The following is a 59,112-nucleotide window of genomic DNA, read 5'->3' as shown; positions in this document are numbered from 1 at the left end:
ATCCTCCAGTGATGAATGCCTCCTATCCAAAGGAGACGACAGAGTGACATGTCCGCTGACGTGCAGGACAAGAGAAGAGCATGACTCATACGGCCATTAAGTGATTTCCCGGGAATGCAGGAAAGATTTGCAATTGTCGAAAAGGGACCATGTTGGGAGCCCTATGCGGCGCCACGTGCACTCGGGTTTCTGAGAAGTAAAACCCCCAGAACCAGCCTGTGGTTTCTTTGCTGAAGAATAGAAATGTACCTCCTCTCCTCGCCGTTCCCAAGCTTTTCCCGCCAACAAGTGATCACGCCCAACGAATGAATGCCGGACCAGTCAGTGCTTCAGACCATCAGTGCAGTGATGTGTTCGATTGGATGCCGATACCTGAGGGGCGTGCCCTGGATTTGGTTGGTCAGCATCTTCAGAGAGGGGCTGGACATAGGGGGTTTTTAAGGACGCTGCAGAGCACGAAATGTCGCTCTGGGCCCTGGGTAAACGGCTCATCCAGTCGCTTCTCGCTATGAACTCTTAACGCTTGCCATTTTGCTGATGTACCCTTCTTTTTCGTGTAAATATTGTAAATAAGTTTTCTCAAAGTGCCATTAAACCTGCTTGTACATATTTCACCAACTTCGAAGATTCAATCCTAATTCAACCCCGAGTCTCTGCACGCTACCAAGTGAAGGCCGGGTCGACATAGCCCCAGCGTCACGACAACTGGTGACCAGCGGTGGGATCTGAATCTACAAGCCACAACATCTGGTGATTGGAGGTGGATCTGAAGCTACAAGCCACAACACCTTGTGATCGGAGGTGGCATCTCAAGCAACAAGCAGGAGCAACAATCGGCCAACAAGAGGGCAGCTCGGAACATCGATCGCATGTGTGGGTGAGTGCTTGGCTTTTCTTCTGATGTGGACCAGGTTCTAGAACAGGGTTAGATTTTAGAACTGGTAAAGAGAGTGTGGAAACGCCTTTAGGTTTGGTAGTTTGCACTGTTGTTTTGGAAGTAGCCGACACTCGGAGCGATCATGGACCTACAAAAGCTGCAGAAACCGGAACTGTTGCAATTGTGTGAGGAATTGGGAATTGATACAAGTGGTTTGGCACGAAAACCTTTGATTATAAAGGCAATCACAGATTTGGGAGCCGATGATGAGGAGCTCAGTGAAGCATGGAACCTCATCGGTCAAAAAAAGGAACAGCTCAGACAGCAGAAGGAGCGGGAAAAAGAGCAGAAAGAGCGGGAAAAAGAGGAAAAGAGGCGTGAGCGTGAACTTGAGAGGGAAAAAGAGGAAAGGGAGCGCGAACGTGAGTGGGAAAAAGAGGAAAAGAAGCGTGAAAGAGAAGCAAAAAAGCTGGACCAAGAAATTGAGCTCCGGAAATTAGAACTAGAGTTGAGCAAGAGGTCGGGCAATTGTCCCCAGCTAGCGGTACCTCTTCTCAACAAGGAGACAGATTTCAAGATGTCAAAGTACATGCAGCCATATGTGATATCAGGGGATATCGGTCTGTATCTGGCTAACTTTGAGCGAACTTGCGAAAAACTGTCCTTCCAGCGAGACACGTGGTCTCAGAGATTATTGACGGTTCTGCCCTGCGAGGCAGCGGAGGTTGTCGCGCGGCTAAGCAAGGAGGACGCGGACAACTACGAGAAGGTCAAAGCTTGCCTTCTGAGAAAGTATAGGCTTAGCGCCGAGGCGTTCAGACAACGTTTTCGGAAAGCTACTAAGTCCAGGGACGAGAGTTACCCTGAATTCCTGTACAATTTAAGAGTTAATTTGGGCGAGTGGCTAAAGAGCACAGATTCCTACAGTGATAGGGACGCTGTAGTCGAGCGAATTCTTTTGGAGCAGTTTTATAACTGCCTCCCAGAAAAAGAAAGAAATTGGTTACAGGACCGAGGCGAAATTAAGTCGGCAACTGAAGCTGCCGAACTTATTGAGGAGTATGCTTCGCGCCGACAATTCAGCAACCCAGCAGTGGATAGGCCCCGCAATCCCAAGTTCAGTGTGAAAAACCGTCAGGAAAGGCAATTTGCTAGAGTTGGAAACGAAGAAATGAAGGTTTCTTCAGGCAAATTCCCTAGAAAGGACGGCAGTGAGAAAAGTGGGGAAGTGACCAACGTGCAGAACACAAAGAATAAGCTTGAGGCTAGGAAGCCGCTCACATGCTTTAGGTGTAATGAGCAGGGTCACATTGCCGTCAACTGCCGGAAAGAAAAGATTGCTTTCTCGTATGTCAGGGACTGCGATGAAAATATGCAGCTTTTAGAACCCTACCTGCATGACCTAGTAGTCAACGGGAAGCCTTGCAAGGTACTGCGCGATTCGGCCGCAACGATGGATGTTGTCCATCCGGCGTATGTGTCGCCTTCCGACTATACAGGACAGTGTGCGTGGATCCGCCAGGTAGTGGAGGAACAGAGTGTGTGCTTGCCGATCGCGAACGTGGTCATCGAGGGCCCTTTCGGCGAATTAACAACCGAGGCTGCCGTTTCAGGAAAGCTTCCTAAGTGCTATCCGTATTTGTTCTCCAACAAATCGGACATGCTGCTGCGAAAGAGGGGCATCCTGTTCGGAGACAGAGTTGTGCAAGCCTTAACACGTTCAAGGGCGCGAGAACTAGCTACACTGCTCATACCAGAAAATTCCACAGCGGAAGAAACGGCAGTTAAAACAGTGGTCGATGTGGAAGATAGCAGGTCAGAAAACTTTGAGAGCGAGGCATCTCAGATATGTCAACTTGAAAGTGAGCTTGATGAGACGCGGAATGAGGACGTTCTTGAGAGTAACCTCTTGCCGCCAGTGTCTAGTAATCTCACGAGACTTTTAAGTGGAACCCGAGAGGACTTAGCTATAGAGCAAGCCAATGATCCCAAGATACAGGAGATAAGGGAGCGCCACCGCGCCACTAAGACAGCAAACAATATTTCTTTCGAGATGAGAAAGGGAGTGCTGTATCGCTTATTCAAGGATAAGCGCGGAGTAGAGCGGGACCAATTAGTTGTTCCCCAAAAGTACCGCGGAGACTTACTGCGACTTTCCCATGGCAGCTCGTGGTCATGTCACCTTGGAATAAAGAAAACAAAGCAGAGGCTGTTGCAAGAATACTATTGGCCTGGATGTTTTAAGGACACGGAAAATTTTGTACGGTCATGCGACACGTGCCAGCGGGTTGGAAAGGCGCAAGATAAGTGGAAAGCGCCGATGGTGTTAGTACCAATCATTACCGAGCCGTTTCACCGGTTAGTAATAGATGTAGTTGGGCCACTTCCTGTGACAGAGTCAGGGTACCGTTATATCCTCACTATGTTATGCCCAGCCACAAAGTTTCCAGAGGCTGTTCCGCTGCGCGAGGTGACGTCCGAGAGTGTAGTGGATTCGCTGCTGTCAGTGTTTGCACGAGTTGGATTCCCTTCCGAGGTCCAAAGTGATCAGGGTAGCGTTTTCACGAGTGTCCTCACCACCTCATTTCTCGAGCGATGCGGCATTAAGGTAGTGCATAGCTCGATCCATCATCCGCAGAGCAACAGCGTAGAAAGATGGCACTCTGTTCTCAAACGAGTCCTGAGGGGACTGTGCTATGAAAACAAGCGCGAATGGGATACCTGCCTGCCTGCAGCGCTTTTCGCTTTGCGGTCAGTGCCGCACGAATCCACTGGATTTAGCCCAGCCGAGTTGGTGTACGGAAGGTCACTGCGCTCACCTTTGCGAATGGTGCGCGAAGCCTGGGAGGGGCGCGGAGAAGACCCAACAGTAGTAGAATTCATTCTGAACCTCTTGAATCGCTTACATAACACTAAGGAACTCGTTGAGGCCAGCATGAAGTCAGCCCAGGCTCGTTCCAAGGTGTACTATGATAAGACAGCCCGTCAAAGGACGTTTTGTATCGGGGACCAGGTGATGTTGTTGAGAAGTTCAAGGCAGAATAAGCTCGAAGTACAGTGGGAAGGACCGGCTGAAGTCGTTGCAAAGCTTTCTAACACTAACTACGCAGTGAAAATTCCCGGTAGGCGTAAAGAAGTGCGCATTTATCATTGCAATCTTATGAAGCCTTATGTGCAGAGGGAAGCCGTGGTAAATCTAACGTTAAACCTTCCCGAGGAGATGGGGGACAACTTGATTTGCCTCAGCGGAAAAGGAAGCAACGCTCAGGAGCTTCTCAAAAAGACGGAGCAGAGAGGAGAACTAAAGAAATCCCAGCTGTCCGATCTGGGCGAGATAATAACAGAGTTTGAGGCCTGCTTCGTGGACAGGCCAGGCAGAACTGATTTGACTGAGCACGATATTGAGCTGACTTCAGACGTGCCAGTGCGATCAAGGTGCTACCGATTTTCTCCAAGGCAAAGAGAAATTCTGGATAGGGAAGTAACTCGCATGCTGGAATTGGGAGTAATAAAACCCTCGGAAAGCGATTATGCTTCGCCTATGATCTTAGTAGAAGCTCCAGGTAAAGACCCTAGGCCTGTGGTAGACTACCGAAAGCTAAATTCTCTCACCAGGGATCAAGTGTATCCTATTCCGAATATTGAGGAGAGAGTAGAACAGGTCAGTAGAGCGGCATATGTGACTACGCTGGACCTTACTCGAGGATACTGGCAAGTACCGCTCACTGAACGCGCCAGCAGATACGCGGCTTTCGTCACTCCGACGGGCAGCTACCAGCCAACAATGATGAGTTTCGGGCTCAAAAATGCTCCATTTTGTTTTTCCCGACTCATGGATAGGGTTTTAAAGGGGTGTGAAACATTCGCGGTGCCTTATTTAGACGACATTGCGGTTTTTTCCGACTCATGGGCGGACCATATGGTACATCTAAGAGCTGTACTGAGCCTTTTGCGTCAAGCTGGACTAACCGTAAAAGCCGAGAAATGTTGCCTGGCAAGGGCGACCGTGGACTACTTGGGTCACAATGTAGGTCAAGGTTTCAGGAAACCCAGCGATATTAAGATTTCTGCGGTAGCAGACTACCCGCGGCCGAGCACGAAGACGGAAATTCGAGCATTCCTGGGTCTGACTGGGTACTACAATCACTACATCCCTAACTATTCAGCTTTGGCTAGCCCTCTGACCGACGCTCTCCGCAAGACAGAACCGACAAATGTAGTCTGGGACGAACAAAAGGAAGCCTCCTTCGTAAACCTGAAGGCTGTGCTGATTAGCCGTCCGGTATTGCGAGCTCCAGACTATGGCCGAGAATTCACGGTCCAGTGTGATGCCAGTGATCGAGGGTTAGGTGCTGTTCTCTGCCAGAGAGATGACGACGGTAATGAGCACCCCGTGCTCTACTTGAGCAGAAAACTGAGTTCTAGAGAGAGGGCTTATTGCGCGTCAGAGAAGGAATGCGCTTGCATTGTATGGGCCATTCAAAAATTGCAGTGCTATCTTGGAGGGGCCAAATTCACCGTAGAGACGGACCATTGTCCCCTGGCTTGGCTGCAAACTGCGACATCGAAGAACAGTCGCCTTCTTAGGTGGAGCTTGATTTTACAGCAGTACAATTTTGAAATAAGATACAAAAAGGGGAAGTTAAATGGGAATGCGGACGCGCTTAGCCGCTCTTTCTAAGCGGTCCGAGATGTTCCTCACCATGTATCCAAATTGATAATCAGGTTTTTTTTTTTTTTTTTTTTTCGTGCGCTTGAATATAGATGACTATGTAAAGCAGCACGTTTGGTTTTCGAGGCATACGTGGGTCCTGAACGTCTTGAGAGTGGGCTTTTCTCGAACAACAATGGCAGTTTTCTTTTGACCTGGTCTCTTCAGACGGGAGCCGAGTGCTTGCTTCGACATGTGGTTGAGTTTCAGATAGCTCAAGCAATTTGGCCTACAACAATCAAGACAACGCGACATGCAACAGCGAGCTTCAAGCGTTCACGTGCAGGCCATTAAGTCGTCTCTTCATGCAGCAGCTGCGGCTGCTGCCCTCCGAGTCTCTTCTGGCGGGGGAGGAGGCTGTTACGACCAAGCATCCGCATTTGCGCGCTCTATTGTTCGCCTGTGGGCATGGAAAAGTTTTGTGAATATGTGGTGATGGTCCATTGGCTCTAAGTGAGCCTGTTTCCAGGAATCCTGTTTTGTAAGCATGTTTTGCTTTGTGGACAACCTGCAAATGCCAAATTGGCCCTGTCAAGAGAACGTCTGGAAAAACACAAAGAAACGTCCCCCTGCGGGAAATAGCAGGAAGTGCTTTCTTTTGTTCACCCTTCCAGTCGAGAAGTGCTATCCTCCAGTGATGAATGCCTCCTATCCAAAGGAGACGACAGAGTGACATGTCCGCTGACGTGCAGGACAAGAGAAGAGCATGACTCATACGGCCATTAAGTGATTTCCCGGGAATGCAGGAAAGATTTGCAATTGTCGAAAAGGGACCATGTTGGGAGCCCTATGCGGCGCCACGTGCACTCGGGTTTCTGAGAAGTAAAACCCCCAGAACCAGCCTGTGGTTTCTTTGCTGAAGAATAGAAATGTACCTCCTCTCCTCGCCGTTCCCAAGCTTTTCCCGCTAACAAGTGATCACGCCCAACGAATGAATGCCGGACCAGTCAGTGCTTCAGACCATCAGTGCAGTGATGTGTTCGATTGGATGCCGATACCTGAGGGGCGTGCCCTGGATTTGGTTGGTCAGCATCTTCAGAGAGGGGCTGGACATAGGGGGTTTTTAAGGACGCTGCAGAGCACGAAATGTCGCTCTGGGCCCTGGGTAAACGGCTCATCCAGTCGCTTCTCGCTATGAACTCTTAACGCTTGCCATTTTGCTGATGTACCCTTCTTTTTCGTGTAAATATTGTAAATAAGTTTTCTCAAAGTGCCATTAAACCTGCTTGTACATATTTCACCAACTTCGAAGATTCAATCCTAATTCAACCCCGAGTCTCTGCACGCTACCAAGTGAAGGCCGGGTCGACATAGCCCCAGCGTCACGACAGTGGGTATTTTCAACGGCTCAGCTGATCAGGGTCTTAAAATACAAGGGTCTTGAAATACCTAGAGTAGCAGAATACAAATATCTGGGGGTATGGGTAAACGAAGGATTGGCATACATTGGAAAGCATGAGCAATCACTAAAGGCCAGAGGGCGAAGGAATGCCGGGATAATGAAGCATAAGGCATTGTGGGGATACAATAGGTATGAGGTTCTGAGGGGTATTCGGAAAGGAATTATGGTGCCCGGACTTACTTTCGGAAATGCGGTTTTGTGCCTAAAATCAGAGGTACAGTCGACATTAGAAACAAATCAGAGATCCTTTGGACGATTAGCACTAGGTGCCCACGGCAAAACTACAAATGAGGCGGTACAGGGAGATATGGGCTGGGCATCTTTCGAAGTACGGGAAGCTGAGTAAAATATTATATGAGGAACGCCTGAGGAAATTGGACAGTAACAGATGGGCAGCTAAAGTATTTAAATACCTGTACCTAAAAAGCGTTGACTCACAATGGAGGAAAAGAACTAGGAAACTAACTAGTAAGTATGCTAGTAAAAAGGACGGAGAAATAAAGAGCATTAAGCAACAGGTGAAAAACACAGAAGGTAAAAATTGGATAAATTCGATGGAAAAGAAACAGAGTGTGGAATTATACCGAAAGTGAAAAATGCAGATCAGGAAGGAATATTTATTTGATAACTCAAGAGGCAGTGCCCTACTTTTTGAAGCTAGATCAGGGTGCCTTAGAACACGCAGCTACAAAAAGAAATTTAACAATGGAGATGACGCATGTGCTGTATGTGGAAACTCCAGTGAAACAATTGACCATATTATACTCGAATGTAATGGTATCTATCCGGAAGTTGGTGCAGGCGCAATCACTGTTCCTGAAGTTCTGGGCTTTAGAGATAACAGTGGCTGGGTGAATAAACCGGCGGTGGAAACTAGAAAAAAACGACTGGAAGATTGGTGGCTTAAAAGCAGAGAAGTGACATAATGTTAGTAATGTAGGAACAAAATTTAATAAATAGAATGGTGGTTTAGTTAACCATTCTAAATCAATAATTAAGATATAGGGAGAAAAATGAGCATGATAGCTACTGCTACCACCCCGTTTCAAAGGGGACGCTCCTATATTCCATCCATCCATCCATTCATATAGTGTTCCTGTATATACAGGAACACTAGGTGGGTACCAGCCGCGCTGCCTGCAGCCTACCGCGCTCATACATCTTCGGCAAAAGGGCTGCTCGCCCTGCTTTTCAGCTCTCATTAAGTCAGGGTGTGTTTTTAGTTTTGGACTGGAAGCGGCGCACGTACTTAACGCTTCTTGCTTGCGAAGGCTTCTGCGAAGTTTGCGCAACTTAGTCCCGGACATCCCGTGCTCACAAAGGGAAACCAAGAATTTCTATTATAACAACAATTAAAGCATAGGCATTTATTGATATAAACTATATTCGTAATTTTTGGAACAAAGTGAAATGCTTCAGTTGTATTGACATGCATATATGGTTCTTTCTGTGCACTGTTCACTTGCTGACAAGTAGACACGTACGCACAGTTTTATTGATATATTGTATATGTGAACAACACACGAAACAAAGTCGCGCAACACTCCTTTTATGTATATGTAATAACAAGCACAGGCATATGTGGCAGATGTGCATGAACAGCAGAGCACAAACGAGGAACCTTTTTTTACAGCGGCTAAGGTACATCACGGCCTGTGATTGCACACAAAGTTTTGCCGAAATCGCCATCCTTTGAATGAAGAGGCTGACGAAGCTTTTTTTTTTTTCTCAAATACACAATGGAAGAAGCCAGCGGCAAGGTGTTCGTGGCCTGCTCACACGCCGATCGGCTAAGTATTGGGTTGCTGGTCCTGGTTTTGTCTTTCCTGTTTGCGTCTTTTGTTCTAAGTTGACTAACGCACGCGGTGACGTTGTCAATTGAAGGTATATTAATGTCGACGCAGTCCCCCAGCCAAGGGCGCTCCCCTTGGTCGGCTTCCCTTCGGACCGATGATCTGCCCCTGGAAGCTTTTCAGAGCTCCCGTGGCCGCAACATACCTGTGGCGCTCGTTCCTAAGGATGGTGGCACCATTAAAATGAACAACTCAAGAGCTGTTCGAGCTGCCCTTCAGGAAACCACTTCCTTCTACGAAGGAATAACCGAGGTACGCCAATTTGGTCGCGGCGGGATTCTTTGCCGTTTACCAGACCTGTCATGCATAAAGGATCTTCTAAGCTGCTCTACTTTTTGCATCTCATCAGGTAAGCAGTTTTATTCCTTCGCACCTGGCCTGCACAAAAGGTCTAGTCCGAGGGGCGGATTCTATCGCCGTAGCCGGGAGGTCAATAATGTTCGTGTGCCGACAGAATCGGTAATTGCTACCTTTGCAGGTACAGTCTGTCCGTCTGAGATTAAAGCGTGGCCTTCAATATTTCGAGCAGATCTACCATCAAAGCCTCTGCAGTGCAACAACTGCTGGTGTTATGGCCATACTGCTGGCGGTTGCAAATCCACTTTGTGATGTTGCAAATGCGGCGATGCCCATAAATCACATTTATGCTCTGATCAAAATGTCAAATGCTGTCTTTGCAGCGGACTTCACTCAGCAAATTCTTTGGAATGTCCTTCCAGAGCGCATGAAATGCAAATTCTGGAGATTATTGACCAAAAACGTTGCTCGAGGCGTGAGGCAATTCAAGAAATTAAAGAAAGAGCTCATGGGTATGCAGGTGTGTCAGCCTGTTCTGGAGCATCATTAGATTCCTCGATGTCTAAAGCCATAACTGCTGTGGAAGTAACCATGGCCAAAATGGTGGATAGGATTGTGACAACAGTCTCAGATTGCATATCCAACGTTCTGGCAGCTCACATTTCCCAGGCTGTGCAAACTGCTACGGTTTCTCCCACGGCACCTGGGCATTCATTATCAGTGCAGCACTCCTTAGCTACAATGTCTTGCTCGCAAATTGAATCTCTTTCCGCATCCCCTATGCAAAATTCCGACAAGTCAGACGAGGCTCATGATGCAGATATGGGGGAGACAGATACGCGAATCCTAAAACGCAGTGGATCCCCGATGTCAAATCTGTCATCACCTCGTCCACAGGCAAAATAAAAAAAAAAAAAAGCAACAGCTAGGTTATAAACCAAAGGAAACCATTTTGGGGCAGGCTATTGCTGCTGCCCAGGTTATATAACCATAGGAACGTTAAAAGTTCTTCAGTGGAATTGTAGATCTCTTCTTTCAGCTACTACAGATTTAGTTTATCTTTCTTTAAAACAGAATCCAGTCATAATTGTTTTGCAAGAAACTTGGCTTACAACTGAAAAACATTTTAATTTACAAAATTATCGATCATTCCGACAAGATCGGCAGTCAAGAGGTGGTGGGTTACTAATTCTAGTTTCTTCAAAAGTTTTTCATAGGGCTAAGATATCTTTTCAATATTCTACTTTAGATTCTGAATTATTAGCTATAGATTTTGAAATTCCAGGGTTCAGTCCGTTTACATTAGCGAATGTTTATTTCCCTCATGGTGTTCAGGATCGCTAGACCACTTACTAGTTAATTGTGAAAATTCGGTTATTTTGGCTGGAGAGTTTAATTCACAGCATGTTTCGTGGGGTTACAAGACGGATCCCTGCGGCAAGCGTCTGTGGGATTGGCTTTCAAATGATAACCTTAACTGGATGAATTCTGGTTTACCTACTTTTGTTCGTGCTTACAGTCAATCTGTGATAGATTTGACTTTTTCCAGCATTAGTGTTTCTATACTCAATTGATCGACAGTTGATGGTGGCACCTCTAGCGACCATATGCCTATTGTTTTTGAGGTTAACTGCCGCTTAACTCCGCCGACCTCTCAGTTGAGATCATACGTTAATTATAACCAGTTTCACTCAATTTTAATTTCGTCTCTTGAGTCAGTGGTTGAGGCTACGGAAGAGTTAAAATCGCAAACATTATGCCTGGCTATTGCATCCTGTCGTAAGAAGTGTGAATTCTTAGTGAGTGCATCAAAAGGCAATACATCAACAAGATGTTGGAATGCAGATTGTTCGCGTGATTATAGAAGAGGAAAGGCTGCATGGAAGAGGCTCCTTCACAACCAGTGCCCCCAAAATTGGCATGACTATAAATGTTTTGCAGCTACATTTAAACGCATAGTCGCACAAGCGAAAGATAATTATTATACTGAGCATTTCAATTACCTTTCACAATCTAATAACCGACGTGCATTTTCAGATTTTTAAAATCACGAAAAAAGACTCCTGTCTCAGAAAATTTACCCTCATGTGTTTCGACTCCTAAAAAAGCTCTTAAAACAGTAGAAAACATTGCTAAAGGTTTAGAAAAGCGTTTTTCGTCAAGACTTCCCAAATCCCCTATGTTTGTAGGCCCAGTAGATACGGTTAAGGATGTCCCTAATATTATATTTTCTCAGCTTTCTTCGATTGTAATGACATTGCCAGCTTCTGCGCCTGGCCCTGATGGAGTAACGTCAAAAATGTTAAAGATCCTCTTTGAGGTGTCTCCAAATTCCTCTCCAGCCAAAATAACCGAATTTTGACAATTAACTAGTAAGTGGTCTAGCGATCCTGAACACCATGAGGGAAATAAACATTCGCTAATGTAAACGGACTGAACCCTGGAATTTCAAAATCTATAGCTAATAATTCAGAATCTAAAGTAGAATATTGAAAAGATATCTTAGCCCTATGAAAAACTTGGTAAATTACTCAATTATTAGTTCTTGGATACTTGGTGACTGGACACTAGCCGAAGTGATTCCTTTACTGAAACATAATGGTGGTGGCTATACTTGGGACAATATCAGACCAATATCATTAACATCAAACCTGGTAAAATTAATTGAAAGGGTCGTACTCCAACGGGTTGTTGAGATTGTGGAACAAAAACATATTCTTAGTCCCTGTCAAATCGCATTTCGCGCAAAATGTTCAATATGGAATGCTCATACCGACCTTAAGAGTCAAATTCTTCTTGCGCGGCGCAAAATAATGCATGCTGCATTGGTGACTCTTGATAAAGAGAGGGCTTATGATAGTGTACAGCCCCGAATTTCATTGCACAGATTAGAAACTCTGCGTTTTCCACAATATTTAATTGAGTGGATATCTACATTCCTACAAAACAGACAATTTTACTGTTCATTGAATGGTGTGCATTCTGGCAGATATCAACAAACCAGAGGTGTTCCTCAAGGGGCAGTTCCCTCACCCGTGCTCTTTAACATTTTAATGAGTTCTATTCCCATCATCAGACGTCGTTTTTCTCATAGGAGACTGGAATGCTAAGGTCGGGAGTGAAGAAATATCCGGAATTACAGGCAAGTTCGGTCTTGGTGAGCCAAATGAAGCTGGGCAGAGGCTAGTAGAGTTCTGTCAAGAAAACAACCTGACCATAGCGAATACTCATTTTCAACAGCACAAGAGGCGCCTGTACACATGGATTTCACCGGACGGTCTGTACAGGAATCAGATCGATTATATTATTTGCCGGCAGAGATGGAGAAGCGCTATACAAGCAGTAAAAACAAGGCCTGGGGCCGATTGTGGCACCGATCATCAGCTTCTTGTTGCCAAAATTAAGCTTCGATTGAGGAAAACGCAGAAAACTAGAAGGCCTTTCAGGTATGATCTGGATCAGATTCCATTAGAATATGCTGTGGAAGTGAGGAATCGATTTCAAGAATTAGATCTAGAAGACAAAGAGCCCGAAGAGATGTGGACTGATGTTCGTAATATTGCCACGTGCCTAGCGCGGCGTGACAGCCGTTTTTGGGGCCGACGACGACGAAGCGGTGGTTGGCACGAGCGGCGCGCTGGTGCTGGACTCTGTGACTCTGTGTTCGGAACGACAAGCCGACCTTATTTCTCGGGTCCTCGGCTACGTGTACTTTCACGGCTTCCTCTGACTTCAGTCGTGACAGTGGTGGAGGTGCCATCGATGATCCCTTCTCCTGCGGACGACCCTACGCGGCTGCCTCTCGTGACCACTCCTGTTCACCGTACCAGCCACGGCTCCGAGGCTTGTCCCCCGAGGCCTTCCCTCTTGACGAAGAGAGTCTGGCTGTGGCAACGACACCGCCCGCCCGTACCATGACTGCCCCTTCCACCCCTTCGTCCTGTCTCATCCTTCAGACCCCACGTACCCCTAAACCATTTCACGGTGAGCAGTTTGAAGACGCCGAGGACTGGCTAGCTCACTATGAAAGGGTCGCGACGTTTAACGGCTGGGACGACGCTGCGAAAATGCGGAACGTCTACTTCAGCCTTGAAGACGCTGCTCGGACATGGTTCGAGAACCGCGAGGCCACATTCTCTACGTGGCCGGCCTTCCGAAGTCAGCTCCTCGGTACGTACGCCAACAGTGACCGCCGAGAGAATGCCGAGCGTGCCCTGACCTCTCGAGTTCAGCGTCAGAACGAGGGGGTCGCAATGTACGTTGAAGACGTTATGCGCCTTTGCCATCGCGCCGACCCGTCTATGAGTGAGGAGAAGAAGGTTCGGCACCTGATGCACGGCGTCAAAGAACAGCTTTTTTCCGGCCTCGTGCGGAACCCGCCCACCACCGTCGCGGCGTTTCTGGCTGAAGCTGTGACCATGGAGAAGCTGTTACAGCAGCGATGTAGCCAGTACGGTCGGCCGCTGAATTCCATATCCACACTACCGCCGTCTGACCGAACCGACTACAATCCCGGGGCAGATATGAGCTCCCTTCGCGACCTCATTCGCACCGTGGTTCGCGAGGAGCTCCAGAAAGTTCATGGAGCTCCTGGCACAGCTTCCCTGGCCAGCATCATCCGTGAGGAGGTCCAGAACGCACTCACGCCACCAACAAGTACAGTCGTTCCACCACCACCTCCGGGCCCCACCGAGCGGATGACTTATGCTGATGTCACACGCCGCCCAGCCCTGCTACCTACCTCTTCGCCTTACACGCAACCTCAGGTCGCTGTGCACGCTGCGGCATCGCTGCCCCTTTGGGCAGATTTGCGCCAGGCGCCCCGGAAGACTGATCTCTGGCGCGCTCCAGATAACCGCCCTCTCTGCTACCACTGTGGCGAGGCAGGTCACCTCTATCGGCAGTGCCCTTATCGTCAGATGGGCCTTAGGGGATTTTCCCCCGACAGCCCTCGTCCACGGCCTGGTCAGCGGCCTCAGGACATCGCCGAGTACGTCACCCGCCAGCGTACGTCACCCGCCAGTCTGCCACATTCTCCTCGTCGCGAGTCGCGCTCGCCTTCGCCTCGTCGCTCTTCACCCTCTGGGTCACGGTATACCGCTGGACGCCATGGTTCCTCGAGCCCTCATCGGGAAAACTAGCTCCGGCGACCTTTGGGGGCGAGGCCGCCGCACACCGATTCGCTGTAAAGCTTCCACCGTCGCACCGCTCGATTCGCCCCGACGTCGAACGCCGAATTCCTGTCCAGTTTTCGCCGCACAGACCAGATCGCCCCGACGTCGTCCGCATCGCCGACCAGTCATCACCGCCGTGTCGCTTAAATCGCCCCGACGCAGACCACACAACTGCCGCCCAGCTTCCGTCGCCGCACCGCTTGCTTCACTCCGACCTGCCGTCGACATTGAATTGTCCCGACGCCGACCACCCAACCGCCGTCCAGCTTCTCCCACCACACCGCTCACTTCACTCCGAACCGACGTCGACAGGCCCTGGTCTTGGCCGGGTCTCCCTGGACATCCCTATTATCGTCGACACGAAGGAGGTCAGCGCTTTAGTTGATACGGGAGCCGATTATTCTATCCTTAGCGGGCGGCTTACAAGGACACTGAAAAAGGTGATGACGCCATGGAACGGACCAGACATACGTACGGCAGGCGGACATGTGGTTGCACCACTGGGTATGTGTACAGCCCGGGTTACGGTGCGAGGCTGCACATTTGTTGCGACTTTTCTCGTACTACGCGAATGCTCTCGTGATGTTATTCTTGGCATCGACTTCCTTCGTGAGCACGGTGCCACTATAGATCTACCGAACCGCTTGGTGACGTTTTCCGCCAAACTGGCCACTGAAAGGCATGAGTACCGCGGGTCCCACTCCACGCTGCGAGTCGCCGATGATAGCCTCACAGTGCCGCCACGCGCCAGCATCCTCGCCAGAGTTACTTGTGACGAGCCACATCACGGCCTCCGGGTTGTTGAGCCTAATGTCTCCCTCTCACTCGCCTCGGGAGTTTCTGTGGCAAGAGGTCTTTGTTTCCTTCGTGGAAGAGAGACGGAGGTACTTGTCACCAATTTCTCCAATGAACATCGACATCTGTTCCGTGGCACTGTCATTGCTTACGTCGACCATCTGCACGAAGTCGCCGAATGTTTTGCTTCAGAGGAAGCTGCACCTAGCACTGAACCGGATGATGCCGTACACGCTGTCGACATCAATTCTAGCCTTTCCTCCGTTGAAAAGAGGCAACTCCGAGATCTATTGCTAGAGTTTCGTGTGTGCTTCACGTCTTCATCTAAAGTGCAGCAAACGTCGGTCATTAAACACCGGATTATCACGCATGAAGGCACTCGACCCATCCATCAGCAGCCCTATCGTGTGTCGCCTCGGGAGAGAGACGCTATCCAACAGCAAGTCAAGGAGATGCTCGCCGATGGCGTCATTCAACCTTCAAGCAGCCCATGGTCGTCGCCTGTAGTCCTCGTTAAAAAGAAAGACGGAACACTTCGTTTCTGCGTTGACTATCGGAAACTTAACAGTATGACAAAGAAGGACGTCTATCCGTTGCCACGGATTGATGACTCTCTCGACCGACTTCGCAGCGCCAAGTACTTCTCCTCCATTGACCTCAGGAGTGGTTATTGGCAAATTGAAGTTGATGAGAGGGACCGTGAAAAAACTGCCTTCGTAACACCAGATGGGCTCTATGAATTCCGCGTCCTCCCGTTTGGGCTCTGCTGTGCTCCTGCCACCTTCCAGCGGATGATGGACACTGTGCTCACAGGTCTTAAGTGGCAGACGTGCCTTGTTTATCTCGACGACGTGATAATTTTTTCACCGACGTTCACGGAACACCTGCGCCGCCTGAGAACTGTTCTCGAAGCTGTCCGGTCTGCCAACCTTTCTCTCAAGCCTCAAAAGTGCCACTTCGGGTTCACCGAATTGAAGTTTCTTGGGCACATCGTGAGTGCTGATGGCATCCGAGCTGACCCTGAGAAACTTGCTGCCGTTGCTACCTTTCCCGTCCCCGTCCACAAAAAAGCAGTCCGACGGTTTTTGGGGCTGTGCTCCTATTATCGTCGCTTTATCAAAAACTTTGCACAGATGGCCAGCCCTCTGACTCTCCTGACTCGAGATGACACATCATTTTCCTGGGGCGCCGAGCAGCAGATGGCTTTCGACGAGTTACGACGCCGGCTCCAGTCACCCCCGATCCTGGCGCATTTCGATGATGATGCCGACACAGAATTACACACGGATGCGAGCAACGTCGGCCTTGGTGCCGTTCTAGTTCAGCACCAAGACGGGGTCGAGAAAGTAATTGCCTACGCCAGCCGTGCACTTTCCCGTGCTGAGTGTAACTATTCCACCACTGAAAAAGAATGTTTGGCGGTAGTATGGGCCGCTGCCAAGTTCCGCCCGTACGTTTATGGCCGACCGTTTCGCGTCATCACTGACCATCACTCGTTGTGTTGGCTGAAAAACTTAAAGGATCCTTGTGGCCGCTTAGCACGTTGGGCATTGCGCCTACAGGAGTTCGATTTTGATGTTATTTATAAGTCTGGCCGGAAGCACACCGATGCTGATAGCCTGTCCCGCGCGCCCGTCGGCCCTCCTTCGTCAGATGCCACCGACGACGATAGCTTCCTCGGAGCAGTCACTACGTCCGATCTCGCCTCCAAACAGCGTGCCGACGGCGAGCTGCGACTGATTATTGACCATCTTGAAGGCGGGCATCCTACAATACCCCGGTACCTTGCTCGGGGGTTGTCGTCGTATTGCCTCCGCAATGGGGTGCTTTATAAGAAGAATTCTATGTCGAGTGCGAAAACATACCTGCTAGTCATACCAGCTGATCTAAGGCACGAAATCCTCCTGGCCTGCCACGACGAACCAACTTCAGGGCATCTTGGCTTTGCACGCACCCTAAACCGAGTCCGGCAGAACTACTACTGGCCGCATCTTTCTCCGAGCGTTAGACGTTACGTACAGACTTGTCGACAGTGCCAGCGGCGAAAAAAACCCACGCTCAAGCCATCCGGAATGTTACAATCTATTGAACCACCCCTCACACCCTTCGAGCAAGTGGGCATGGACCTTTTAGGCCCATTTCCTTTATCCTCGAACGGACACAAGTGGATCGTAGTCGCCACAGACTACTTAACACGCTACGCTGAAACGAAGGCCCTTGCCCGAGGTACCGCCGGCGAAGTCGCTCGATTCTTTATGAGCGACATTGTGCTCAGACACGATGCACCGTCGACCATCATTACTGACCGCGGAAAGGCGTTTACAGCTCGGCTACTGCGGGACACCTTAACTCTAAGCCATACCGAGCATCGCACAACAACAGCGTATCACCCTCAGACAAATGGATTAACGGAACGACTAAACAAAACTTTGGCGGACATGATCTCAATGTACATCGACGTTGAGCATAAAATGTGGGACGAGATCCTGCCGTATGTCACCTTCGCCTACAATACGGCGCCGCAGGAAACCACGAAGTTTACGCCGTTCCGTCTCGTATATGGCAGAGAGGCCCGCATGATGCTGGACGCGATGCTCCCGTGCGGAGAAGAAGCGGTCGAACCCGACGCCGCCCATTTCGCAGAACAGGCCGAGCAAGCCCGTCAGCTGGCCCGCTTGCACATCAAGGAGCAGCATGCCACCGACGCTCGACACTATAACCTTCGGCACAGGGAGGCCCACTACGAACCAGGGGACCAAGTGTGGGTGTGGACCCCCGTGCGCCACAAAGGCTTGAGCGAGAAACTACTCCACCGCTATTTCGGACCCTATAAAGTCCTGCGCCGCTTAAACAACGTCAATTATGAAGTCATTCCAGATGGAACCGTGACCGTCAGTGTTCGACGCCAGCGGCCTGAAATTGTGCATGTGGTGCGCTTAAAGCCGTACTTTTCGCGTGACTGAGCGTTCCCTGCAAGTGAAACCTTGCGTTATTGTACAGTTCACCTCACGCCTAACTTTTTTTTTCTCCTCTAACCTTGTCATCGGGACGATGTTTTCTTTCACGGGGGGGAATATTGCCACGTGCCTAGCGCCGCGTGACAGCCGTTTTTGGGGCCGACGACGACGAAGCGGTGGTTGGCACGAGCGGCGCGCTGGTGCTGGACTCTGTGACTCTGTGTTCGGAACGACAAGCCGACCTTATTTCTCGGGTCTTCGGCTACGTGTACTTTCACGGCTTCCTCTGACTTCAGTCGTGACAATATAATACAAGAAGTTGCTACTAAGGTAGTTCCAAAGCAAAAGAAATACAAAAAAGCAAACTGGTTATCTGAAGAGGCTTTGCAAATAGCTGAAAAAAGGAGGATGGCAAAAGGTATGGGGGAAAGAGAAAGATACAAGGTTCTCAATGCGGATTTTCAGAAAATAACAAGGAGAGATAAGAATGCCTTCCTGAACATACAGTGTCAAGCAGTTGAGGACAACAGCCAATTAAGGAACACAAGAGCTCCGTATAAGACAATCAAAGATATCAAAGGAAGCTTCTGTGCTAAGCTGGGCGTGATAAAGGACAAACGAGGCAAGGACCTCACTGAAGCCTCAGAGATAAAGAAGAGGTGGCAGGAATACACAGAAGAGCTGTACAAGAAGGACCCGGATGTGCAAACCCAACATAGGACGGTTGTGATTACTGATCTCGAGCCGGGCATCCTGAAGAGTGAAGTTGAATGGGCCTTAGCCAGCCTTGCTAAGAACAAAGCTAGCGGAATTGATGGTATTCCAGCTGAGTTGCTTCAAAACCTCAACCACGACGCTGTTAACACACTGCATACATTATGTCAAAAGATTTGGACAACCCTGCAGTGGCCACAGGATTGGAGGAGGTCAGTTTACATCCCCATTCCGAAGAAAGGCAGTGCCAAAGATTGTTCCAACTACCGCACGATCGCGCTTATTTCGCATGCTAGCAAGGTGATGTTGAAAATCCTCCAAGGTAGGCTGCAGCAGTATGTGGATCGGGAGCTTCCGGACGTGCAAGCTGGGTTTCGCAAGGGCAGAGGAACTAGAGACCAAATTGCCAACCTTCGCTGGATCATGGAAAAAGCAAGAGAGTTCCAGAAACCCATTTACTTCTGCTTTATTGATTATGCGAAAGCGTTTGACTGCGTAGATCACAGCAGATTGTGGCAAGCTCTCCAAGAGATGGGAGTTTCAATTCACCTCATCTGTCTCCTCAGGAACCTTTATGAAGGGCAAGAGGCCACAGTCAGAACTGGGCATGGTCTTACTGATTGGTTTCCGATTGAGAAAGGGGTGAGGCAAGGCTGCATACTGTCGCCCTGCCTATTTAACCTATATGCAGAGTGCATCATGAGGAAGGCCGGTCTGGACGAGTCTTCAGCTGGAGTGAAGATTGCTGCAAACGTATCAACAACCTTAGATATGCGGATGATACCACTTTAATGGCAGAAAGTGAAGTGGAACTCAAGAGACTTCTGATGCGCGTACAAGAAGAGAGTGAGAAGTTTGGGCTTAAACTGAACATTAAAAAGACGAAGATCATGGCGTCTTGCCCTATCAAGTCCTGGAGCATCAATGGACAAGAAGTGGAAGCTGTGACAGATTTTCTGTTCTTGGGCGCCAAGATTACCTCGGAAGGAGACTGCAGCCATGAAATTAGGAGACGCCTGCTTCTGGGAAAGAGAGCAATGGTTAGCCTTGACCGCCTAGTAAAGAGCAGAGACATTAGTCTGCCAACCAAGATCCGTATAACCCGTGCTATGGTCTTTCCAGTTGTGATGTATGGATGCGAGAGTTGGACTGTGAAAAAGGCTGACCGCCGAAGAATTGACGCGTTTGAATTGTGGTGCTGGCGAAGACTCTTAAGAGTTCCTTGGACTGCCAGAAGATCAAATCAGTCGATATTGTCGACCATAAACCCTGACTGCTCATTGGAGGGTCAAATTCTAAAGTTAAAGCTCAGCTACTTTGGTCATCTGATGAGAAGAGAGGAGTCGCTGGAGAAAGATTTGATGGTGGTAAAGGTTGAGGATCGCCGGAGAAGGGGTAGGCAGCGAACGCGATGGTTAGATGGCATTCTCGAGGCATTGCAGATGAAGCTATGTGATGTTAAGAAGATAGTGAGAGACCGGAAAGCGTGGCGTCACATGATCCATAGGGTCACGAAGAGTCGGACACGACTGAACGCCTGAACTGAACTGATTCCCACTCATCAAGACGTTCGCACGTATGTCTGTGCGCGGGACATCGCGTTCTTTACGGCTCCACCTGACATTCAATCCCTCAATACGCGCCCGCAATTGTTCCTAAGCTCCCTTCAGAATTGGTTATGTGACTTAAGATTTACATTAAACGTAAAAAAGTGCGCTTTCCTTGTTTTCCAAATTCAGGATCCGGTAAATCTTTCTCTAACATTTAAACAGGAAAGGATTCCTTAAGTTAAGTCTTTGAAGTATCCACAAGTGATTTACGATGACCATCTGGCATAGAGGGATCACATTGAACATGTTGCAGCGAAAGGGGCTCGTGCTGTGGATATGTTGCGCAGGTTAAGCAATCCAAGGTCTGTGATGCGGCGAGACGCTCTTTTAATGATTTATGTTATGTATGTCCGACCAATTATAGAATTTGGATCTGTGTTGTTTTCTGGTTCACCTGTTTACAAAATTCGTCCGCTTGTTCCTTTAGAGCGGGAAGCGCTTAGATTATGCCTTGGGCTCCACAAATTTGTGGCTAACTATGTATTATACCTTGAAGCCCGAATACCACCGTTGTTATCTAGATTACAATTCTTGATTGTCCAGACGTATCTAAAAATATATGAATCGCAATTCCACCGCTCCCTATCAATTTTTTTTTTTGTTGCGAGCAAAACTCCTTTTTTGGAATCAGATGGCCTCGGTTTCATACCCCGCAGGTAATTCTAGTGCAAAATCTGTTACAACCTTTGCACGTAATCCTTTCTAACATACTTCCAACAAAAGTAAGTGCATCGTCGGTTCAAATTGTCTATGATGACATTTTCCCAAATAATGCAAAACACTTGTCACCTCAAATTTTAAATGGATTATTAGAAGATCATTTACAAAGTATTCCCGTTAGCATAATGATAGCAACTAATGCTTCTCAATGTCATGAATAGGCCGGCGTTGGAATATATTGTCCGCTTTTAGACTGGACTTTTTCAGTCCATCTTCCGGATTTTACCCCAATTTTCCAGGCGGAGTTGCTGGCGGTGGTGCTTGCTCTGCGCAAACTAGACCCACCACATTCAACAGTGGCTGTAATTACAGACTCTTATTCCTTGTGCTTGTCGCTTTCTTCGAATATAGATTCGCCAATATTAAACACCTTTCTTTCATTGCTCCCCTCACATTTGAGCCTCATACATTTAGTGCGGTTACCAGGCCACAATAATGTGACAGCCAATCAGGTTGCTTATAGACTAGCTAAAGAATCTCTGAATGGCCCTGTGTTGCCCATCCTCCCGGCAACAGCGTACATAACAGCAGCCCGATTTCGTAGGCGTTCCTTATTAAGCACGCAGTCTGGATCTGTTTTATCATCGGACGACTACCTGCATCTCAAGTATCCCTGGAATAGAAAATCATGTCAATCAAGGCAGACTGAGGTCTCTCTAACCAGGCTACGCTGTCGTATTCCGCCCCTAAATTTCTATATGCACAGGTCTGGTTTGGCGCTTTCTCCCGTCTGCGTATTCTGCGGGGAACCGGAAACAATAGATCATTTCTTGCTATTTTGCCGCCGTTTTACCATGATGAGAAAACGGTATCTGGAAAAGCCGTTACAACAGCTGGGTATTAATTTGAGCAGCCAGATTTTATTATCGTTCGGTGCCACCATGCTTGGGTACAGCCACAGGTCTGTTTTTAACGCCATTCAAAACTTCTTAATAGAAACAAAACGTCTGCCTTGCTGATATGCTTTGATTTTTTAATCTGTACATATAAATCTTAGTATTCTCCTACTGCGTGCGTTAGTAATTACCCTTTTTTATTTTGCCCTTTCATATTTACATTTCCTTCTCAATTCCCTAGCAATTACTTCTATTTATTTTTTTTTTTTTTTGCGATGTAGTTATACATCTCAAAATCTAATATCTCGATCTGCACCCCAATTCTTGGCCGATCCCCCTGTGTAGGTATGTGCCACCAAATCAGAGAACAACAACAACAATGATACGCGGCCGGATTGCACACCACGTTTTGCTAAGTCACCATCTTTTGAATGAAGAGGCTGACGAAGTTTTTTTGTTCTCAGATACACAATAGGCACGATACGCGGCCGGTTCATAACGGGGAAGCTCGTTGGTAATGCCGCTTACGGTGAAACATATGCGCCCAATACATCACTGCATCCATATGACATATGTGTAGCGCAAAAGGACAATCGAGGGACACAGAAGAGGTACACAACACAGGTGCTGGGTGTAGCTCCTGATTGTGTACATTTTCTTGTCCTTCTTCCTTTTGTGCTACACACTGTCATGGAGCACAGTTACAGACTCGCCCAAGTTTCCATCCTTGTGAATATAACTGCATGCTCTAAAAATGTTTCTCGCCAACAAAAGCAGTGGCCATTTACCTTCCTTCATTTCTATCGATATTTTGTTCTTATTCTGCAGAATGCGTACTTACGTATCATCAGATAGCGCAGTAATACGTACGCTCCTTGTTCTAGCGGTAGCCCCGTTTGCCAAAAAGCAAGTCTTCTCTGTGCACCACCGCTTTCTCTTTGGCATTTTTCTCTGCAGTTTAGTGAGATGCACTGGGGAAACAACAAACAGGAACTCGCTTCACCATTGGCGACACAGTGAGAAAAAGAAGGGATACAGGCGAGCACAAAACGCGCGCACAAAACAAGAAAAAGAACCGATGCAATCGTCGCCGAGCCGGTAGAAGTGCGGAACGACTCGCATGAGCAAACACCTACACCGTAAATAGATCGCTGCACCTTCGTGAAAGTAAAATACCAGCAGAAGCAGGTTTAACACGCATGCACAACACCAACAGATTGCCGTATTCTGAAGCGAGAAAACCGCGTCGTCTGCTCAGGTGGTCTTCCCGACAAGCAGCGCCCTCTGCCGCTAACGATTGGCTTTCATTGCAAAAGGCGCCATCCTCGCCCATAGGGAAGCGCGGGCGCTCGTCACACTAGCCAGTATATTCTAGGCACTGCACTAAAACACTCAGGTTAATCCAGTGTGCGTCCGGAAAAGTTCAGACTTCATTTTGTAACTTGAGCTTAACACAGGCATATATTTGTGCTATTTATTCCTAAACAATTTTGACCTCGACCTTAGTCATAGTCATTCATAGCAAGCCATAGTATAAACATGTATGTACATATAACAAAGCTAAGCTTAGTTGTTGCTATAATAACACCCGGTTAGGCAGACTGAATTCAGAATTGGAGAAACTCATCGCGCTAGGTTAGAAGTGCTTTCGCACTACGAGAGTTTCGTCGCCATGGTGCCTTTTCCGATAGTCCGAGTCAAGCGGCAGCTCGATTTCTTGCCTCTCTGGTGCATGCTCGCGAATGAAACGGCGGCAAGCGCCTTGAATAAAGACGGCAGATGCCTGTTCACCGTGGGCTGTTCTGTTTTCGGCGCCTTTTCCGCTCAGTTCGCTCTGAGCACTCAGTTTATTTATTCATCTCTTCAAAAAAAGATGACTGATTATATCATGATAGTAGTGCTTATTCACACCCAGCATTCGGCGCGGAGTTTAGCGACTGTGGTGTTCAGCCACTCGGCGCGTGGTTCCTGGTTCTATTCCTATAGTTGCGGCAGACACCAAGGACGACTTCATCTAATTACTAATGCGTCAACATTAAAATCCTCGTCGTGAAGAGACTCCGGCGTCCACCGTAGTGTTCAGTGGAACTTGGTGCGTGGCTATATGGTTAATGACTTATTGCTGGTGCGGGGTTGGGAGCATGGAAGAGCCGCACGTTGGCAGGAGGCAAAGTGAAGAAAGACTGGAAGGTGGCTGCTACCGGGAAACCTCCCCTCCCACAATGTAGAATTGATATTACTAGCGCCCCGTATTTTTTTCTAGGTAAAGATGGGTAATTCCCCAGCATTTTCTGGTATGTTGATGCTTGTCCGGCCGCGTAAATTACATTTATCAAAATCGTCCTGCCAGTCGATTTAAACTCGCGACGTTCTTACCGAGAAGGGCGCGTCGCCAGCGTTTTGAGGTGAATGGCGGTGTAGCGTATACGCTTCTCAAATCCACGCTTGAAGTTTGGTGTCGACGTGAATAAATTTAACTTGCGAAATCGGCTCGTTATAACGGCTCTAGGTTTTTTTAAAGGGGCGGGGGTAGAAACTCCATTTTCGATGAGAGGGTCTCTCTATGATTAAAATCTGGCACTCTGTCGATGTAGGTCAGTTCCTATTTGTCCCCAGTGTCAATTTAAATACTCCTATTTTTCTATATAATGAAATAAACAGGCTAAAGCTTCTGTAGATAACTTTAGTGCAAAACGTTCAATGTAAACGTCTTAGATGGAGTTGAGGAATGCCCATTTCATTTCCTTTCGTCAAAGAAAGTTTAGCGTTTGTCCTTTCAATCAGCGCTTTCCTGTCGACGCAGAGAATTAGTTACATCACCTTTATAGCTACACTAAAATAACGGTCAAAAATTCAACTAATCGCACCGATGCTCAAGCTAATTAATTCTTTTACTCTCTGTAATGCAGAGCCCACTAAGTCAAATTTGTTGTTTATTTTGTGTCACGCAACTTAAACCGTCAGGTAATATGCACAAAAGATCGTATGCGAAAGGGGCTGGTCATGCAGTATTATAATAACAATGAGAATGTAAGCACACGCGCAAGGATGTGAGTGATCAACGAAATACACTAAACAAGAAATATGCCGTAATTTCAGGCATACAATCCGCAGAAAATACCGGCTTGAAATTTTAAATTATGTGTTTTGCAGACTTTCTTTAGGCGCAGACAGTGCCGTATTTTATCGTTCAATATTGCTTGTTCTGCAATGACATTCCCAACGTTGACTATTTTGCGAGCTTTTGGGATACAGGCTCTGTGCGTGTACGTATACATTTTTATGCGGGGGTGGTGCAGTGGTAAGACGCCCGACTACTGTGCCGGAGTACCTGGGTTCGAACCCGACCTCGGCGGCTGCGTTTTGATGGAGGCGAAACGAAGAGGCGTCCGTCTGCTGTGCGATGTCAGCGCACGTTAAAGATCTCCAGGTGATCGAAATTACTCCGTAGCCCTCCACTACGGCTCCTCTTTCTCTCTTTCCACTTTAACTCCCACCTTCCTTCCACCCCTTACGGCGCGGTTCAGGTGTTCACAGAAACAAGTGTGACAGATACTGCGCCCTTCTCTTCCTATGAACCAACCAACCAACCAACCAACCATGCGCGGGTCGCAAACAACGTACTGGGTGCGGCAGCCGTCACACTGCAAATTACTGTGCTTAGCTGACGCTTTTTACAGTTCAATAGCAATAAAGATCAGAGGAATTTGTTCAAATCATATTTTTCACATTTGTGAAACAAGACAACACTGAAAATGAAACCAAATATTTAGGAACAAGTAGTTATTGTTGATCGCATCAATATGTATAAATATGTTTTTCGAGTCTCGTGACGTGAGATGCACGAATAAATGCAAAACCGCATGGTGAAGCCCGCACTGAACTTCGTTCTGCAGATGAAGTTGGGAGGAACACAAGCATCAATATTATTTCAGTGTGCGCAGATTGATAACGATGCAGACAATGACACTGACACCTTCCAACGTTTGAGTGACATCATGGATTTTATCGACATTTTACTTCAGGTCCAGTATGGTAGTTAGAAATATATGCACCGAGTGGCAAAACAGGTGCTTACTACGTACGAACCAAAATGAAGAGAGCTCGCCTTTCTGCAGCCCTTGCTTTGTGGTTATTTTATCGTTTTTCATGCGGACGCTCGTACTGGCTTCCTTTTGAAAATCACTTGCTAAAGGTTTCACCCTTGAAGGGCTTCGCAAGCTGCGCCCGTGAATGGTCGTTCAGTAAAGAAATTGTTGGCTGGAAGTCATGCAGCTTCGTTTTCTATGGTTCGGTTTTCCAAGTTCCGCCTTTCATGGAAGCCGTTCAAGCAGTCTTCATCCACGGCGTGGCTGAACATCAGTCTAGAAATTTATACGTCTTCCGTTTATACAATGATAGAAAAAAAAATCATTGCCCGGAATGCAATCTTGGCCAGTAAAGGGCGCTTTGCCTAGAGCGACAGCATTCAAGTGTTGCTAAAGTAATGGTCAATCCGTAGTAACTTCTTGTCTGTAATTATTGAACCATTACCATAACAAAGAGATGGAATCGTACTAGCTGCGAGTGGAGTATTGCCGACAGCATTAAGTATAATGGTGCCCGAGACGGGGCAGAAATGTCAAGAAAACTATAAAATATTTTCTTCCTGAAGGCCAAAGTTATGATATAGTTACGGTGTAATGAGATTAACATTTTCTAATGCGTAGGCTGACCTTGGCCGTTTTAGGACGAGTGCATCGGGGGACAACTGAGAGAAGTCTGTCATGCAGAGACTTCACTCGACTGCATCTTTCACGGGTGCTGCTAATTACAAAGAAAGCTCTACGGCTGTAAAGGATTTGTACAAATGCTTGTCACTGTCCGTTTAACGGCATCATGTCGCCTCGAACGGAACATATGAGTTGACGCGTGCCTCCTGTAGCTCTGGAAGTAGCAAAATGTGTTGTGATAGCGCCTTATGTATTCTTCTAGTGTGCTTTGTGGGACACCGGGCTGGGCTTCCTCCCCAATCCGCGGGCGTAGCGTCGTCGCCCACTGACCGCGGTCGAGTCCGTGTGCAAGGGAACGAAGGGTAACGACAAAACGCGTACTCTCAGGAGTTGCTAATCACTCACTCACTCACTCACTCACTCACTCACTCACTCACTCACTCACTCACTCACTCACTCACTCACTCACTCACTCACTCACTCACTCACTCACTCACTCACTCACTCACTCACTCACTCACTCACTCACTCACTCACTCACTCACTCACTCACTAACTCACTAACTCACTCACTCACTAGCGCACGCACGCACGCACGCACGCACGCACGAAAACATATTTTGTGAAAGGATATATTAATCCCGTTATTACAACTCACATGGCTGCAGTAAGAAGCTTGAGCCGCGCAGTTGTCGCATTTGGCTAGCTGCGGTAAAACAGACCGCAGTTGCACTTGAATAGTGCGAACAGCATTTTGGAGAAAGCTAACCTTCCTAGTAAACAAAACCATGCCTCTGGCAGACGATTATGGTGAATGACATGCGCCAGGTTTTAGCTGCACCACATTGGGATCAGGAGTAAAGTGTTATATGTGGCATGGTAAATCCATCAGTGTCACTCATTGCATAGGAAATATGTATATGGTTTATGGTATAGTTTCAGATTTGCAACTGTGCTTTAAAATGAATAATAAAAGATTGCCTCATTGCCTCCGCAAATTTAGTGCGAATATTTTTCGTACAAATAATCATAGATCTGGACCTAAGTCGTACTCAACACAGATATTCGGTAACATATATCGATTCTTATATGAACCGTAATGACAGCTGCGAGACAGCTCCCACGAAGAGATCTCACAATTTCACAGCTGCCTCGTATCGAGCGCAAATTCGATTAATCACGCTTTCCTTGATTTTGTTCCTGAGCTAACACTTTGAACGTATAGAGCGACAACGTTATTACCACTTGCCCCAGGCTGAAGCAACACTAATTAGGCGGACTTCCGGACTCCGGACTCTGTGCGAAGGCACGCTAGAGAGCATAGCCTGGCACTGAAATGACACATCAAACGCTGGACACGTGGTTCGCAAATTCTAGAGCCCGTCACTGAGCAGCACTGACCTTGTACGCGTTCGCCTCTCGCGATGACCGGGGCACGCTTGGGGCTTCAGCACAGTCCAGCGGTGCGGCTGTTATCACGACGCTATAGTAATTAGTGCTTGCTAAAGGAACGCGCAGTGTTCGCGGGCGCCGGCATGGCGGCGCAGCTGCTTGTCTACGGTAATGGGTTGTCCGTGATTGTTGGAGTCGTCGTACATCAGCCGCGGCGCGTGTCCATGGCGCGGCGATCTGATGGACGTTCCACGCGTGATATGCCGAGATGGAGTGCCGCGGGGGCCCGAGAGATCGTCCTTTAAAAGCGAACATAGCCGGCCGAGCTAAGACCGTGAGACCCTGCTTAAGCGGTCGCCGCCGGAGGTGAGTAGACCACCGGAATCGATGCCTGCCGTACATGGCGTGTAAGGTACAGTCGAGTGTAAGTGACAAGCTTTTTTTTTTTTGCCATGCTAACGTGCCGAAATGTGGCAACAGCAGAGGAAAAAACTTAAATCTCCTTGAAATATGCATACTCCAATTATGCGCCAACCCCAGATAGTGCTAAATATCAGAAGCGTCGCATTTGTTACAAGGGCAGAGGATACTAACCTTAATGCGTCACCTAAGCTAATATCAATAAGACTGTACAATAGAGTTATTATGCAAGCTGGGACGCATTCTTACATTGTCATGTAATTTATGGATGATAACAAAGTTTCTTTGTCATCGCTATTGACTATATTGTCCTCAATGTGCTTCTTGCAATGCTCTGAATCCTAACATATGAGCCTGAGTTTCAGACACAGCTTAACTGTGTGGACCGCAACGGTGCTGCATCATTACCCCCCTTTTCTTTGTTTTTTTTTTTCAGGCTGCCGCCCTCAGCATGGCCCGAATGTTTCTGTCGGTGGCTCTCTGGCTGTGCGCGACGCTGCTGAGCAGACATAATGTCCAGGGAGCACCGAGGCCCGTTCGCCAGATCAGCTCAGGTCTGTTAGGAGGGGCGTTGGGTAGCACACAACAGAAGTTGACGCACCACGAGACTAAGACCTTGTCCTCACACGCCTCACATGCAGTTGACCACGGCCCGTACACGGCCACTGTCCACGCGACGCCATTCATGTCATCTGGAGTCCTGGGCGGCGTCGGATCGGCGCTGGGTGGTCTCCACAGCACCGTAATGGAAGGCCTGCACGGAGCACTGCACGGTGACGTGTTGGGTGGTATCTCGGGCTTCCATGCGCCGCTGACCGCTGCAAGCCACTTGCTGTCGGGAACCTTCGGCGCTCTGGGACACCACGTGGGCAGTCTTGCCAGCGGAGGCATGCTCGGAGGCCTCTCTTCGTTACCGTCAGCGCTCTCGCCCGGTCTGGCTGGCCTCTCCGGCATGGCACCGTCAGGCATGTCCGTTCTCAGCCACACCGTCCACTATGGCTCGTCATCAGGTGAAGTGGGCCTCGCCGCAGCCGAGCACCAACACCTTGCAAACCAGGCCCACCAGCACAGCCTTTTGGCCAGCCAGGCTCTGGCTGCCGCCGACGCCGTGGAGAATGCCCAACTCCAGGCGACCTTGGCCAGAAGGCATCTCCTCCACAAAGCCATGGCGCACCAGAACTACGCGCACCAGGCACAGATGATGGCCCATAATGCTCACGAGCGCTTGATGCAAGCACAAGCCGCGCAGACAACGGTCATGTCCATGTACCACAACGGCTTCGGCGCAGGTCCTGTTGGTATGGCGCCATATGGTGCAATGCCCGTGGGTGTACCAGCCGGAGTGATGCCTTTAGTCGGCAATACGGGTTACGCTGAGAATCCTTTGCACAGCATCATCAGAAAGCATTGCGAATCGGTGCGCTACACCAACGGGGGTGGTGGCATGTATCCAATGCCGTTCGGCATGTCAAATGGTATCGGATATGGAGGTGCCTTCCCGTACGGTGTGAACAGTCTCACGGGATTTGGACAAGGATTCGGTGCCTATGGTGTTAATGGTGCATATGGAAGCAGTCCACTTCTCAGCCTTGGAGGCGTTGGGATGACAGGCCTTCATGGAGGCCTTGGTAGTGGCGTTGGAGGGCTTAACGGCGGATATGGCGGTACAGGTCTCTACCATGGTGGCGTCCATGCTGCTCTAGGAGGGTTATACAATGGAATGCATGAAAGCCTCGGATTTGGCGCTACAGGTCTCTACAATGGTCTTCATGGAGGTCTAGGATACGGCGCAGCCAGCTTATCCCACGGGCTGCACGGAGGACTCGGATACGGCGCAGCAGGCCTTTACCACGGTCTTCACAGTGGTCTAAGTTATGGTTCCGCTGGTCTTTACCATGGCCTGCATGGCGGTCTCGGCTACGGAATGGCTGGTCTAGGCCATGCCCTACATGGAGGTCTCGGTTATGGAATGGCAGGGCTCGCCCATGGCCTGCACGGTGGTCTCGGTTATGGAATGGCAGGGCTCGCCCATGGCCTGCACGGTGGTCTCGGCTACGGAATGACAGGGCTCGCCCATGGCCTACACGGTGGTCTCGGCTACGGAGTGGCAGGTTTTGCCCATGGCATGCATGGTGGCTTTGATTATGGTACGTCAGGACTCTACCACGGACTTCACAGTGGTCTTGGCTATGACGCCTCAAGCCTACACGGTGGCCTTGGCTATGGCATAGGAAGCCTTTACCATGGGATGCACAGTGGCCTTGGGCATGCGGCGTATGGCATGCACAGCGGAATGGGGTTAGGCAGCGGCAGCCTGGCTTACGGTGCGGCAGGAATGTTCGGAGCCCACCACCCTCTTCACGCGGCCATGCATTCGTCAATGTCACCGATGACATCTAGCTTCTCTCGCTACGGTTACGCGTCAGGAATGACATCAATGTCTCACTCACCTCTGATTCGTCGCTGAAGAACAGAATGCAGAGGCTGAGACAGCTGTGCGAGGACTAGAGAGTTTTCATTTCACCCCATGAGAAAAGTTATAAATAAATCCTTACACCCGATTTCGGCTTTACTGGATTCTCTGTTAAAGGTATATTTGATCTGTATGTGCTGTGTGCCTGGCCAGGGATTCGTGGCTGTTGCTGGGCGCTTGGGACGATGTTCCGGTGCGGGTTTTCAAAAATATACGGTGTGTTAACTGCGGCATATGTTTTTGAATACAAACAACGCCATATGTATCTCGAAGCATGAGCTGGAAACTGTTGGAGAGTCGCGCAGTATACGCTGCGCATTTTTGAAAAAAAAAAAAGGTATGTTTTACACTTATTACTTCACATTTACTTTTCAGTTACTGCGCCAATACTCCATGGGTATTATTTGGCCCGTCCCTAGGCATATATTCGATCACATGAACTTTCTTCACAAGGGCCAGCACCAAAAAATCTCGAATTGTGAAACGACGCTCCATTCAAGTTACGCTGGATTCTTCCGCTCCAGTAACCTAAGGCTGCAAAGTTGTAAAGACTATGTACTTGCACGTTAATCATGTCGATGCATTCGAAAAATCAACATTTATACTTGGCACCTATTTAATGCAAAAACACTGTTCACTAACAAAGGTACATGCACTGAAAAGACACGAGAGCACACGAGAAAAGAAATAAAAAAGACAGATTAACACCACGGTCATTCACGAGCAGCTACTTCATTCAACGCCTGTGGACATTTCGCGTTTTTTGTGCGTTGCTGTCCGGAAAGTCTGCCGCCGTCGTCGCTTAGCCAGCCTTAAAGAGCAGCACGGCGATGTGGCCAACGTAGAAGTACGTGAATCGCTTGGTCTCGTACGTGACGTAGGAACCGAATGAGCGACCCACCACGCAGTGCCAGGTAGGGCCGAACTTTCGGTCAAACTCGGTCTTGATGGCGGCCGCTACGTCGCGTAGGATCTTGTGCTTCTCAATGGCCGCCATGGCCACATTGATAGCCTCCTGCTGCATGTGCTCGGGTATGTCAGTGGCCTTGACCACTACCTTCTTGGCCGGCGGACTGGCCATCATCTTGTCAGCCGGGGAAAGTTTAACGGCGGATGACGAAAAAACGGATTGCAGTCCCGCGTACGACCAGGAAACACGTGGGCGATGACAAACCAGGAGCCGTCTCTGAAGCGAAGGGGTCCGGAAGGCCCTCAGTGCGCCATAGAGACAGCTTGCGTTTTCCAGCACACCGACTCGGACACGAAAATCCTTACGACCTTATGGGCGCTAACATTGGCCGACAGCGGATTCCCAGGCGGGTCGCGAGGTGAAACAGACGGTGCTTCAGACGCGTGGCTTCGGGGTCGGCTAGTTGACCTCGAAGGCCGTAGTTGCAGCGAGGCAGAATGGAAGTCTTCGCGGTCGGGAAGTAAGCGTCAGCCCGCTCACCTCCGCGAAAGTTGGCGGGGCAGGCTCAGCAGCAAAGGCGGTGCTTGCGAGGGTTAGGAGAACCCTGGCGCGAGGGCCTTTGCACAGCACGCTCTAACGAGCATGCTGGCGCACTCGCGTGCGGAGCTGATGATGATCACCCGACACGGCAAAGGCCATCGGCTACAACTAATGGTGCGCCAGTAGTCTTCGGAAGGTTAAGCACGCAGCGCTCTACGTTTTGAGGACATGCTAGTGTCATTGTCTTTATTTTTTGGCGTCTGCTCTAACCTGCTTTAATTGGAGTCATTTTGAGCAGCCACTTCTTTCAAGTGCCGCATGTTTTTTATTGTTATGCTTTCACGATTTGCTTGGTATAGAAAAATAAGTTTACATTATGTATATAGATGTATTTTGCTACAGGTGTCTGGACATTTCGATGGCTTGATTACGACTAAACACTCATCTCCACTAGGGCTCTACCTTACCCAATGGATATTAGTGCTTTTAATCCGGCGCCTTCTATATTCTACTCGTGATTTTGATATAGGCTTAGAGAAAGATGGAGTGACCCGATCAATATTGTTTTCATAATATAGCATACACACACAGGAAACATAAATTGTACTTTATTTTTGTACTTTTGTCCATTATTAGTACTGAAAAAAGAAAACGTAATAAAGGGCCCGTATTTCGCGTCGGTTTCTGAATATAAACTAACTAAGCAGGACGTGCTCTATCGCGCGAAGGATGAGTTCTCCAGGAAGAGGAGAAAGAAATAGAACAGTCATGGTATCGCCAGTGCTTCACCTTGACGTTCTGTTTCCATTCCCTTCCTATTATTTTATTTTTGGCCACGTAAATGTACACTTGAAAAAAATTCTCTCTGCTTCAAAAAATTTTTGGTCGATCCTATATGTAGATATGTCCCATTTCCTGTAAGGTCAGCAACAACTACACAAAAGAAACGAACACCTTCTGGCATGGCGTTCGCTCGCGACAGCTTGGTCTGAACTTGAAAATACTTGTATACTTTTATATTCTGTTCACATCAAATGCTTTGCGAAGCGTCTTCTTTATCTCATTCTGACCCAGTTCCGAATCCGATCTTCTCCCCTCTTTTTTTTTTCGATCTCGGCCTGACTTGCTAAGACGTAAATGTTTCCTTAATTTTTCTGCGATATTTAGAAATCGCTTTCCACCAGATTCTTGGTGATTACCATAACGTGACTATAAGTTAGCTTTCATATTTGAGGCAACCAGCAAATTCTATTTCTTTTTTTTTTTTTTTTTTTTTGGCCTCTGCAGTAGTGCGCTAACTCTTCCCCACACAAAGCTCCGGATACAGAGCAGTGCTCTCACACACCGCGGTCCGGACTATTTATACGTCTCGTCAAGCTTGCAAAGAAACCTCTCGACGCCTTCTATATATCCTTCGTCACACACCATCTAAATTCAACACACATCCCTCGCGCTTATTCGTCCTGCGCGGTGAGTTTTATTACCTTCCATCGTTTAGCTCACGTCTGCTTCGTGTTCCTGCATAACCTATTTGTTGTGTATGTGCTACGCGTCCACCTCAAACTTCTCTCTCTCTCTCTCTCTCTCTGTTTTCTTGGTGAGTTTATGGAGACGCACCGGTATACCGAGTAACTAGAACAACCGACAGAATGTTTTTTATGCTCGATTGTTATCCATCCAGGCATCATCCCGAGCATATGTACTCTGCAAGAGCGACACATCACTCCACCTGCTTTCGGGTCGAAGGAGAATAAAGAGGTTCCGCCTCTCTCTTCGCATTTCGCATCCCACACCGCGGTGCGACTGCGCAGTGACGCTATTCAGCGAACGTCCGGAGAACGTCCGGGAGCAGCCGCAGAGTCTGTTGGCTCAGACGCATCGCTCTGTATACGCGGGGTGGCCAAAGAGAAGCCTGAACAAAGAACACGAAAGAAAAGGCATGGTGTATGCGAAGGAAGAAAAATGGAATAAAAACCTTTGGTGTAGGGAGCAGCGTATACTCCTTGCGTATAACCTTTCGTGTGTTGGCATTTCCGCGGTTGCCCCCTGATTGAAGCTCGCCGTTTGCACTTCCTAGCGTCCCTTTTCTTCTTGGGCTTCCTCTGTGGTGGCACTGTGTCCATGTAGCCAGCGCCGCGCCTCAAGGGACCGCTGTGGGTGCCCCGTCGTGTGTGTACCGTACTAGGCGATGGCCCCGCACCGGACTCTCCCCCGACCTTCTGTTGATACACTGCGTGGCTCCATCACGAAGCAACTCGGCCCGCCTGCGGGCCACGTTGAACAAATATTGGCCCGCCCCCGGCAAGAGGACGAAGACGCTGGCCGAGCGCCTTACATTTGTCTGTCCGCCGCTCACAGGTTCTGCACACCTCGATCGAGCCCACCATTTCTTGGAGACGAGGAAAAACTCCGATGGGCTGTACACCGCAGGAGTCGCAACAGCTACAAAGACTTTCTCCGACCGCTAGGTTGTTCCAATTTTTTTTTTTTTTTCAGACGCATGTTACTCATGCGCGATTTCAGGTGTTTGTGTTACCTGCCGTTGGTAGGCATGGTAAATAATTTACGTCAGTATGTAGGGCACCTGATGTTCCCTCATTGACATCAGCTCCCACTTCCTCGAGCCGGTGTACCTGGTGAAAGGTCTCCGTGGCCTACATCTGACAAGTTCCTCCTTCCGTTGGACCCACTTAATTTAGAAATGTGGTCTGGGAGTCCGATACTCGGGGACTGAAAAACAAAAAGTAGCTGGGGTATAATTTTGCTCAAACCGATTAAGAGATGCAAAATCACTGTCTGGCTTGGTTTGGTATGGCTTTGCTTGGGGTTTAGCATTGAGAGATTGTCACAGAGTTTGGCATAGTATGCCTTCCTCGAATTGGAAATTGATTGCTTTTGATGAAAGCAATCTGCCTGCTTTCTCTGTGGATACCTACAATTACAACGAACGGCATATAATTGGAGATACTGCATATGTCGCCGGATCGAATCCCTATAGCAACTAGCCTCCAACTTGACCAACAGATGGAGGACAAGAAGGAAGCAAAATGTTATGACATCACCCTAAACGCTGTACAAAATAAACGTTCCTTTGCAATTTTGGTATTGCTTCTTTGCCCCGCCACTCAAGAAGAAAGTAAGGCTATTACTCTAATAAAGTTTTGAAAACAACACATTTGTCCCATCACCTGCATGTACCTCACGGTCTCCGCTGCGGACATCTTCACTTTAGGTGTATCCTTAACGCGGCTCAGGTGCCAATTAATCTAGCATAACACGCCAAATCCACACACTGCATTATAATATGACATAGCTCTACTGCGCACCTGATATTATTTTATGGTAGAAAGATGATGGCGAGAGGATAGCAGTTTAGTCATAAAGAAGGTTTTGAAGAAGTTTCTGAACGAGTAGGTTCTCGCGCTGCTTGGGGAGACCGATATTTGGAATTCATTTAATAGTGATCTGTAATAAAGGGCATTGGAGCCATGTATAGAGAGGGCAATGATGCCTAGTATAGTTATCACGTGCTGAAGATCGGATTATAACGAATGGTCGTGGCGTTTGGCATTTGTGGGGCAGTTTATTGCTGAAACATTGTGCGTCACTCCGACCTCTCTACATTTATTTTTATCGATTTATTTTTTATATCTGTATCGTGCATAACATTCGTGTGGTATTTCTTCATTCAATTAGCGTCAAGATGCATGAATTATTATTAACGAATTCGTTAGCGCATTTGTGCAGTCCCGAACGGCGAATCGAAAGATTTCTGAGAGAAAGAAAATATGCAGGTGTTGAAAAACTATTCCATGCGCAGGAGAAGAACGACTTATCAAAAGACAAAGCAAAATGCGGCACATAGAGAGGAATAAAGCAGCATAAAAACAGCCAAGTAAAGCGAGAGGCGAATTTTTCAGCACACGCCGATTTCCCGTTAACATAGTTGCGTAATAATGCACGAGAATTCCTTTGCGTTAACGTTTGCCCAATTTTACTCGTGCGGCATTCGTTTTCCTGCGCTGGCGAATAGATAGTGTTAAAATGAGTTTTCGTTCTTCATTAAATTTTTCACGTCGTTGGTTTGTCATTACGGGCAGTGAACCGATGTTGGCGTTAACTGTAGTAGTGAGCGGCGAATTCAAAGAAGCAGGAACAAGAAGCTAGAAAATAACGATACTTTTCGGGACCCTTGAGAACAGTCCTTAAGCGTATGACGTGACATCGTTAATGGCTCCAGTCTGCGGATTCTTTTGTAGATCATCCTCGTACGTGCACTTTGATAGCCTCTTAACCGCTAATCTACTAATTTGCATTTGCATTACCTCACGTGTGCTCACTACGATGCAGTCTGCAGCTTCCCATTGGTTCGGTTTACAGGATGTAACGTCCCCGAGCAACTCAGGGCTATGAGGGTCGACGTAGTGGAGGATTCCGGAAATTTCTACTACATGGGGTTATAACATGCGGTAACGTCGCACGGGCGTCTTGCTTTTCGTCATCCAAAACCTACTGCGATGCCGGGATTGATCCTGCGCCGTGTGGTAAGCAGTCGAGCGCCCTAACCTCTGAGCCACCGCGGCGGGTCGCATTATATGAAAGGCTGCCCGATGCGCCCCAGCTTAACCAAGCCGGACGAAAGTGCCTGCCTGACCTAGGAGTGAGATTCTGAATCCAAAGGTCCCGTAGGGTCCGATTTCCATCTCACCCTCCGTATAAAAGGGAGAATGCGTGATTGGTGGAACATGCCAATTCGGTCATGTCATGTGGTCACGTGACGCCACGCAACCCGCCGACCAATCAGTACTCAGTCATCGTATGCCCGTGATTTCTGGATCACAATGCCGAGAACTTCGGATTTTCTGGAGAACGGGACTTTCAACCGCATTTCGTTAAAGAAACGGGAATTGGTTCGCATATAAGCCCCTTTCTTTTTAACTTGCGCATATTTTTGCGTTCCTATAATAATTACAGGTCTCAATTCAGTTTAAAAAAACACGCGTCCAGTTGCGGGCACGTCTCAGGCAAAGCCAAATGCGTTGCCATGGCAGCCGCCCATTAAACTTCGAGTAGCACGCACCCAAGCGCGCGCAGAAACAAGCACACATATCGCGGCTATAGAAATATGAACAGAAGAAAAGGAAAAGGCAAATCGCACTGAATGCAACGAATTTTGCGCGGGGAGCTGTCAAAACCTCGAGGGAGAGGACAACAGAAAGAGCGCTGTTGAAGCAAAAACAGCAACATCAACAATGGCGGCCGGCTCCCTTGAAAGCGGTCTACCACAAAGTTTTCCCGATTGCTCCGAGGGTCGCCGTCCGGCACGTACCACCATGGCGCGCAACTTGCACATAAACACGTACACACAGTAGGCTGGGCACGCACGCAAATAAATGTACACGTTGATTTTTTTTTTTTCTATGCATGCCTTTTTCTTTTACTGCCGCTTATATACATACTGCTTGTGGCACAGCACTTGCGTTGCTATTGCCACCGCGTTCGGCCCTGAGGGCGGCGTTAGCGCTCGTTCGCGGGACCGTGATCGCAGACGGTGTAGTTAATGAACTCGTCGCGGTCCTTTCCCCTCTGTCTCAGATGTTGATAATTAATTACCCGCGCACGGAACAAAGCAAAGCGCCATTGTTGCTTCGAGCGGGAAAACAAGGCCCCCACCGCTAAGAACGGGAGATGGCGCCGAGTTGCCCCAGGGTCCGCCTTCGCACTTTCCCTTTCCCTTAGGGCACTCTGTCGGGTCTGCCTCGATATGGAACGGCACGAGGCTCGGGGCGATGTTTATCTGTGCATTGTTTCCGCCGCGAGCCCCAGAAAGCATCTGATCAATGAACGTACCTCGTTGGGAACATCCGCGCGCTTCTGAAACTTTGTTGCTGGGCAAGTAGTGCTGTAAAACGTTTTTTGTAACCAGTGGCCTCGCGAAATGTGTTTCTCTACACAGTTATTAGACAATTTTTTTTAGTATTTTATCAATAGCAAAATTACACAGTATAGGCTTAACAGAACAGAAAAAGGAATATTGGTTCGCCAGAATAAAGAACGGTACTAAAGTAAGACTACGTACGAAAACGTGAATTTTAATCTGTCAGCGCATTCAGGCTATCCTTCATAATTAGCCAGAATTTATTTGTTGCGAAAGTGTGTAGAAACGCTCGCAATTCAATAATAACCGCTTTTATCCTAAAGAAAGATGGCTCACTTCCTATTCCTTGAGCCATGGCCGATCCAGGGCTCAAGAGGAGAGACACTGCAAAACAGTATATGGCTTATCTACAACACGCAGCCCACGACGTATTTCATATTAAGCATGTCTATAATATTAATAAGGAATGTTAGATGCGGAAGTCTAAGCAACGGAAAAAAGCGGGCAGTGAAAAAATAAAGTAATAGTAAAGTCATGTGGCCCAATAATCGACTATGCAATACACACCATATCAGGAGAGCACGTGAAAAAGGGTTCACAAGGTAGTACTGCACTGCACTGCAAACAGCTATGAAATGTAAAGGGCAGCAGAGCAGTACTACCGAACAAACAGTGTGATATTTCCTTCGGATGCAAACCGGAATATCTCGACTATGAACCTGATTGTTTGTTCAACTAAGATGCCTTCATTCAAGACACCACTCGGTTTCTAAAATTGCTGTGCTGTGCGTATTTTAAGTGATTACCAAGCCCTTAGTTGTGAAGGTCAAATGCGTATTGTGTACTGTGCGCGCTGCCATTTCTAAACGCTCTTTCTGAGCGGCTCCCATTTGGGAACTCTCAAAAAACAGATGAGAAATTTTTAATGACGATGGATCTGTATGAAATTAGACGGCCATCGACCATAGACCGGTTTCCAGCCCTATGGGGATTTAAAATCTGGCATTAAACTACATTACAAGGTTCTGTATTTGGAGCAAATTTCTAGCGTAAATGTATTTTGGCATTGGGCGTAATATTTCCAGATGAGTGTCTTGGTCAAGTCATTGCACTTTTGTTGCCCATTGTGATTTTTTTGGCTACTGCGATTCTGCACTAAGATACCACGGCTTCTGTTACGTAAAACAGGTTATGCCATCTCGTTTTCCCTAAATGTCCTCATTGAAAACATGTGTCGTGATTAAATATGTGGGGCTCTAAATAAGGTTAACCTTCTGGCGTGCGCCCTTTTTAATGAATAAAATAATAATTTAATGGTGCCAGATTCAAACGAAAGTTTCGAACTTCTTTTTTTCCCACGAGTGCGTCTCTTTTCAATGTGCCTCGAACCTTCGAAATCTTTATTTGTGGTTTTCAACAGCCGCCGGCATGCAGCTGTTCACTGTGATTGTAGCGTAACATTGTGCTCTTTGTTTGCTCATGCTCGGTATCGCGAAACGCACCTTTTATTGTCTTTTTTTTGTTTTGTTTTTGCAGCGCGAGATGTGCCGAGATTAGTCTCGAGTGATCGCACTCAAGCACAACTGTTTCCGTATTATTCCAGACTTTTCCAGTATTTATTGGCTGATTTACCTAGATGTTTCTGCGCCGACTTTAAACTAAGCACAGTACCAAATGCAATGGGCATTCATAGTTCGATTACCGACGAGAATGATTGCTGCTAACGACGCCGCCGTGTTGCTTAATTCTCTTGCGGGCGCAAGTCAGCCAAATAAGGAGTTTCTGTGACGGTTGACTAAATCTCTCTATGTTGTCGCCACCACGTTACACATGTGATTCCAATTAGTGACGATCCTTTTCTTTTCTTTTTTGCGCTTTGCAGTGCCCAGGTCTGTGTGTGCCATTGCAGGAGAGTGACTTAGACGACATTAAACAGTACTTAGTCAAGACCTTTCATGACTGTACTGCTGTTTTTTTTTTTTCTTTCTTTTCGTTTTGAGATTAAGGGATGTTTGGGGAGCCCACACAAGGCGCGTTCGACGAATAGAGCAGCAATGCAATTCGATAGGCGAACGTTCGGCTCTGGAATTAAGCTTCTTTTTCGAATTGTGGATTTACCTCTCATGCGGAAAGTGGCTGTTCATTAGGTATCAACATTTGCCATAGCTGTTCTTGAGTAAAACTGAGCAGTTTTGTCGTCTTTCTTTTCAGTTTGGGTAGGTAGCTATATTTATCATATGGATGTTCGGATAAGTAAAAGTAACAATAGCGTACGTCTTGTAATTTGTCTTGATATCAAACTGCAGGAATAAAATTAAAAAAATGTGTCCGAGCTCGGCCAACAGTCAACAGTGTGACACTTTTTTTTACTGACGCTTGCTTTTTATTGCATTTTTCTGGAATAAATGAATGACTGAATGAACGAACGAACGAACGAACGAACGAATGAATGAATGAATGAATGAATGAATGAATGAATGAATGAATGAATGAATGAATGAATGAATGAATGAATGAATGAATGAATGAATGAATCCTTTATCCGAACGGAAGGGATGGCTCTTGATCAGCATATGTTTAAGGAATTAGGAGGGATGGGTGAGTAGCTTCTCGCTTCTTCAGTGTCATTCTCCTTGGCTCTTCTCTTATCTCTTATCGCTTCTTCCCATCCTGTAGGCTAGTGCGTTGTTGGTCGACCAAATTTACGATATTAGAAGCAGACCGCTCTCACTGCCATATGCCTCAATAGCATATTGTGTTGCTTCTCTTCATCGTGTCTGGAGTGCTGGAGTGGACATGCCGTCACGTAGAATATGCTGAATTCCGACAATAGAGCGGAACCTGATGCACTATCCTTATTCTTGTTATCATCCATGGCAATATCTAGGCGTTAGCAAAAATATTCCATCATCACTCCGCATCAAGTGCCATCATTATTTCAAATACAGAGACGGCCGCGAGGTATCTCTATTACTTCTACTTCAAAATGAGTGCTCTATCGCTAGAAGCAGGTTAATGAACTAAATTGTTTCGTCTGGGTGATGACAGCATACAAGAAAGTTTTTGTAAGGTATTCTTAAGTGTGTAGTGGCAGTTTAATTGCTCGACAATATCACCACCACATCGTGTCCCCCGTAGTAATTTCTGAGCACAGAACGACAGAACAATTGGTTGACTGTTTAGCGCAGTGCGGTGGCCTTCGCCAGCATTGCTAGCAGTTAGTAGCAGCAGAGGTCACTGGCTTGAACCAGCAGCAAGTGTACATTGCTGGCACGCAGGCGCTCTCTTGTTCTGATTCCCGAAGGTGAATAAATAAAGATACATCAAATATATATCATTTTGGGCGTCCCCACTGCCGCTTTTTCCTACAACAAACTAAAATAACTATTTTTATAACTTATTTTTCCTGAGATTTGATTAGATTTATCGATGGTATTTGAAATTCCGCTCATTTCGTTGTCACGCGGCTTTCTCTTCGGAGAGGGCGTTCGCCCCCTTCCGCCTTGGGGAGCCATATATCATCTTCCCAATTTGAAATCTTGATTAAGAAAGGATCCTCCCCCTCTGAGATGGCTTGGAGATGCTGAAGCCGGTCCCTAATGCTATAGCTATCCCTATATTTATACGAGAGGAGTGATGCAGGAGGCGACTTTTCCGCATCGCACAAAGGCATTGGGGCTAAGTGTGTCCCTCGTTCAGCGTATGTGCAGCCCGTCTTATGCGACGCCTTACGGAGATAAATGATTCGAAGCTCTGTCGCCCGGCGGCCCTCCCTTCCTTTCCTTTTCCTTCCAGCACCGCTTTCTTCCTTCCTTGGAATAATGCATGCACAAGGGAGGAATTTTCGAGCTTCAAATTGGGTCCTCGGTTTAAATTTTTGAGCGGCACTTTAAGAGCTTCACGCGGAGGCGCGTCATCTCATTAGCGAGAATAGTGTGTAGAAAGAAAGAACAAAAACAAAAGAATGCACAAAAAAGCAAGGTATAATAACACTGATTAACCGCGCTTCGGAGCACTGTTCGTGCATTGATGACTTGATTTAGCTTTTTTCTGAGTCCGTACTTAATATCAAAACGTAGTCATGCTCTTTGGAGCTCTACATTCATATTTATTTCGGCGTTTTCTTTCAGTATAGAGGCAGTGAGGTATTAATAACGAAGCCTTGGCGGGGAGCTCACAGTCGGTAGGTCATGGCGCAAGAGAAATACGAAATGAATTGTCAATGTTTGCGAAGCGGATATACAGGCGGACTTATGTGGTATCTATATGCCTCCGAATATGAAGCGAGTCTAATTCATTTCTCCCAGATTTCGGAAATCAAAGATCTATATAACGGGATTTGGGAAATGAGTAATAGGACCTAATTATTTTAAGGGACGAGATAAAAGCTAAGCTTTTTCTTGTATGAGCCAGCACAAGTACAATAAAATTGAGTGATACTCTGAGAAGAAATCGCTGTCGTGAGGAAGATATCCAAGAAACGGCTGTTGATAACAACACTGAGTAGCCTGTTTTTTACCATACATGTCTTTCCAAAAACTAGTGACTGAGAACTGGGGCAGAATCGATAGGAGACAGCTTAATGAGTGAATTCTGTGTTATCCACATATCCCCATCATTAATTGGGCTAACAAGACAGATCAATAGTAAGCGAATGCAGACTCGGAACATGCTACAGGGCTGTACGTATCATTCGTGATGATGTATGTATGCTCGCATCAGCACATTACACCATTCAATGATACAGAACTCACGAATTTCTTAGCATCTTTTTGCTCTCCTTTGTTCAATGGAACAATATTTATTTCGCTATGCCTTTAGGAGGACTGAGGTGGTTGGTGTTACATCAAAACCTTTGAGCGCAATTTTCCTGAGCTCCTTAGCAGCGTTCTCAAATTTTTTCCTCGATTATTCAGTTAGTCTTCAGCTCCAATCGCGTACTCGCAAATCACGTATGATAAACGAGATCTTTTTAGTGCCCTATCACTAGGGCTTCCTCTCCAATCACTTGAATCCTTGGAGGAAGTGCTGCGTAACGCGAGCCCCGATATACAATCGGGCGGCGTAAACCGCGCTGAAGAAGTCGCCGCAAGCCACCAGCTTATGGCAACTTGGCTCTTCCACTACGACCCAGCAAGGCTACTCCCGACAATAAAGTTTTCTCTCTCTCTCTCTCTCTGTCTACCCGTCCTCTCCTCAAGCATGCCTCTGGCAGGTAAAAGTTTGCAGGTCACTTGGCAGGCTGCTGATTGCTTGTGTGACATCACGAGGCCACATGCCATGGCCGCATTGGTAGGACCTGCCAACTTGGCTAACTTGGCCAGCAGTTTTGAGATGGGAATGAAACTCACCGGGACTCATAAACCCCGCGTCAGACCATACCTGCAAGGCCATGCAGATATGGTCTCTCGGCTTGGTTAAAGTGGGACTTATACATATGCTGCCAACTTCAGCAGTATACATCAAATAAAATTACTGCCTCTCCCGTATGCCCGAATGCACTTCCAACTGCATGCCACCTCGACCTCCGGCGTCGGAAGTGTTAAAAGTGCGCTAGTGTGGGGCATCGTGGTGTCATCCTTGGTGTGGGAGCGAAAGCATTAGAGAGCGGAGAATTCGTCTCGTTATTTCTTGTTTGGTGTCCTAAAGTTGACCTTTCGGTGCCCGGATGAAGGGAAATCGGTGCCCAGATGTTCACTGTCGGTGTTGGCTCGACGTCACTTCAAGGTAATCAACGAAGGTAACTAAAAGTATTTCATACTTAACATGCCAACTGAAGTAAGCTAGTTCAAACTAAGTATAACAATGGAAAGTCCAGATGAACCATGCACAAGTAGGGGTAACCGAAGTACCACACGATGATTTGAATTCAGGCTTTAGCTAAAATTCTCGTGATCTTTTTTTATTTTATTTTTACAGCGAACTTGTTCCTTCGAACTGAGTGTACAGGTAAGGATGATCTGCACGAAATTTCGTGCCCATGTTTAGGATGAAAATGCTCTGTAAAGGAAAATAAATGGCTACTGCTAGCTTTGGCCATGCGTATGATGGTCTGATGAATGTTTTGACTCAGCGACACGATGTTTTGAGGCACGACAATTCAGGTGTGAAACCAGCTCCTCCTTTCTCCCCACCCAGGTTTTGTTCTTCTTACTGTGTATCTTCTTATTATTCCGGTCTTCTTTCGGCACAGTTCCCAGAATTTCGCAGGCACTGGAAAGCCAGCCACCTCTATCACGTAACGTAAATTGTCTAATCTTGTGGGACAAATCCTATAGTGAATCTCGCATCAAGGTATGGCGGAAGGGATTTTCATTAGCACCTTTCGGCATACCTATTAGCGCAGCGAAGTGTGCTGGTCGCTCCCCACCTTCCTTTGCAGCATCTTCTGGGTCGCGGCCAGCCCTCAGCTTGACCTTTTAAGTTCAAACATTGCCACAGCATGGCGGCTGGCAGAGTACATGGTTGCAACGCGGGAAACTAATTTCGGATGCAAAAGATGAAAGTAAACAGGGTTTTACGATTCCACACACCGATGTCGTTTTTTGCACGCAGCGCTAATTTTTCGCTAAGAAAAATAAATTTCGAGGACTTTGGATTTATGAGAACCGCGGTTCTCCATAGTTCAGGCACATGGATCTTGAATGATTGATTGGTTGATCGATTGCAAAATTTGTCAATTTGTTAGTTGCCAAGGCTGTTTGGAATGCTCAGAAATCTCGGCACATGGGCGTTATTGAGTTACGCCTCCACTAAAAGGCATTTGCAGCCTTTTTAGACGAAGCCACTCGACCACTGCTGTGGGTAACGAGCACGACCACACATGCGTCGGACATCGTGGTCGTTTGATTAGTGTATTTATACAGCGTGATAAAAGATAACTCTAAATTCAGCACTGAAACCCATAAAAAAGGGAAGACTAACTGCATGCGTTCTTCACTGTTTCTTTTTCTTATTTTACAGTGTTTTTCGAGACTTTTCAAGAAGTGCCACTGCTCCTAAATGACGAGGAATTGCAGTATACGACGACAGGAATCTAGGCTTCAACAGGGAATATAGGTTAAACAGCATGGCCTTTAATGTCACCTCACTTCTGGTAAAGAAAGTAAGACAACAATCACAAAGGGTTTTTTTTTTTTTTTTTTGGTACACTTACATATTATAGCAACGTCTGTTAGCGGTACTCATCATATTCAGCTATGTATGTTATCGGCAGGACAGGCTATCAGTAATAAAAAGAGTGTCGTATCCGCGCGTGCATCGCGTTTTGTGGCTTGAAGTCTGGCCGCGCTTTCTGGCAGTCGTCATAGAAACCACGTGCGTGGTGCTCATGATGTCGACGGTAGTTTGTTTGAACGTGTGACTTGTCACAGAGGTCTTCGCGTAGAATGAGCGGGGCGTGAAAGCGTGCTGAGCAATTCTAACGGCCACATGACGCGCTGCGCTCATATTGCGATTAACACCTCGATGTGTCATGAATCCCCTCGACAGGATCACGAATGGGCTGTGACCGGCGTAGAAGTTCAAGGAGAATCGCAACCGCGCCTTGAATATCAATAGGCACTTACTCATTTCTTCTTCAGTTATTTCCTCGTGCGTTATACAGATATGGAGGACTGATTGGAAGTTGAGGGACTAGATAATGAATGAATTTATTTGATTTATAAGTGGAACAGCTTGCAGGCGTTCTTTCTTTTCCGTTTGAACGAGCCGAAATCGTATATTTTATAACAATGTGCTGAATACCTGTACAAGAGAGTGTGGACTAACACGGGTTCGCGCACGGTTCGGAATAGGGTTATCGATCTGCATCGGCGCATGGACGGAGGAAATGCATCGAGTGCCAAGGCACGGTTGTGCTCGTGTTGTAACGGGGGTGCGTTGCAAGGAGCGGTCAGTTCTGTACACTTTAGGAGACCTCCGCACTAGAGGGCGTCTGCCTTTCTCAGCGTTTGCATGCGTGTTACTGAAGTCGGTACAGCTACAGCGTCGCCATCTGCCCTGAACGCATGGGTCCCTGTTCGCTTCAGCAGTCGTCGACTTCTGCTGTCTGTATCTATTGTTATCCTCCTCGGTGCTTCGATCTACTATGCATCCCATTTCCGCCTTTCCCAAAGCTTCATGTGCCGCCACGTAGTGGAGATCGTGACTCGCATAAATGCGAGCAATCTTGGATGTGCGCTGCCAATATGCGGACGAGGTCGGTGGTAATGGCGCGTGCTCGCACTCGGAATGAGGATGGTAATCGCACTTGAGAACTTTCTTTCAGTGCCGTGGCAGGACAAGAAGGACATCGAGGAAAGAACAAGCACAACAAAAAGCTGCCAGACTAGCAGATATTGTTCGTGGACGGAGGAGTGAGAGGGGTCTCCCTTCCTCACCCCGTGAAAACGGCCGTTCCCACGCTTACACTAATCACACGATAACACGGCGAATTCGAATGCAACTCACTGAATATCCCTGTGAACTGTCACGCATACGCAACTAAGTGCGCCGGCGGAGCGGTGCTGCTCACGAAGAAGGAAGGCCCCAAGACAGCCATCGCTGATAAATGTCGGCTACTGAGGAAGATAGCTCCAGGCTTGTGTTAAGCCAGAGCTTGCAAACAAGACCTGGCCGGATTGTTATCAGCCATGATTATTTGCTGACCACGTTCAGACTGCTTGGTGGTTATGTGCTATCCTCGTAGCGTCCACTGCGGGACAGGTAGGCGATGGTGTTCCCATTAATGCGCATGTTCTGCCGTCTCGAAACAATGCAGCTGAAATCGTTGCAAACAAAGAGCTCGGAATGTACTTCGCTATAGTGAGTGCGATCTCGGCTATAATTACGCTATACAGTAGGGTAGATAGTCGAATGGCACAACCAACGGATGGTTCATTTTGAAGGTAGCGCGAAAAACGAGGACCAAGAGTAGAAGGACAGTAGTAGAAGGACAGTAGAAGGAAGAGTAGAAGAGTGTTGTGTCCTTCTACTCTTGGTCCTCGTTTTTCGCGCTACCTTCAAAATGAACCAGATTCAACTCGCCCAACTTTCAACCTTACAACGGATGGTGTTATTAGAACCCGTCGAGCAATATATATATATATATATATATATATATATATATATATATATATATATATATATATATATATATATATATATATATATATATATATATATATATATATATATATATATATATATATATATATATATATATATATATATTTGTTTTTTGTTACGCGGATTTCTTTCTGCTTTGTGTGGAGTACCATTTCTGGACAAGTTCTGCGGAGAAGAATTGCCTGTTAGAACTGATGCTTGGGCGAGTTGGTATGACATTTTCTGAAGAACAGCGCGACTTCGACAAGGACGGAAGGAAGACAACACGGACAGGCGCTGACTTGCAACTGAAGTTTATTGCTCGGAACGTGGTAATATATATATCAGGCTCCAAACAACAAGAGAAAACAGAGAAGCGATACACATTTGATTAAACACTTGAAAACTCGTGCGATGCCACCACGTCACTTCCCTGTAGCTAGATAACTAAGCTCCTTTGCTGACAACGCCAAGGACGGGCTGCTGACACAGGCGTCATTTGACCATGCGATTTTTGCGGCCTCAATAATTTCACGGGTTATCTTGTCCCGATGCCTATTTAACACTTTTGTTTTGTGGAAATAAGGTTGGCAGTCGTTACTTTCGCAATCTCTGCAATGAATGCCGAGATGCCCTTTAACGGAGTTGAAAACATTATTATTGTGTTCTCTTAGGCGCTCATTAAGGCATCTGCCCGTCTGGCCGACGTACAGCTTGCCGCAAGATAGTGGGATGGAGTAGATAACACCATCTTTGCATGCAACAAATTGATTCTCATGTTTTATAGTGCACTTTTCTCGTAAAGATTCAGCGTTAACCAGCTTGCACAATTTCCCAAGCTTTTCGGGAGCCGAGAAGACAACTCTGACATTAGCTCGGTGGCCTATCTTCTTTAGCCTGTGGGAAAATTTGTGGATGTAGGGAACGACTGTCGTCTTTTGTTTTTCTTTGGCGGATTCGGCCGTTTCCTTCTTTTTGGTTTTGCCTAAACACGCAAGCAACGATTCAGAAACAGACACGAGCACAAGCCATTGCTTCCGTTTGCGTCGTCGCACTCTAAGCTCGTAAAACGCGCCGTGGCTAAGTCGTGCTATACAAATGCCTTAAACAAATCATGCCTTCATTCAGTAAAAGAAAGTTTCAACCGTCAAACCGATCGCCTTGTGAAGGCAGGATATCCCAAGCAACTGCTCGTGTCTGTTTCTGAATCGTTGCTTGCGTGTTTAGGCAAAACCAAAAAGAAGGAAACGGCCGAATCCGCCAAAGAAAAACAAAAGACGACAGTCGTTCCCTACATCCACAAATTTTCCCACAGGCTAAAGAAGATAGGCCACCGAGCTAAAGTCAGAGTTGTCTTCTCGGCTCCCGAAAAGCTTGGGAAATTGTGCAAGCTGGTTAACGCTGAATCTTTACGAGAAAAGTGCACTATAAAACATGAGAATCAATTTGTTGCATGCAAAGATGGTGTTATCTACTACATCCCACTATCTTGCGGCAAGCTGTACGTCGGCCAGACGGGCAGATGCCTTAATGAGCGCCTAAGAGAACACAATAATAATGTTTTCAACTCCGTTAAAGGGCATCTCGGCATTCATTGCAGAGATTGCGAAAGTAACGACTGCCAACCTTATTTCCACAAAACAAAAGTGTTAAATAGGCATCGGGACAAGATAACCCGTGAAATTATTGAGGCCGCACAAATCGCATGGTCAAATGACGCCTGTGTCAGCAGCCCGTCCTTGGCGTTGTCAGCAAAGGAGCTTAGTTATCTAGCTACAGGGAAGTGACGTGGTGGCATCGCACGAGTTTTCAAGTGTTTAATCAAATGTGTATCGCTTCTCTGTTTTCTCTTGTTGTTTGGAGCCTGATATATATATTACCACGTTCCGAGCAATAAACTTCAGTTGCAAGTCAGCGCCTGTCCGTGTTGTCTTCCTTCCGTCCTTGTCGAAGTCGCGCTGTTCTTCAGAAAAAGAATTGCCTACTAGTTTCTCCGTATGTATATTGCTGCACAGTCTTCGTCGCACGGCGAAGTTTGGGATGCCTCATGACCGTGTGCTGGGCTCATTGGAGTTTGTGATAGCCATTTAAGTGGCTAACTGAAATCCACGCACCAGCGATATATGCGGTAATCACAAAGTGTCCGTTAGTTCGTGTTTTAGTGTTTTATTTTCGCGCTGACTGCGTTATATAAGAGAGCAAGCGGCAGTCACACTGCAAGTTGGGGATTGTTGCAGTGCACGCATGACACAGTCACGATTGCATGCGCACGGGCACATTAGTAAGTGCCCGGCAAAGCACTAGCGTGAACAGGACGTTTTGGTCTAAAAAAAACAAAACAAAGCAAAAGCTCGTTCTGCGACTCTTCAAACTCTGAATTTGGCATTCATCACTGGGAATGTGAAAAAGCCATACTCGCGGAAGCATAGCATTCCAATGTTTTCAGAGTTCGCAGAGTCCAATTACGCTAGCTCGCATCGCGAGTTATGTTCCTGCGCGAAGCCCCGACGACAACAGGCGCAATTTTCCGATTACAGAGAGAGCAAGGGACCTTAACCAAGAAACGAATCAAACGTAAAAAATGGAAACTGCAGGAAATGCGCTGGCAAACTACAGAAACACGGGAAATGACAAGGATGCAGCGCATTACAAAAAGGGGCTGATTGGACATTTCTGCCTGCGTACAGGATGGCGAAATAAAACAAAAATGCGACTCTACAGCGCGATGCTGCTTATGCAATAGTGTCGACGGCAGACAGAAGCGCATGAAACAAATGCGGAGCGCAAAGGCAGTAGTGATTACTCGCTCAACCGGTGCAGGGTTCAAAGAGGTGTGAGTGTCTTTTGTGCGTCGATGATGAGAAACGCAGCTGCGTCGTGCGGCGTGGCTTCGGTTGCCTCGGCGACCGAAGAAGCCATAGCGCGCACAAAGCAGGTCCTGGCAGGCGTGCGTCCTTGCAATTAACGCCGTATCCTTTAATTACCGCATCTCCTGCCGCTCAGAGTGTGCCTGGCCGGGGCGAGAGGGATAGGGAGAGGGTAAGTCGGCTTCGTAGGGCGGCTCAGCTTCTTCGGAGGCTCCGTCATTATGCCTGCCGAAGCGATGACTAATGACCCGAACACACACCACTATACCGCCGCTGCCCTGTCTTTCTGTGCAGCCCACCGTCGTTCGCCTCTTCGCTTTTATGTGCGCAAGCCCCCTCTACACTCTTCTTTTGCCTGCTCCTCTCACGTAAGCGGATATTGAGTAAGATTGAATGCATGGTTGATATTCACTATGGCGGCTCGTGTCGCATATAGGTCTCCTCGTCAATGCCTTGCTTTGACCATAGCCCATGTTTTTTGTTTCTTGGTTGCCTCGCTTAGTCGCGGTTTTGGTTTTTTCGCTTTTTATGGCCGCCAAATCAGTTCGTTTTTTGCCTTCAGATACATTTTTCTTTCGTGTATGTGACCAGCGTGATAATGAGGACCCTATATTGGTTCCAGAAATCGAGCCATTGAAACCGTGAAATAGTGTTTCGGTGAGTGGGCGAGTAAGTGAAATACAAAATACAAAAGCGGTCTTGGCAGCAGAACGGCGAACAATACGTGTTCTTTTCCCCGAGCCTTGAAAAATATGAGGTTATATGCGGGGCGTTCTGTGGGGAGAACGATGATGGTGTGCCGTAGCTTGTTAAGTCGAAAATCTCGGCCATTCTAGCCTAACTTAAGCTACTCGAATTTAACCTACCCAAGGAAAACGCTCGAACTTACCGTAGACAATGTTATTAGGATTGGGGTCATAAGGAACATGTAGGTTTTTACAGTCGGCAGTAGGCCGATAAAAGTCTGGAGACGTTCTCCTTCTTTATTTCTCGGTAAATTTTGGACTGATGTTACGTTAGGTGCAGCCGGGGTTTCTTTTACGGAAGAGCACTAACACACGTAACACTGACAGATATCTGCGTTGCAGCTTATGTGTCTCCAAGAATCACAATAAACCAGAAATCTGGCACCGTAAAGGGATGAGGGAGGAAGACATCATCCGTCTAGTCAAGTCCCTAATCTTAAGCAGGATTACCTTGGACTCTACTATCGGGAGGTTAGAATCGTTGATACAACTGCCATTGACACGCCATAAGGAGAGCCTATAAAACCGCCCTAAACTTCCCACCATCCACGTCGGCGGAACGTTTTTAGGCACTCGAGGTACACAACACCTTCGACGAGCTCAGGAATGCGGCACGCGACAGCTTAAAAAAAAAAAAAAAAAAAAAAAAAAACGCCTAACAACGCAGGTGGGTAGAACAACACTCCCGGAACTGGCGCTACGGCATGCGTCAAGGACCACTGAGGGCAAGTCCCAAGTGCCGACACTCACAAGAGAGAAGATCCACGTGAACAGGATACTCAGACACATGTTACCACGAGCGGCAGAAAGGTATACAAGGAAAGCCAGCCCTGGTGAAAACTATCCCAATATCCCACAGCGGTCTACGTGGACATCGGGGCCTATGCCGATAGCTGCGGTCGACTACCAGAAGAGGTAGGTTATCACTTTTTGGTCTATGCTAAGCAAACTATGGACGTAGGATCACTGGCCATAGCCACCACCACAAAGGCTCAAGACCAACGAGGGAAGTCGTCAGACGTAGTGACTGACTCCCAACAAGACTGCAGTGACTACCTTGCTGGAAAACCTCGCGGAAGGGCGAGAAAACTATGAAATACACTCTCCGACTCACACTGCATAAAATGCACAGCTGGAAATGGAGGCCTTGAGGTTGACAAGGTGTCGAATGATCTATCCCGAGCTCTCACGAACTGGACAGATCTCCATCCCCCCCTCCTCCCTCCATTCGACCGTATGGTGACAGGCTGCAACAGCTTAGGCTAGAAAGAAGACATTTCTCACCCTCGCACATACTATCCCCCTAGCACATTTTAGACGGGAGAAGAATACAGACTTAGACATTTCCTAATCCTCACATTTTAATCAAGATTAGCCCCAACTAAATACTCAAGTTACTGTCCTTGTTGAGGAGTAAGCTCCACGTTCTACCATACATCTTGGAAATGCTAGGACAGACCGAACCTAAAGTTAACAGTCCCACACCCCACACGCAAGCAGTGGGTGGTGGCCTCGACCAGCAACATCTGGACTAGCAAGCCTTGAGCATCCACCCCCAATTCTATTTATTTCCGATAAAGAAAGCGTAACGTGTATCTTTTTCCCCAAGCTCTAAAGAAGGCCCGCGAAATACGAAAAATATCACTTGACTGGCGCATTCGCGCGCCGCTATGCTGTGCTCTCAATCTTGGTTTGAGTGAACAAAATCAGCTGTGGCCGTGATTCGACAGCCCAGTTCTACCGGTAGGTTGATATGTTTGGCGATGGTTTCAGCGAGTGCGGTGAGCTCGTAGCAACTTGCCCCGTCACACGCGCCGACTGTCTGAAGCGAAGAAACCATCCGCTTCAGACAGTCGGCGCATGTGACGGGGAAAGTTGCTTCTCGCTGAAACCATCGCCAAACATATCAACCTACCGTTAGAGCTGGGCTGTCGAATAACGGCCACAGCTGAATCCGTTCACTCAAACCACGATTGAGAGCACAGCAATATTAGTGGAGCGGGAATGCGCCAGTCATGTGACATTTTTTTTTTTTTTTGTATTTTGCGGGCTTTCTTTAGAACTTGGGAAAACGATACACGTGATGCTTTTTTTTTATCGGAAATAAATGGAAGGGGGGTTTCAGAAGGGGCTCTCCAACTTTGCAAATCACATTTTTTTCTAAGCGTAATAGTTAATAAATTACAAAAATATCTTTACTAATAATTATTTAATTGCGAAATAAAAAAATGCCTGTGGTGTGCCGGATGGCTGGCAGTTGTATACAAGTGGTTTCTCTGGCCTAACACAAATGTTTTATTTTTTAACCCTTGGCTAAAGTTAGCTTGGGCGCAGGCTATAAGCGGTAATAGAAATTGTACGCAATATTTTAGACTGCACCAAACATCTACGTTTAATTGCCGGTATCAAGAGCTCTATGCAAAAGCAATATACAAAGATATTTTTTTTCTATTAACTAACGACCCCATACACGTTGGAGTCCACTCTTGGGGCAGAAGGGAATAAAGAAACGGTGGTCGGTCCACCTGCGCGCGGTTCTTTCGGGCAGCGAGGGTTGAGAAATTAGACTCCCCAAGGCTTAAACTGAGACGCAGTCTGAGCTAGAGTTCGCATTGCCACATAGTATGGTTTATTCAAAAAAAAAAAAAGAAAGAAAGAAAAAAGACGAAACGAGCTTTGAAAAAAAAAAAAAAAGATACACAGATGAAGAGGAAACCTCGCTATTTTTTCTATCACTATAAGGCCGACGTGAGATCGCGTTTAAAACGCAATTTCAACAAAAGCCAAGCGCACGTAAGCTCTCGCCCCCCCCCCCCCCCCCACACACACACACACGCACACACTTTTTTTTTTTTTTTCAGTGAAAAAACGAATAAAACTCGGCAGTACACCACAGGAGACACTAGCGTTGTAGAGGAGAGAATAGCAAATGAGAACAGTAGAATAAAGCGGCAGACACGTTTTATCACTAATGGCGCCTCGCATTTCCAGGGCCATTATTTTGAGCAAGCGGAGAGAGAGAGAAAGCTTGGAGGTTCTTACTTCTTTCTCACTTTCGAACTTACACGAAAAGAAAGACGAGGAAAAAAGTGACGTCTAGTCCGTGCTATTTCCTTTGCAATTCCAGCTGGCAAACTCTTGTTTTACGCGGTCATTTTAACGATCTTTTTGCGCTGGGCGAAATAAATTCCGCACAAACACACAGAGAGAATTTCGCTCGAGAAAAGAGGAAAAAAGAAAACGGATAATGTTAACGACACAAAGAAACAGACAAGAAATGCAAAGGGCAGCTACAAGTTTGAAATAAATGGGAGCGAGCAATCGATAAGCTCCTGCGAGACTGTCTTTTCGCTGAAGAAAAGGAATAATGCGAGCAGGCTGGACTCCCGCAAAAAAAAAAAAAAAAAAAAAAAAGAAAAAAAAAAAAAAAAAAAAAAGGGAGGTCGTGCCAAAAGGGCTTAGTGAATAGCGTTTTGTTATATAATGGAAATATCACCTGAGGTTGGCTGAAACAATATGTGCAAGAGACGAAAGGAATAGCCCCTTCAAGGCCGAGTTTTCGATAATAGAACGAAAGTAAATGAGCTCATGAACGGAAGTCTGTCGTGCGAAATTGGAAGAAAGGTGCCGCCTACGCTTACTTATTCTGCGCCTTCGCTGAACGATTTACCCGCCTAATCTCCCAGTAAGCGAGTTTCGTACGAAAGCTTCGAAGACATCGAGACCCGTCTGTTTGAGAGGCCACGAGAACGCTGCCTTTGGTTTGCAGTGGAAAGGAAAAGAAACGCAGACTTGACGATCTGCTCCTGTTTTTAAGAACCCAGCCGGAGACCTTTGTCAGATTCCTTGGAGTATAAACAAGTTATTTCTTTCCTTGCATATAGTTTCGGGAAAACAACTTTTTGCTCACGACCAAGGTTCTGAGGGTTATTGATGTTTGCGCGAAAGGGAACAGTAAAACCTGAATTTACAGCTAAAACACCGGCGTTATAAAAAGCTCACCAGGCTTAAGGTATATCCGATCTGCTCTTGAACTAATGAATGCAAAACGACATTAAAAAATCCTTCTGTCCCAGGTCAAAAGAGAAACAACGCCGACGCACTACGTCTTTCTGAAAAGTGTGAAAAGTTGTGAAAGAGTCCAGGGGTTTCGCTTTTAAACCGTGTAGTGGGGCTCTTTCCTTTAGAGTTTGTGGAAGTCAAGCGCAATGGAATGGACAGGAGAGAAAATTGTCTCCAGGCGATTTGAAACACTGGGAATGCATCACCAGGTACATGACGTGGCTTAGAAGCAAGCCTCTTTGGCTCTAAATGTTTGGCAAAGACTGTGCATCTCATTGGAGCGCGCGCTTTCAAGGTCGTCACGTCCCGCATCACTTGCCTGGTGAAGTACTCACTGGCCATCACGTCAAAGCGGGAGTTTTGGGCAACGACATATGACGTCGACACTCGCTGTGACCACCGTTTTGAAACCACTGACTGATTGATGGACTGAATGAATCGGACATTGAAGTGGAGGAGCTGATTTCCAGATTGGTTAAACGATCGAAGACAGCGGGAGGAGTAGGGAAAAAGCAAGACAAAAGAAAAAGAGTGAACAGCGAGAAAGCTTTCGGCGCGAAGTTTTTCTTTGCGAGTGACGTGTCAAGCAGCAACGCCGGCAAATTAGGATGCAGTGGCGCCTAATTGCTCTTAGGGAGGGAAGCGTGGCTGCTATAGTAGGCCACCGACCGACAGACCGGTCCAAGTTGGTCGATGGCGACGGCAATCCTCGACTGATGGTGCGCGCGTTCAGTTCTCCGCTGGGAGCCTCATTATAGCGGACACTTAGTTGGCCGCGCTCTGCGGAACAGGTCCTGATTGGAAAAAACTGTGTCCCGTTCCTTGCGCTGCCGTCTTCTTCCGGCTGCTATCCGCGCAAATGGTACTAACGAGTTGAAGAGTGACTTTATTCGCCTGGCGACGCCCAAAGATATTTCGGCGGTAGAATGGACCTTACGGGACAGGAAACAAGACCTCTAGAAACTACAAATAATGCACAATAAGTAACAATCAGATGATGCATTTTATAACACAGGCACACGAAACGCATTCTATGTTTCTCTTATTTTGTGGTTTTTGTGGTTTTCGAGCGATTTCTCGATCAACACTGATTCGCTCCTTTTTGTTCACTTCGCTCCAATGAAATTAAGGGGGCAGGGGGGACGACAGATCGCTTCGAATTTCGCCCATTTTGTCTTTGCCCCAGACATTTGTAAAGCTTCAAGTGCGTCAATATGTTTTCACTTGTTTTGATTTCCCTAACTCCCTTAAACAAAGCGCATAACTTGCAAACTACGTATGCGGCATATAAGACGCGATTGAATCCTCTAAGTTCGTAAAATTCGAGGTCAGTTAACAACAAAAAGCAACCCGCAGTTTCTTCACTGCGGAATTTCCCCATGCTTGGACACGGTATGAATGCATTCTATTACACTGCAACCAAGCTTTCATTCAGGAATTACCCCGAAACCTCGAACTGCTTTTGATGGGTCATAAGAAGACACGTGCTTCACCCGATATCCATCTCTGTCCGACGGTACAACACTAAGTGGTTTTCTTAGCCCATTAACGTTGCGGTTATCTATAACCCCCTATGCCTTTTTTTCCCTTTAGGATATGTGTGGTGGCGAAGGCGAGCAGGCTTTGCGCGCTATATTTTGCCACTTCTCGGGCTCCTCGCTTACGCTGAGCGATAAAAGATCGGTCTTCTGGCTCGTACGAGAATGATTTGTAAGCGCCAGTTTTTCCCTTGACACAAACAGACACGCACAGAAAAAAAAGCAAGGAAAAAAAGTCCATCACAGTCGGCTGCAAACCTGTTTTCCAGAATGCTGAACAGCCATCGGTATTCTCGGTAACCAATGAAGGAAAAGTATGGGAAAACGTTCAGAAAGAAATAAAGATGAAATACACCAATTCACAGTTCAGCTCGTTCTGCAGCTGACCCCTGAGGAGATTTCGCTATTCTCTTATCAAAGGCAAATGTGCTGCTTCTTTGTGTGCAGCGAGATTTTATGCAGTAATACTATTGGTTCAAATGTCTCAATGTATTTTAGTAGAAGGCATATAGTAATCTACAAAACTGAGGTAACGATAACAAAACGGAAAGCCCGCACGACGTTAGATGAGAAGTGGAGCCAACGCAGACACACACAGATAGGCATAAGACAGATAAAATATGAAAATATCTTAATTGAAGCCAAACTGAATATAATGCTTTGTTATATATTTTTTCTTAGAACCAGGTTGAATTTAATAGGATTCCCGTTAGGAGCACAAATGTCATTTGTCAAATATCTGAACAGGACGCTATGCGGTGGCTACTGCTAGGATAGACCCGTGGGTAGGACGTTAGGTTGCTGTAGGTTGCTCAGGCCGAGTTTACGGTTTCAATCGGGGCTCCGCGACTAGAATTTCTTGCAGACGAACTGAAATAGCATCCACACTCTCGGATTTCAGAGCGTGCTGAACTCTATGTGACCTTAACCAATCCAGAGCCTACCGCTATATGGCGTGCTTAGTATCAGGGTTGCTTCATTGCGATGAAGTCGCTTTCAGTATATTTGCTCCTCACAATTTCAGATCGGTGTTATGCGCTATGGTGGGTCCCAAAGTGACATGCGGACTTATAAGTGATACAATTCGCTGCGAAATCGACCTAGAGGTGGCGCCGCCGTAGCTGCAACAGTGTGGATGGGCAGCCGGCGGCAGCTCGCAGAAATGCGAGCGGCGTTGGTTTGTTTCCAAATTTATGGCGGATTTGTAGGCGAAGAAAACGTGCCGTGTTCAAACAATGAGCGATTTAATGCTTAGAGTGTTGCAATTTCAATGCTGCTGAATACAAACGCTGATTGTATGAGAACAGGGCACGTATCCACTCGTCATTTAGATTGCTGGCGTCGTTTCGCATGCGTTTTTCGTTCTATACCGCGCTCACAGGTCTGATATTTTTGTTGTGTCACACTTGTACAATGAACGTTTCTTTCCTTTTTGTTCAATTTTTCATCAGTCGGCTTGTGCCTGATAATTATGCGAATGTAAGGCAGGCAAACTCAGTGTCAGTTATAGCGAGTGGATATCGCCTACTGAAGTGTCACTGTCGGGACACGGTGCTAAACTGTGATGAAAATGTCATCCGAAAAATGTACTTTCTACCAGCAAAGTAGGTATTATTCATGCGCTTTTCCTCGTCTACACCTGTATTTGTAAGACAAGACGAAGTCACTGCGCCTGTTTTCAACGATTGCCACACTGCAGGGTTTGACGAACTCTGGGACGATATGCCTATAGTTGCTGGGCTAGCACCTCTCAACCCACGCAGATGCAAGGTTCGTGCTCTGACCTGCCGTAAAAAGGAGGCATAGCCTGGTTCGCCATATAATCCTTGACACGAGGATTAAGTAGATTAAGTATAGCACAGATAGCGTATACTGTACGGCGGGTTTGCCACACCATACTGCACATGAACTCTGGCTAGGCAAAGTCGGCACTTCTGCTAGCTACTACCCCAAAATGAAGTCATGCCGATACAGAGCAGGAACTCCTGCCGCACAGGAAAGCTAACTGTGCATGTGCAGCGTGCCAAGCGGAGCGAGTGCGTTCGCTGAACTCAACACGAGGCGAGTGCTTTTTCATTTTATGTCAGCGAATATGATAGTGAGACCGAAGAAAGAAATATTAAAATTTTAGCACGTAGCATTGATTAATGGTAAATTAGTAGTGTAATGATTGAAGAATATGCCACTATATTCAGCCGTATGACAAAAAAAAAAAAAAAACATTACACACTAACAAAAATTTAACACCTTCTGCAATTATGTTTCTTTGAAATGTAATCTAGGAATATTAGTCGCTGCGAAGATATCTCAAATAATTGATCATTGGCGCGATTTTGCTCGGACAAGAAGCTTTCAGGGGATGATTTCTTTATTGCTATAAATATAGAGCAGTGACCCAGTTATGCAATTGAGGTAAAATTTTAGGATTGTTAAGAGAACAGAGATCGGATATAAAACTGTTTTGAAAAGGAATGGCTACCTAGGTATTCTTGCTACTGTCAAAGCTATTTATCCTCGAAGTAAACACGGTCAAGCAAGGAT

General features: G+C 47.1%; 1 protein-coding gene and 1 pseudogene across 1 annotated transcript; one reads left to right on the top strand and one right to left on the bottom strand.

Annotated features, from left to right (window-relative positions):
- The first annotated feature begins 28,921 nt into the window (after positions 1–28,921).
- LOC146207244 (uncharacterized) lies at positions 28,922–30,937 on the top strand. The gene is made up of 2 exons (XM_084576429.1): positions 28,922–29,024; positions 29,112–30,937. Exons 1-2 carry the CDS (start codon positions 28,922–28,924, stop codon positions 30,935–30,937), a joined length of 1,929 nt encoding a protein of 642 aa, XP_084432555.1.
- Positions 30,938–31,745: 808 nt separating this feature from the next.
- LOC146207243 (uncharacterized) lies at positions 31,746–32,027 on the bottom strand (annotated as a pseudogene).
- Between the last annotated feature and the right edge of the window lie 27,085 nt (positions 32,028–59,112).

This window comes from Amblyomma maculatum, chromosome 1 (genome assembly GCF_055883805.1).
Source record: "Amblyomma maculatum isolate TAMU_Amacu chromosome 1, ASM5588380v1, whole genome shotgun sequence".
Lineage (NCBI taxonomy): Eukaryota > Metazoa > Arthropoda > Arachnida > Ixodida > Ixodidae > Amblyomma > Amblyomma maculatum.
This window is presented reverse-complemented; position numbering and strand designations above follow the sequence as displayed.

What these genes read in the sequence shown, in the direction of transcription:
- LOC146207244 (XM_084576429.1), top strand. Translation starts at nt 28,922, where the DNA reads ATGGCCCGAATGTTTCTGTCGGTGGCTCTCTGGCTGTGCGCGACGCTG. An exon ending in CGTTCGCCAGATCAGCTCAG is followed by an intron (nt 29,025 to 29,111) that starts GTCTGTTAGGAG and finishes CCTCACATGCAG; the next exon opens with TTGACCACGGCCCGTACACG.